Source organism: Haliotis cracherodii, unplaced genomic scaffold, assembly GCF_022045235.1.
Source record: "Haliotis cracherodii isolate W230 unplaced genomic scaffold, xgHalCrac1.p SCAF_22, whole genome shotgun sequence".
Lineage (NCBI taxonomy): Eukaryota > Metazoa > Mollusca > Gastropoda > Lepetellida > Haliotidae > Haliotis > Haliotis cracherodii.
The window spans coordinates 13,774,933-13,836,286 of NW_027266278.1; the positions used below are offsets into that span (position 1 = coordinate 13,774,933).

At 40.9% G+C, this 61,354-nt stretch overlaps 2 protein-coding genes across 2 annotated transcripts; one reads left to right on the plus strand and one right to left on the minus strand.

Annotated features, from left to right (window-relative positions):
• Positions 1-944: 944 nt before the first annotated feature.
• LOC139471295 (transmembrane protein 222-like) lies at positions 945-11,204 on the minus strand. The gene is made up of 6 exons (XM_071253596.1): positions 10,998-11,204; positions 9,856-9,940; positions 5,788-5,819; positions 4,072-4,165; positions 3,069-3,199; positions 945-1,646 (listed from the first exon to the last, which is right to left on the minus strand). Exons 1-6 carry the CDS (start codon positions 11,162-11,164, stop codon positions 1,547-1,549), a joined length of 609 nt encoding a protein of 202 aa, XP_071109697.1. The 5' UTR covers positions 11,165-11,204; the 3' UTR covers positions 945-1,546.
• A 268-nt stretch (positions 11,205-11,472) lies between these two features.
• LOC139471219 (uncharacterized) lies at positions 11,473-37,985 on the plus strand. The gene is made up of 8 exons (XM_071253510.1): positions 11,473-11,625; positions 22,913-23,099; positions 23,616-23,732; positions 27,588-28,594; positions 29,151-29,200; positions 35,197-35,259; positions 36,318-36,460; positions 37,243-37,985. The coding sequence occupies exons 1-8, from the start codon at positions 11,543-11,545 to the stop codon at positions 37,345-37,347; spliced, it is 1,755 nt and encodes a 584-aa protein (XP_071109611.1). The 5' UTR covers positions 11,473-11,542; the 3' UTR covers positions 37,348-37,985.
• The last annotated feature ends 23,369 nt before the right edge of the window (positions 37,986-61,354 follow it).

A 61,354-nucleotide genomic window follows, 5' to 3' on the forward strand; every position in this document is an offset into this window, starting at 1 on the left:
TATAGTCTGCTTGGACAAACAAATTCTGGAGTCACATGAAATTGTACAATGGTGTGATTGAACGATATACAACGATATACAACAATATACAACAACAAACCAGTCTTCAGACTTAACAAGCATGAAGTCATATCCGCATGTTGATTTGCAGGAGACACAGTAACAAATCGGAAATGGACCAATATCTATTAAGAGACCGACCATTTAATATGATGGAGTGTGCATGCGCTTGTGTCTGTGAGTGTGTGCCTGTGCGTGTGTGCGTGCATGCGCTCTATCTTTGACTGTGTCTGTGCGTGTGTGTGTGTGCATGCGCTCGTGTCTTTGACTGTGCATATGTGTGTGTGCATGTGCATGTGCTTGTGTCTGTGTGTGTGTGCATGTGCTCGTGTCTGTGTGTCTGTGTGTGTGTCCATGGGGTCGTGTCTGTGTGTGCATGTCCCAAGCAGATGGCCACATGGACATCAGACATTCAGGGCATGTCCCAAGCAGACGGCCACATGGACATCAGACATTCAGGGCATGTCCCAAGCAGACGGCCACATGGACATCAGACATTCAGGGCATGTCCCAAGCAGACGGCCACATGGACATAAGACATTCAGGGCATGTCCCAAGCAGACGGCCACATGGACATCAGACATTCAGGGCATGTCCCAAGCAGACGGCCACATGGACATAAGACATTCAGGGCATGTCCCAAGCAGACGGCCACATGGACATCAGACATTCAGGGCATGTCCCAAGCAGACGGCCACATGGACATCAGACATTCAGGGCATGTCCCAAGCAGACGGCCACATGGACATAAGACATTCAGGGCATGTCCCAAGCAGACGGCCACATGGACATCAGACATTCAGGGCATGTCCCAAGCAGACGGCCACATGGACATAAGACATTCAGGGCATGTCCCAAGCAGACGGCCACATGGACATCAGACATTCAGGGCATGTCCCAAGCAGACGGCCACATGGACATCAGACATTCAGGGCATGTCCCAAGCAGACGGCCACATGGACATAAGACATTCAGGGCATGTCTCCAGCAGACGGCCACATGACAGTGAACCAGATTCTGGCTTGAATGCGCCACAATGAAACAAGGCTCTTGTTGGTCACCAACCGAGCACAAAGAGCTTCTTTGCATAGTACTTAATTAACTTGTCCACGATACATGACTGTTCATTGATACAAAGCTCCTGATTTCTGGAGGCCCAGACACCTCATAAAATTGTAAATTTTGTAGGTGAGTGAGCGAGATGGTTCAGTATTTCAAGTGTCATAAGTGAGACTACTATTCTAAACCAAGTTCCAAATCACTTGGTGACATATTTTCCACAGAATTACACAATTAATTAACATCAATACCAAATCACAAACTGCTTGCGTTCCTTTCTAAAATAGCTGTATTTGTGCTTGAGACGCAAAGAGATGATTGTGCCCCTGCATACAATGTCCAGGCATCACCTGTGCATTCTCCATGTCGTTCTGGGTCTGATGATCACGTTAGATTTGGGGATTTCAGAGTTGCGGGGGGGGGGGGATCACATTTCAGAGTTGGGGATCTGTGTGGCCAGCACAGCGATGAGGACGACTGCAGCAATCAACAAGAACGGCAGCCACGTCTTCAGGAAGCCTCCGATACTGAAATCAAAGTCATGTGTCAGTGTAACTTTAAAGATATTTTATTTTGTTGAAAAGTCAGCTGTCTAAATAAACCTAGGGCCGTCGCGAGGGTGTCTGCAGTAAACGACGGCTCCAGCACCATGAGAGCTCCGTGAACAACACTCTCCCTCAGGTTCTGGACATACTCCTAAAATCAGTGAAACCAGGGCTTGATGCGTGTGTTATTTTATGTTATTTTCCAGCTATATCATCTCAGGCTGTAAATAACCAAGTTCGGACCAGACAAACCTGTGGTTGATATTATATGTAATGTACTCCTAAAATTAGCATCAGGTAAAACCATTGTTAGTTATTTTATGCTGCAGTCAGCAATTTTCCAGCTAGATCATCGATGTCTGTAAATAATCAAGTTCGGACCAGACAAACCTGTGGTTGATATTATATGTAATGTACTCCTAAAATTAGCATCAGGTAAAACCATTGTTTGTTATTTTATGCTGTAGTCAGCAATTTTCCAGCTAGATCATCGATGTCTGTAAATAATCAAGTTCGGACCAGACAAACCTGTGGTTGATATTATATGTAATGTACTCCTAAAATTAGCATCAGGTAAAACCATTGTTTGTTATTTTATGCTGTAGTCAGCAATTTTCCAGCTAGATCATCGATGTCTGTAAATAATCAAGTTCGGACCAGACAAACCTGTGGTTGATATTATATGTAATGTACTCCTAAAATTAGCATCAGGTAAAACCATTGTTAGTTATTTTATGCTGCAGTCAGCAATTTTCCAGCTAGATCATCGATGTCTGTAAATAATCAAGTTCGGGCCAGACAAACCTGTGGTTGATATTATATGTAATGTACTCCTAAAATAAGCATCAGATAAAACCATTGTTTGTTATATACTGCAGTCAGCAATTTTCCAGCTAGATCATGGATGTCTGTAAATAATTGAGTTCGGATCAGGGAAATCTGTGGTTGATCTTATAAGTATTATAATGAACTGCTGAAATAAGCATTCATCGGGTGAAATTAGGACGTCTTTGCTTTGTTCTTGTTTGTTGTTTTAAGCCGCAGTCAGCAATCTTCAATAAAAGGATGACTGCCATTTAATAGTCAAGTCTGGACCAGAGAAACCAGTGATCGATATTATGATAAACAACTTAGGGTGCATTGCAAATATAATATGCACATTTTATCATTATTGTTGTTGTGGTTGTTGTTGTGATGATGATGATGATGATTATTATTATTTAGGGAATCCTAGGTTCATTGTGCCTTCCAGAATATCCATGGGTTCATTGTAAGAGGATATATAAAGATAAAGAAATTCATACTTGAGCCAAATTGCTACAAGAGTGTGAATAAAACGACAAATTGTTTAGAGCATCACCTGACATAAACAACATTTAACAACAGTGCTGATGACCGACATACCTGACAAACTTCCCCCGACACAACATGAGGAAACACAGCTTGATCATGTTCCAAGAGTGACTGTTGCCATAATTCATCAGATCTAACGCCATGGCAACATGAGAGTGGCAGTTGTCACAACACAGGTTGTGCTGAAAGTAGAGAGTAATTCACATTAGACTCACGTGTCGTCACATGTAGTACAATGTACCCCCAAAATGTAAGCCTTCAAATTCACTCATTACTGATCCAGGCCATAAGAGAAGTCAGTGGTAACATTTACCCAAGTAAGCTACTCTGCTGACCGAGGCCGTAACAGAAGTCAATCATGACAATCGTTGCCACAAGGCTACTCTACTGGCCGTCATGACAGAAGTCAATCATGACAATCATTGCCACCACAAGGCTGCTCTAGTGGCCTAGGCCATGGCAAAATTCAATCATGACAATCATTGCCACCACAAGGCTGCTCTACTTGCCCCAGGTCATGACAGAAGTCAATCATGACAATCACTGCCACAAGGCTGCTCTAGTGGCCTAGGCCATGACAGAAGTCAATCATGACAATCCTTGCCACCACAAGGGTGCTCCATGACAGAAGTCAATCATGACAACCGTTGCCACCATAAAGCTACTCTATTGACCCAGGCCATGACAGAAGTCAATCATGACAACCGTTGCCATGGCAAGGCTACTCTACTGACCCAGGTCGTGACAGAAGTCAATCATGAAGATCGTTGCCACAAGGCTACTCTACTGGCCATCATGACAGAAGTCGATCATGACAACTGTTGCCAACATAAGGCTACTCTACTGACCCAGGCCATGACAGAAGTCAATCATGACAATTGTTGCCACCACAAGGCTGCTCTACTGGCCGTCATGACAGAAGTCAATCATGACAATTGTTGCCACCACAAGGCTACTCTACTGGCCTAGGCCATGACAGAAGTCAATGATGACAATCATTGCCACCACAAGGCTGCTCAATGGTAAAGGCAGGCAACATGAGACCTCATCTCACCATTCTGTGTTTATACTCTTCAGATGCGTCAGCAACAGCCTTATCCCAGGACTCCTTGCCGCCTCGAACCTTTTCCAGATCCAGCTGCCAGAACCTGTAATGAATGATGACTTCATCTTAATTCTACTCTTAAACCTAATATAGAGTTCAAGGTCATTGTGGTAAACCAAAACATTGATAGACAACAGAACTCACTACTTCAATTTGATGATGTTATTCGTGAGCTTCCGTTACCGTAACTGACACATCATTCTAATCACTTTAACACATAATAATACTGTATGTACAGCTATACGTACTACTGACAACAACATCGATCTGATTCACGTGTCAGGGTTAGAACTAAACTGAAAAGCTTTACTAGCCTGAGTAAAGATACAATGCCCTGGTAATGTTCCAACAATGGGGAAATTTGGGAACTTGTTATAGCCCACAGGAATTTGTAATAGCCACGGGATAGCAGGCTAGTGTTAATTTCTAACTCTGCGTGTAAACATATACCGGTAATCACTTTCAGGAATGAGAGTTATCTCCCTTAAATCACACATAAGCCACTGGATTGTCTGGCTTGATAATTTACAGGCGTGTGTCACAGCAATCTGCTTAAATTCAGTTCTCGCTACCGGTAAACAAAGATCTGAGGACATCCCATCAGGGGTCACGTCAGAACGACCTTTCATCCGACCAATCAGAGCATCGCTTACCAAATTATGAAAGTGATAGTCGGAATGTGATTTCTAATCATGCAGCCTTGAAAACTTAAACTCCGAACGATAGTTACGGGTTTAACGACTGAATACATACAATCTAGACCATCTATTAGCCATTCAAGAATGTTCTTTTGTTCAGGTTTCAAATTTCTTATCAAGAATTTGTCAAAATATGTTTCGAAGTGTAGTCGCCAATTTGAAATTAGTGCCGTAAAGCACGAGAAAGCTGCCTTCTGATTGGTCATTCCATTGGTCGGTCAAAGTTCGCGCAAGGTCAGTCTGACGTGACCCTGAAGGGAATGTCCTCAAATCTTTGTTTAGCGGTAGCGAGAATTAAGATCTGATTTTAATGAGATTGCTGTCACAAAGCCATCCTCCAAAGGCAAGGGAGTTAACTGACAATAGAAGTTCAGTTTGCACCTTTGCCAAACTAGGTTGGAATTTTGGAGTTATATGTTGGCTGCATAGTCCAATCAAAATCGCACAACGAAATCAACATCTGGTTCCTAAACTGGCTTGCAGACTTTGGTTGATTGCAGGATTTGCAAAGCATGTGTAGCACTAACTTAGCATCCACAGATATTTTCCAAATCTTGTCACGCTTATAATCAAGGTGCTTAAATGATTTGATGCACTTCGCAAAGTAAGACCAGTTTTTAAACAATATTGATCTTGATTTTCAATCAGATTGTCTTCACTGGGCACTGCCATTTTGTTTGAATCAAATGCAATCTCATTGGTCGATAGGAGGGACAAAGAAGGGACAAAACTCCTAAAAGCCACTGGTGGCGCTACGATAGTGCACAAAAATTCCTGCCTAGTTCGGCAAGGGTGGAAACTGAACTTTTACAGTCAGTTAGCTCCCTTTGTCTCGGGAGGATGTCACATAGCTGGAAGATTGCTGAGTGCAGTGCACAAGAAACCAACACAGTTGACCCTGTGCTGATTGTTTAGACTGTGCAAAACAGCTTAACCCGGTATATTTAAAGTTGGTGTGTCTCCATACCTTGTTGGGTTACCAAACGCCATCTCATCTTCCTGCAAAAACAAATTCTGGTTGAATTGTCACATATTTTAACAATACTGTTTTCTTCAAACATTCCCAGAAATTAAATGACTAAAGAGTGAGTGAGTGAGTGAGTGAGTGAGTGAGTGAGTGAGTGAGTGAGTGAGTATGGTTTTACGCCGCTTTTAGCAGTATTCCAGTAATATCACAGCTTGGGACATCAGAAATGGGCTTCACACATTGAAATGACTAAAGATCTCCAGTTTGATATTATGACAAATATGACAAAGCTTCAATCAAAATTAGCAGCAGTGTTAAGAAAAACTTGCATGAGACACTTTCTGAGAGAGACAAATCTCCAGGGTTATACCATCACGATGAAGTCCTACCTCTCTTGCTGTTGATTCGAGCCAGGAAGTAAAACGGACGCAACTAAAGGTCACTATGATTTGTTTGTTTGTTTGTTTGTTCTTTACAACAGTGCTCAGCAATATTCCAGCTACATGACGTCGGTGTGTAAATAATTGAGTCTGGACCAGACAATCCAGTGAATGACATCATGAGCATCGATCCACACCATTGGGATACAGTGACATGCATCAACCAGTGAGCCTGACCACCCGATCCTGTTAGTCGCCTCTTACGACAGGCATAGGCGCCTTTTACAGCAAGCATGGCTTGTGAAGACCTATTCTAACCCGGATCTTCACGGATGATGCACATTGAAAAGTATTCCAGTTATATCACTGCCCGTCAGCTTGATGTTGGAGAGAGCCAGGGATTTCTTAAACTGTCACCACCTTGGTGAAACCCACGAGCACGGGTATGGTGCTGACAAACCTAGAAAAATAATCAGTGTGAATCTGGGATTTGATCCCACAATCATAGGTTCTTGGCATGCCTAAGGGACAGAACTGTGCATAGTGAATTGCGGCACCTTAGATGACTGGGCCACTAATGCCCCCAACTTTTGGTTAGGGGTGTCACGATTAATCGAAATATCGATATATTGCTATTGGTAAGCACTTAAAGTCAATAAATCGACTGTTAAATCAGTTTCCGATCAATAGTATCGATTTCAGTTTGGAATATCGATAGTTTCGATTGTAGTTGCCATATCAATAAAATACATGCAATGCTGTTCAAATTTGTTTTTCTTTTGATCATGAGTGGTAGTAATTTACACATGGTAATGTGGAAGTTTCTTTTTCTTAAATTATTAAGGTAAAGAAAAAACAAATCAGTCACATCTCAAACTTTACTTTTTATTTGTTGTTATGGTTATCACATTCAAAGGAAACTTCAGTTCCAAGGTTTAATTCAACTCTAAAATCCATCAAAAATGATACACTGAAAACTATCGACATTATTTTATTTTTTTTCGTTATTTCGCCATATTGAAGAGACGAAACGCGGTTTTGAACACAAACTTAGGATACTGGCAATAGCGATCAGCTGTTTCGCTTAGGGTTATAATTATTTTAAATATATTTAGTAAAAGCTTAAAATAAAATAACAAGATATTGGAATATATCACCCCTGATAAAAAAATAAATAGTTTCAAATAAAATTTTTGCCGATCCTTACATCATGTGTGCATTAAAATCCTGCAAAGTTATATCATTGGGTGTATCTTGACGGAATCACCAGTAAATTCCAAGAAAACGTGTGTACAGCTGATTGCTGTTTCTGACTTAGTTTACAAGAAAAGAAAATACAATTTAAACGGTAAATCAACATGTCTGGTGATTTTTTATCTCTAATTTCAAATTTGTACTGACCAAGTTTCTCATCACCGGTTCGTTTACTGGAATTCGCTGAAGGGGTACGGTGTCATTTTTTTAGCACATAATATTCGAATTTGTTTTTACAAAAAATATACTGAATCCGCTAGAGGGGGGTGAGCATTATACTCGGGTGCGCACTATACTCAAGAAAATACGGTAAGTTATTGTTTGAAAAAAACAATTTTAGGTTAGATAAACAATGATAGATGTGAATTTGGAGTACATTTTGAGAGAAATTATTATGTAATGGGTAACATTAGTGTGATATGGTCAGTCTTAGTTCATTTATTTGTTAAATAAATTGACTTTGTCAATTTCATTCTTCACATGTGTCGCTTGTAGTCCATGTCATAATGCTGGATGCTTTTGGACAAGACAAGTGAGTGAGTGAGTGAGTGAGTATGGTTTTACGCTGCTTTTAGCAATATCCCAGCAATATCACGGCGGGGGACACCAGAAATGGGCTTCACACATTGTACCCATGTCGGGAATTGAACCCGGGTCTTCGGCGTGACGAGCGAACGCTTTAACCACTAGGCTACCCAACCGCCCGACAGGACGAGTGAAGTCATTGTAGTAGGTTCAGGGCCAGCCACCAATACATGTGTCCCTCTACACATACAACTGTTTATACCGCAGTGTTAACTGAAACAACCATTACTAGACAATACAATTAACACATAACATTCATTTATATAGAAACTAAATATAGCTTAAGCTCTATGCTAAGTGTTTGGCATGAAGACAATTAACACAATAACGACAATGGACAATGATTTGACATTGGTAAGTGTTGATATACCCCTGGCACATTTTACACAAGAATAACTGTCTTACAAATGTTTTTATTGATAAACATTCATTGTATTTAGAAATGTAGATAGCGTTTAACACCAGACTGTGTTCCTAGCCTTTCCTTCCTCACATTAGACTGATCGTTCTCACTGCGTACATCTTCCTTGGCGCTGTCAAGACTATTTTGACTAACCACGAGCTCATTTTTCTTTGAGATACTTGTTTTAAAATGCATATAAATTATTTAATCTCATACTTATAGTTTACTGTACATCTCCTTTAAATCTCCATTCCATTATGATAATCCATGACCCCTTTGAAACCATACTTTGTATTTGAGTCTGCTTCAAAAGACACGAAGGGGCACGGGTGGCCCAGTCATCTAAAGCGCTGCGATTCGCTGCGCAGAGTTGTGTCCCTTGGGCAGCCAGAAACCTAAGAGTGTGGGTTCGAATCCCAGTTCTCCCGATTATGTTTCGAGGTTTGTCAGCACCATACCCGTGCTCGTGAGTTTCACCGAAGTGGTAAATGTCTGACCTGCATCACTTTGGGCTTTCCTCCCACATTAGGCAGACACACGGTGATATAACTGTTATACTGTTAAAAACGGCGTTAAACCAACTCACTCACTCGAATGACACGATGCTAATTATTGACATCCAATGTTACAGTTACAGTTTTTTCCTCATTGTAACAAGCACCGACCAGTACACAACTTGACTTTACCATGCCTTCTCAAATACCACAGGACTTCCCAGCCTCTGTCTTACTTCTCAGGGTGCTGTGGTACAAAACAACCTTAGCCCTACGACTGTCGTAAGTCTATGTTAATGTATGGGAGTTACGATCACCTTAGCGCTAAGATCACTTTGTACAACAACACACTGGGTACCGTTGTATAAAACAACCTTAGCCCTACGACTGTCGTAAGTCTATGTTAATGTATGGGAGTTATGATCACCTTAGTGCTAAGATCACTTTGTAAGACAACACCCTGGGTACCGTTGTACAAAACAACCTTAGCCCTACGACTGTCGTAAGTCTATGTTAATGTATGGGAGTTATGATCACCTTAGCGCTAAGATCACTTTGTAAGACAACACCCTGGGTACCGTTGTACAAAACAACCTTAGCGCTACGACTGTCGTAAGTCTATGTTAATGTATGGAAGTTACAATCACCTTAGCGCTAAGATCACTTTGTACAACAGCACCATGGGTACTGTTGTACAAAATACCTTAGCTATACAACGGTCATAAGTTTATGTTAAGGTTACAATCACCTTAGTATTAAGAACGCTTTAGGAAAACAACTAGGGGACACACCAATCTGCACATCGATTTGCAGCACTTAGACGACTGGGGCCATTATTGTTTTAGGGGAGTGCACTGGCTAGATTAAGCTTTGGATCTATCATCCTTGTCAACAAGAATATTGCATTTTGTATCTTCACATATATCAAAATTGAGTGTTTCCAATTACATACTGAAACAAAATATGGTCCTGCAAAGTCTCGAATGACACCGGAGGTCGTTGCAATTCCCATGTGTCCGATGAACGGGAAAAGCCACCTGAAAAAGAAAGAAACAAACTTATCACTTGTACACACTTGCTTATAGTACAGTACTCTGGTCCAATTCCCTACTGCGTAGGGGCCTCGCACATACTTTGAAAACAAATGTGGGAAGGGTTCCTTTTAAGATAACCCATAGACCATGTCATTAGTTTCACATCTAGTTTTCATTATTTTATTATTATCATGTTTATAAGGCAAAAAAGCTCAACCTTCTCAAACAAAGTTGAATATATGTCAATCTTTATGCCTATCATTGGAAACACTTTGTGCGCCACTGGTACACTACTGGTTCTAATGTTTGGAATATACTTTAGCGAAAAGCATTGAATGAAATAAGGAAATGACAGAATTGTACAAACTAGGATAACCATTTTTACCATTCACAAAATGTTTCATCCTTTTCAAATATACATTAAGAATGAAAACACAATGCCTTTTTTATAAAGTGGTCAAATGTAACAAATGTTATATTTTGGATAACACTTTCTTTGGAAAGTTTTTGTTTGTTTGTTGTTTAACGCCGCACTCAGCAATATTCCAGCTATATGACGGCGGTCTGTAAATAATCGAGTCTGGACCAGACAGTCCAGTGATTGATATCACGAGCATCGATCCACTCTTTGCTGAGTCACATCAGGGTTTCAAACCAACGCTCTACCACTAGACAACTGTCAGATTGAGAATGGACACAAATAATCTATACCCACAAATCCTTTGGGACAAATTAGAAAGCATGCATGTTTAAATCAGTAAATTTATCAAGATGGTTCATGCATGTTGCATATACTGACAATTCTGATATTGTCCACTAATCCTTATGATGATAACACATTTTCTTCTATATGAATATATTATTACGCTAGACACGCTATCATCGAGTTCCTATGTTCGGCAAAGACTATATAGAACGATTGCAATGTTTTGGTACTTTGTAAAAACAATATAAAAATGATAAGAATCCGGGTAGTCATTGTTGATTGTTATGCTATATTTAGTTGGTAAGATGTCTAAATATGACGATCTTTGAGTTTGTTATTGTTTACTCCACTTACGTTATACAAGGTATCGGTGTCCACACAATGCAGTGGGGGTACCGACATTTGTTGTGATCTATTCTGTTGTTTCCGTTATACATTGGAAGTTGACCTGGCATATTAATCGTGGAACGTTCGCTATTGATACTGTCAAATGACATCTGTGATTCTGTTTTGGTCGCCATTCATTTCCTTAACGTAAAGTGAGTGTTCAGTAAATACTATTTTTCATTATCCGCATCTGACATTGTATCTGCATTAATGTCATTTTATAACAAGATACATAAAGACTAAATCATATTTTATACAATTATACTGTTCCGTATTACATGAAATATACAGTTTTGATGAAACATTTGCCTCAACATCGATAATTCAATAACCGCTCCCTATACGTTCGTAAATGTTCGTCATTGTCCGGTGTTTTCCGTGAACCCGTACAAGGACGGCAAAAAACGAGCTGTCAAAAGCGTCACATTTGTTCGGAATTTCGTGGCCGCCATTTTCGCGGCAATTTCAAAGTCCTCCGGTCATGGTCAATATTTCGGCCACAGACCCCCCAAATGGACCCGAAGGAAGGTGAAACTTGGCAAATACGCAGGGTAGGCCCTGCTGCTACATGTCGGAATGTACTGAACATCATGAAGTAAGTATCTCAGACACGATAAGACGTTACATTATTTGCTTCCGTGTGACTAAATATCCTCCAGCCCCGCATTGTGTACATTGTTTTGCATAGGGTAGCTACACGTGTCGACAACATGTTATTTGATTACAATAGATTCTTTGTAGATAATTCAATGTCTTTGAAGCTAAGCACGATGCCTGCTACTTCATTTATGTGAGACATTGTTTTAAACATGGCAGATACTTAGATACACGTGTCGCTCTGCTGTCAGTTTGATTGTTTTCCTTCACACGTGATTAACAATTCATGTGATAGGCCTAATGCCATCCATTGCATGTTTTGTATGATGTCAAGGACGATGTTGTCAACAAGTGGCCTACACACACATATATAGACTTCCTTATCAGAAATAACGAAGCTGACATTCATTGCACATGTTATGTAAAGTGAATGTTTTTCCGTATTTGTCAACAAGGAAAATTTGGATCATTCCATGAGTTTTGACAGTTACATGTAAATCTACAGTGTTGGCATATCTGCAGCATACATACACATTTTGCAAGGCCTATGAGAAGTGCAGAGGTAAGAAAGAGAAGCAAAACTGCTCCAGAGAAAAGCAGTGGCTCCTGTTTTTTTTTTATTTTCACCAAAGTGGTAAACATCTATGACCTGCTTCCCTGCAGGCTCCCCCCCCCCCCCCCCCCCACACACACACACATCAAGCTGACATGCCGTGATATACCGGTAACTGGAATACTGTTAAAAGCGGCATTAAACCCAACTTGCTCTCTCTCTAGTTTCTGCAAATAATGTTGTAGCATTTTAACCTAGGCTTGTGGACCCAGAGATTAATTTCAGATAATTATCATGTTGATATTATTAATTCATTTCCTTGTTCTTTGTACTTTCAATTTATAAATGCAATGTTAATTGATAAGCAATGATTAACATGATAAAGAGGGCAATCTGTAGAAATAAACTATTGAAATATGAGATCAGTGTACCTATCATGCCTATTAGTGTTTTCAACATGTTTAAGGGTATCTTCAGTCTACTTAACCAGTCCCTGTACCAGTGCTTCCTAAAACATAAGACCTGTGAAGATCCGGGGTAGAATAGGTCTTCGGCAACCAATGCTTGTCGTAAAAGGCGACTAACGAGATCGGGAGGTTAGGCTCGCTGACTTGGTTGATGCATGTCATCGATCCCAATTGTGTGGATCAATGTTCATGATGTAAATCACTGGATTGTCTGGTCCAGACTCGATTATTTACAGACCGCCGTCATATAGCTGGAATATTGCTGAGTGCGGCGTAAAACAACAAACCAAATCCTAAAACATAATGAAAACATGTTGATACATTGGTGGGGCAGTATGGCCCATTGTAAGGTGCCACAATGTGGCGTGCAGAGTTGCACATCTTAGGCTGGAGAGAAACCTGCAGGCTCAATTCAAGGAACACCTGGGCCCACTTGCACAAAGCAATCTTAGCGCTAAGATGATCGTAACTCCCATACTTTAACCAAGGCTTACAATAGTCTTAGCGCTAAGATCGCTTTGTGCAAGTGGGCCCAGGTGCATGTTGACATGGAAAGCAGGTTACACCCTGGTCCCATAGATTTAACACAGATGTATAAACACTGAAAATAAGTAGAATTTAAGATCTCCAAAGACTGTGTCATGAATTACACATAACACAGAGCCAGATATAGTATGGTAAATAAAGCTTAGAGATTTTGAGTGTGTTCTGAGACTAGGTAGTCACACACAAATTTGAATGGTTTGAACTTGCACTTGGTGCATAAATAATAGTTTGCATTTTTCAATTATAGTTTGCAATTGTACATGTTTTATACAGCTAAATCTATCCCTGACAAGTGATCCCTAACGCTGAACCCCAGATTTTCCCCGATAGTGTTTCTTTCTTTGTCTGTACCTACCTCTGCTCATGGGTTTCACAAAAGTGGTAAAAGTTTAAGACAAGCATTGCTTTTGGCTTTAGTCCCACGTTTAGCTGACATCAGTCAGTGCCAGAAACTGCTCTTTGTGCTTGCCCGAACATGTCACTTAACGGACAGTTGGGTAGCCCAATGGTTAAAGTGTTTGCTTGTCACGCTGAAGACCTGGGTCAATTCCCTAAATGGGTACAATGTGTGAAACCCATTTCTGGTGTTCCCCCGTCTATGATATTGCTGGAATATAGCTAAAAGTGGCGTATATCTACACTTACACGCTCACTGTCACTTGACATCATTTTCAGTATATATCAGTGTTAATGTAGGGACTTTTATAAGCATACTTCTTCATGCATGTCGTAAAAGGCGACCATGCTTGTCGTAAGAGGCGGCTAATGGGATCGGTTGGTCAGGCTTGCTGACTTGGTTGATGCATGTCATCGTATCCCAATTGAATGGATTGATGTTCATGATGTCAATCATTGGATTGTCTGCTCCAGGCTCCATTATGTACAGACTGCCCCCGGAATATTGCTGAGTGCATCTTAAACAACAAACAAACAAACAGATATTAGCATTCTTACTTGCCCGAAAGAACTGGTAGAAGACTCAGGACACAGACCAGTGCCTGATGTCACGTACTATGAAATACATTGTTATGAATGAAATAGTGTTAATATCCATGTGAAAAACCACTCAGTCACGGCAGTCATGCTAAGTGCGGGCATTGAGGGGGAATGACAGTTGTTAAACACTGACCTGAGAATGTTAAGTCAAGATCATGCGAACAACTAGGGTGAATTGAAGTAAAAATCAATGGGCCAGATAACAGTGAAAACTGCAGCATCCCCAAATAATTCAAAGGCCAAGGAATATATTCTGTATTCTGAACAAACTAGGCCTTTCCCCACGCTGGGGACCGCCTCCGTGGTCTAGTGGTCGGTCGTCTGCCCGGAGAGCAGAAGGTCCGGGGTTCGATCCCCGGCCGCGTCATACCTAAAGACGTTAAAAGATGGTACTTGTTGTTACCCTGTCTGGCGCTCGGCATTTAGGGGCTGAAACAAGGACTGGTAGGCTCGGAGTCAGTATACTGTGTCTGAGTGGGGTATTCATGTTAAACTGCGGCATGGTATCTCAGTGAGCTAGCACTATCAATCGGCATCAGTCTGAACTAGTACAAGGAGCCACACAAACAAACACATGTACATGCACGTCGCTATATAAGTGCAATAATCTTGGACGCGATGTTAAACCCAATTTCACCTCACCTCACCCTATGCTGGGTTTGTTTATCTGTAGTGCAAAGTGTGTTTCCTGTGTCGAAACACCCTGACCTGGAGACACCGGCCGAAGCATCTTTTCTTGAGTTGCATCATAGCTTTTATCAGCATCCTGGTAGTTTTATGTGAATGGAGTACACATGGCTTTATCTAAACATACTCAGAAGCCTAAAATAGGTCTTGTTCAGTTGTTTCTGCTGCAAATGTGAGGAAACATTCCCAAATTGGCATTAAACATGTTAAACTCAATTCATGTTGTAGTCAAATTCATGTGATGGCTCTGTGGAGGTGACAAGTATGGTATTGATAGCACCACCAATAGTCATTCATGACCAACTCGTGTTATTCCGGGACAAGCTGAATAGCGACTCATGCCTCTCTCATGGGCATTTTTGCAACCTGGTTCCGTCCTAGGGCAAATGGGCATACCTGAAACAATTGTCAACTCATTGCGTAATGGTTCACATGTATTTCCGAATATATTATATATATTTCAGATGCAATTTAAATCATATCGGGAGATGCGGAATTATACAGTATGATTGGACACATTTAACTGTGTCTTGGGTATATTTTTAGATGCAAGATTTATGTAAAATCTAAGATTATTTCTGAGGGATTCTTTGACGAAGAACTTGAAATCATACGCGCATTCTGATTGTTTTTTTCGTATTTTCGCACATAACATTCATCGATGGGGGACGAGTGTTCTTGCAGGATACCGAAAGGGGCGAGTGGTGACGAATGCACCTATAGTGAGAAAGACCTGTAGAACAAGTATTAACAAAATAATGACTTTTTCACAATATGCATGCCAACGGCACTTGATTTGGAATCCTAGGTAAATTCCTGGTACGTGCGCAACGCTGTAGTTGCTACCTTTCAGACTCGGGTTTCAGACTAGTGGCTAAGTCACAGATTGAAAGACTATAGTCCTCACTTCTTGAAATATCATGAAATGTCTGGGTGATTAATTAACGAAGATAGATGCACAGCGATAGAAACAGTTTTAGTCCATTAGTCCTTGTGATGATAAGAAATTGCAAAACCTTTAAAAAGTGCAAATTTCTACCAGTCCTTATGATACCTTAACCATTGGACAGTTTGGCAAGGACTATGGGACTAGTGCCAATTTCTAACGCTGGATGCATGTGTGCTAATACGTATAAAGTGAAAAAACAAGCCATTCTACCGATAAGGAATATGCACTAATCACGCTAATGACACCAATTGCAAAGTGTGGTTGTTCACGGAATGTCAGATTTACTAGTGATAAACATCATCATTGAGCTTAGACCACCGTCATCTAGCTGGAATATTGCTGAGTGCAGCGTTAAACAACAAACAAACAGAGTATATAGATAAAAAGTTCCTACAAAGACTAAATATGAAAATGGCTGGTCCATCAAATGTCTGAACTTGAATTGTCAACCATGTCAACATTACATTCAAGATTATTGCACTAATACAGCGTAGTGTTTGAAGTAAAAGATATTTCCAGCCTGCCGTCAGTACCTGCAGACCCTGGCTAATCTCTTCAGGCCCACATTTAAAAAACCTGCAGCTTATCATGCTTATTGTGACAAATAAATCGATACATAAATTTACTGCAGGCGATAAGGATCCATACAAATTTGAAACTACGTGCCGACACAAGGTCTACCTGCGACAGTCGACATGCAGGTCCTTACTTTGAGGGGGGCACAGGTGGCCCAGTTTCTAAGGCACTGCGATTCGCTGTGCAGAGTTGCGTCCCTTCGGCATGCAAGAAACCTATGATTGTGGGTTCGAATCCCGGTTCTCCTCGATTATGTTTCTAGGTTTGTCAGCACCATACCCGTGCTCGTGGGTTTCAATGAAGTGGTAAACGTCTGAGACCTGCATCACATCGGGCTTTCCCCCCAACATTAAGCTGACACGCCGTGATATAACTGGAATACTGTTAAAAGCGGCGTTAAACCCAACTCATTCACTCACTCCTTACTTTAAACACTGGCCACATATCTGCATAACATACCATATTTCTTCGATTATATGCCGGCTAGTTTTTATTCACAGAATTTTTCCCATTATTATTTTTGCAATTTAACACCGGGGTAAAGAGTGTTTAAATGTTATATATGCCTGTGTGTTTAATCGCAGAAATACGGTACACAATATATTACCATTATTACCCAATATGTTTGTGTTGTAAAACCGTGACCGATACTCATATTTTCACTGAACAAACGAGCATGCAATTGATGCACACTGACTGCTTGTCAGGTTAATCTTTGCTGCTCACGTCACTCATCACTCGCAGCAAGCATGTGCCATGTGCACAGTTACAAATGAATCATTGAATTGGTTACATTATTAATGTGTGTTGTGTTCAGTGGGGCTTGTTGTTTAATATACATGCTTTGACATGTCTGTGTATATGGAGTTTACTATGGATTACATTTGAATGGGGCTTTGTGATGAGTGAATTTAAATATAAGGTGTCTTTTATCGCACACAATACACTCTGTGGGAGTATTAAGACAGGCCGTCTGTTAGTGCTAGATGTCATTTCTGGAACAGATCTTGAACACCGTACTGCTCTTCACCAAAACTTGGCACGTAGATAAGTCTGGTGGTGAACTGGTGTCTTTTGATGGTTTGGGATTTTTATACAAATATTTTTTCAGGTTTCCAGGGTAACATATATGTATTCACGACAATTATTTACTATTAAATGGGATATCAATGATTTACTGATCCCCCGATTGTAAAAATCTTTTAAGTAGAGAAGAAAAATTAAAGTGAGCTTTTTTTTTATTATAGGTGAGTCTGAAAGCCTCATGAAATAAAATGGGTCATAACTTGTTTTGGACACAAACTTCAAGTTTGACAACCAGTCCACATCGGACATGTCAAAGAGCAAAATAAATATGTTTCAAACAAATCTATACAAACTCTACAAAGTAATATATAAAATCAACAAAAATACATCTAAAATTTACATCTAAGGTATTATTTTCATCTTTTCATGCGATCATGTGTAATGTAAGTCAAATGATATCTCGACTTTCGTTGCCTCGAAGTCTCGGCACAGACACAAGGTTTTATGCCAAAATATATGCATGAAATATCTTTGCCACAGCTCGTAACCTAGCACGATACATCCATGAAGATATAGATTGCCATTTTCAGCTTAAAACATTCAGAATAACTTGATTTAACAAAACCTTTTTGCTAAATCTGAAATTCATCATACACAAGGACAGAACCATTGCTGTAATTTGATTGGCTGCCTTAGGTCACATGCAGAGAGCAGCTCTAATTTGACCCATCACGAACCTTGTACTAGTTGTAGCAGATTTCGGAAAGAAAGCGTCATTTGAAACTAATTTTTATCCAATAAAATACTCGGGTGAGGTTACTGTCATGTAGATGATTTGTTTGGTTGGTTTGTTGTTTAACGCCGCACTCAGCAATATTCCAGCTATATGACCGCGGTCTGTAAATAATCGAGTCTGGACCAGACATTCAAGTGATTAATATCATGAGCATTTGACCACCCGATCCCATTAGTTGCCTTTTACAACAAGCATAGTCACCTTTTTATGGCAAGTATGGGTTGCTGAAGACCTATTCTACCCCGGAATCTTCACGGGTCGCAAACATTAGTAGTAAAACCATGGAATTCTGGATAACTTTTGTCATTAAACAAAATATCCACGGGTCTGGGTAGTCCTGTGGGTACCCGGTCCTAGCCCTACCCATCCCAGCCCTAGTTTAACCCGACACACCCATTTACTGATGGTAAGATGGATGAAGACTGTGATCAGTAAAAACTTACTAATCTTGTTCACACAGGTTACAAGGAGACAAGATAGACACCATTTTTATGGATGACAACTTCTTTGATACTGTAAAAAGCGCATTTTTATGGATAACAACTTCTTTAATACTGTAAAAAGCGACGTTTCCGTATAGATCCTTATACCATTGTCAAGCAAGACTGACTGACAAGTCTTGCTTGAAAACGGTATAAGGATCTATACCGAAACGTCGCTTTTTACAGTATTAAAGAAGTTGTTATGTCAGTCTTGCTTGACAACGGTATAAGGATCTATACCGAAACGTCGCTTTTTACAGTATTAAAGAAGTTGTTATCCATAAAAATTGTGTCTATCTTGTCATCCGCCAACTTCTAAGTAATGCCTATCAAACAGGTTACAAGGAGGCTGAGCAAAGAACATTAATTAGCTTGAGGTCCATTTATGCCTCAATAATTGTGGTACCCAGGTGAAAAGCAGTCATCTCGACACAATGATAGAACACCTGTGCTCTTGATGCAAGGTAGTTTAGTTGGCATCAGGTATTAACTATGACACGATTACATCTGGTTATTGATTTTGGATCATTAGAACCACAACGCTGCTTGGCTCATGTGGGTAACTCGTCAGTAATGTTTACACTGATTACAGCCTCGTTAATCAGGGTTACTGAAGAAAAAATATGAATGTGTGTTCAAAAACATTGAAATGTTTATGCTATTTCTCTATCTTGCATGCTTAGATATCAACATGATCAAGTAGCAGTGTGTGTGTCAACAAATGTCAATGTATTCAGAAAACCAAGAGTAAGCACCAGCAGGACTGCATTTCACTATTTTCTGAATACAATGTTGACTTTTGCGTCGCTTACTAATACTGTAATAACTAACACACATATGCAAACTATTTTGGAGTTATAACTACAGTTTTGAGCCAGAAATGAAGCTATTATATTTGTCCCAAATTACAAAGTCTTTCGTTGTTTTCATAAATTATTTAGATGCATAAAACAGTCTGTCGCCCAATTTTAAGGCTACTACACCGGAATTGGCTCCGAACATAATTTTAAGTTGATTTAAGTGATAAACTGTGAGTAGTTCAAAGTTAGATTTTTTAATGTTCTTGTTTTGAAATTCTGAGGAAGTGGCAATTTGTATTTCAAATTGGGAATGTTTAATATCATTTGCTGCCGATTTGGGGCCAAACATCGGTCTTTGAGCATGTCTTGATAAATCTCTGTTGATAGAACAGAATATTAAAACTTGCGCTTTGGACAACTGGCTTAAGTCACAATATGACGGAGATCAAATTGTTAATGCACTGGTGACATGAAGCATTCTACACTGAGATGATGACTTGACTAGTGATAGCTATAAGACCTTATGACTTATCAGTCATCTTGAACTAGCGGCCATGTTGGACCCAGTAGCCTTGAAACATATTCCTGAACTTGTAATACAAGAAAAACCTGATATAAATCCATTACACATTCAGTAGGACCTATGTTCAGTGTCAAATATTCATGACAAGTAGGATAGCATCGCTAAATCTATCATTAATGTGACAGTGAGGATATCTAAGATTGTAGATAACCTTATCCAGGGGATCATCAACCAGACGCGTATGATTCTATGAATCTGACATTTCCCCCCCACCCACACCCCCGTCAGATTCGTTTTTCAGTCTCTCGGCCAATGAACTACTACTCTGCCTTTTTGTGCATGATGTCGTGGTATTGTGTTGGAGATTTTAACCACAATTGATGAAAAATGATCTGTAATTTGACCCATTGAGACGTGGACAGAATTTTTCGTCAGAAAGCCCACCCACGCTGATTTAGTTGATGCATGTCATTGGATCCCAATCATTCACTTGATTGTTTGGTCCAGACTGCCGTCCTATAGCAGGAATATTACTGAGTGTCTCGTTAAACTACCTTTAAAAAGATGTGTAGTTTGATCTTGACATGCTTATCTTCAACTTACCTTTTCATGTGATGAGTAAAACCTTGACATTTTGAAAGACATCATGCACCAATGTAGACATGTTATTAATCTATCTGTGCCAAATACTTTTAAGTCTGGCCCATGAAGATCTGGGGTAGAATAGGTCTTCAGCAACCCATGCTTGCCGTAAAAGGCGACTATGCTTGTCGTAAAAGGCGACTAACGGGATCGGGTGGTCAGGCTCGCTGACTTGGTTGATGCATGTCATCGATCCCAATTGCGTGGATCGATGCTCATCATATCAAGCACTGGATTGTCGATTATTTACAGACCGCCGTCATATAGCTGGAATATTGCTGAGTGCGGCCTTGAATAACAAACCAACCATCCAACCAACTTTTAAGTCTACTTGCCTGAACTTGGATTCTGGCATTATTTTGAGTAGATTTTACTCCTTGTATATGGAGTAGTATAAGTTGAGACAAGAAGAAATTTGACTTGACTTGGGCTTCACACTAGTGGAGTACATTACTTGTAGGAGTTCATTATGCCTGACGGTGCATTATGCATCCACTGATGTATCGATTAATGTGTTATTTCTGTATTGATTTTGAAAAGATAATAATGGACATGACTACTAGGTTTAGCGTTACCATGGTTACCTTGAACCTTTCTTGGAAGATAATGCTAAATCGGATTGCATGATAGCATTAAGTGTGTCAAACAAGGATCTGAGGACATCCCATTATTGGTCATATCAGAACGACCTTTCATTCAACCAATCAGAGCATTGCTTACCACATCAGGAAAGTGATTGGTGGAATGTTTTTTCCCAGGCTGCCATCATGACCCACCGACTTTAGAAGCTGCAGTCCCTGACTAAACGCTTAGGCCCCGACTAAACACTTAGGCCCCGACTAAACACTTAGGCCCTGACTAAACGCTTAGGCCTTCATTTACCAAAAAGACCGCCTCCATGGTCTAGTGGTAGAGTGTCTGCCCGGAGAGCGGAAGGTCCAGGGTTCGATTCCCGGACGCATCATACCAAAAGTCGTTAAAAGATGGTATTTGTTGTTACCCTGTCTGGCGCTCGGCATTTAGGGGTTAAAGCAAGGACTGGTCGGCTCGCAGTCAGTATACTGTGTCTGAGTGGGGTATTCATGTTAAACTGCGGTATGGTATCTCAGTGGGCTAGCACTATAAATCGGCATCAGTCCGGTCTAGTACAAGCAGTCACACACACACACACACACACACACACACACACACACACACACACACACACACACACACACACACACACACACACACACACACACACACACACACACACACACACACACACACACACACGTGCATGCACGTTGCTATATAAGTGCAATAATCTTGGACGCGACGTGAAGACCTCACCACCTCATTTACCAAAAAAACCTGCAGCTTACTGTAAATATATCGACATGTAAATGTCCCGCACTGTAGGCCCCATACAAATTTGAACTACAGTGTGACATGAGGTCTACCTGCCACAGGCCTACAGGCAGGGGCTTATTTCAACACTATTTCCGAATGACAGTTATGGACTGTATGGCTGAATCCGTCAAAATCATCTACATCTCGCTTCGGTGGGACAAACATTTGAACAGAAAGACTTTGCATAATCTCTGAGAAGTACTGCCTTGAAATCTCGGCCATCTATAAGACATTCAAAAATGTTCCTTTGTTCAGTTTCAAACGTTGGATCGAGGACTTGTCTATATATTTTTCAAAGCTTAGTTTGGAATGGAAGTCGTCAGTTTGAAACTAGTGGTGTTTACAGTGTAGCTCGAGAAAAATGCCTTCTGATTGGCTAATGTCATCTTCTTGTTAGTCATTTCATTGGTCGGTCCAAATTTGCTGGGGGCACGGGTGCCCCAGTCGTCTAAGGCACCACGATCCGCTGTGTAGACTTGTGTCCCTTGGGCACGCCAGGAACCTATGATTGTGGGTTTGATTATGTTTCTAGGTTTGTCAGAACCATACCCGTGCTTGTTGGTTTCACCGAAGTGGTAAACGTCTGAGACCTGCATCACTTCGTGCTTTCCTCCCACATTAAGCTGACACGTTGTGATATAACTGGAATACCGTTAAAAGCAGTGTTAAACCCAACTCAGTTTGCGACAAGTTGTTCTGACATGACCTGTAACCATGGTAACAGATCTCATTTCAGAATTCAGAGAAAAATGTAAGTCTGGTGTTCGTGATAAAAAACTATGTTTTATTGCCTTGATTACTGTTTTTTCTTAGGCAAAAGTTATTTTAATGTATTTGTTGTTTTTTCCAGGTTAAAGATCGGCGTCAACAGTTTCGGTAGAAGTCCAAATAATGATTTCTTCTTGGACTCTAAAATACTTAAAAACTTCATCTCCCGCCACCATGCCGTCATCATCGGCGAAACAAGAGATGGCGGAAGTGATGTGTTCTTCCTTCAGGAAAAGGGTCTGAACGGAACCTTCATCAACGATGTCAGGGTGAGTGCTGGCTTTGTCAACAATGACACGGACGGAAATTAGCGCTAGCCCATATGCTATATGTTGTCCGTGTTTGCTTGCTTCTTAGTTGCAGAGCTCCAGATAAGCTTTTGGTGTTGTGGGTATTTTGGGGGTCACGGTGGCCCAGTCGTCTAAGGCGCCGCGATTCGCTGTGCAGAGTTGCGTCCCTTGGGCACGCCAGAAACCTATGATTGTGGGTTCGAATCCCAGTTCGCCCCGATTATATTTCGAGGTTTGTCAGCACCATGCCCGTGCTTGTGGGTTTCACCGAAGTGGTAAACGTCTGAGACCTGCATCACTTTGGGCTTTCCTCCCACATTAAGCTGACACGCCGTGATATAACTGGAATACTGTTAAAAGCGGCGTTAAACCCAACTCACACTCACACAATGATGTCAGGATGTCTGGTATGTCAAACCATTAATGGCAGGACCTGAAACAGATCGTGTACAATCAATCGTAAAACAGTTGGTTTTCCATGTTTCTGTTTCACAGATCAAGGGATCAAGTATTCTTACCGAGGGTGACAAGATCACCTTCGGACACACAAATGGTTACAAGATCGAGCCGGGCCAGTACTCCCGCCAGCTTCACTCCGAGTTCCAGTTTGTGGTGAGTAGAACATTCCAGTGTATCAGAAGATATAAAATAGCTACGCGATAAATCGCAAAGAACAATGAAGAAGGAGGCTTGGTGTGTTTCACGATAATAACATTGTTCTTTTATTACGTCATGTCTGGAGATTCGAACACACACCCGCGACTTGACGACGTCATAAATTGGATGACGTTATATTTTAGTAATTGGTCCCTTATCGGTAGCTGGGCTGTGCAAAGCAGAAAAACGCAATGGCCGAACGATCGCATCTAAAAGTGGGTGAGATACAGCTATCTGTAATAGGAGAAAAATTGATGTGTGATTTGTTAGAATGTTTAGGAAATGACACTACCCCCCATTTCAAAAAATGGACTTGTCCAACAATTCCGATTTTGGATTGTATTCAGGGAGTCATCATTATATCAATAGGAGTTGATATTTTTAAAGCCTGTCCATTTTATTACTATCCTTAGGGATGTTGTAAATAACGTTGATATGTTATATACGATACAAAACCAACTCGAGGTCATTGTTTATTGTACAGCAATACCTTGAGGGGTGCATAAAGTTTAGTTGGTTGGTTGTTAAACGCCGCATTCAGCAATATTCCAGCTATATGACGGCGTTCTGTATATTATCGAGTCTGGACCAGACAATCCAGTGATTAATGTCATGAGCATCGATCCACGCAATTGGGATCGATGACATGCATCAACCAAGTCAGCAAGCCTGACCACCCGATCCCATAAGTCGCCACTTACGACAAGCATAGTCACCTTTTACGGCAAGCATGGGTTGCTGAAGACTTATTCTACCCAGGAATCTTCACGGGTCATATATAAAGTTTAGTTACAGCAATGGTGATGGTACCTGAGAACATTAAACTTTATAAATTTTAAAAGGACATGCTAAAATATTGCCTGGTTTAGGGTATGCTTGTCCTGTCTGGAGGTCAATAGGGTAGCCTAGTGGTTAAAGCGTTCACTCGTCATGCCAGAGACCTGGGTTCAGTTCCCCACATGGGTACAATGTGTAAAGCCCATTTCTGGTGTTCCTTGCTGTGATATGGCTGGAATATTGCTGAAAGTGGCGTTAAACCATACTCACACTCTCTGTTCAAAAACATGAAACTAAATGTGTCTGTGCTGAGTGCATATCTTGAACATGACGTTAAACCCCCTTTCACCTCACCTCACCTCACCTTGGCTCACCTCACCTTACCTCCCCTAGGGTCACCTCACCTCACTTTTTCTCACCTCACCTTGGCTCACCTCACCTCATTTTTGCGGACAACAGCAACATATACCATATTTTCTTGAGTATAGTGCACACTTTTTTCCCCAGGGCGGTCGGGTAGCCTAGTGGTTAAAGCGTTCGCTCGTCACGCCGAAGACCCGGGTTCGATTCCCGACATGGGTACAATGTGTGAAGCCCATTTCTGGTGTTCACCGCCGTGACATTGCTGGAATATTGCTAAAAGCGGCGTAAAATCATACTTACTCACTCACTCACTTTTTCCCCCAAAAAACCCACAGCTGTGTAGAAGGGGGTGCGCATTATACACGCAATGTGATGTTTTTTCCCCCCCAACGGAAAGACATTACCGTGAGCACGTAACACCGGAAATACCATGTCAACAAATCCATACTGAAGTACGCAAATTAATCATGTAATCACATAGTCTGGCTATAAAAAGTGTTCTTTGTATATCTGGTCTTATGTTTGTAACTTATTTCAATAATTTTATTCAAAATACCGTTTAATATTGTTTTAATTAGGAAGATCGCACTGCTCACCGTTATTAACAGCAACCACGATCAGATTACCACTATTGACTCCTTGAAATGAACTTAGTTGACAGAGAATGGATACATATATCATAAATGCCATACTTTGACTCGTTAAAATTCATATTTGTTATAGTTTGACGATTCTATGTCAACACGTAGTTCTCGCGATCATGCGCGCGGGAGCATCGATGGTTACTTGTCAAACTGGTTCCATGTGAAAAATAATAACTGGCAATAGCAATCAGCTGCTTCGCTTAGGGTTATGATTATATTAAATATATTTAGTAAAAGCTGCAACTAAAATAACAAGATATTGGAATATATTATTCCTGATAAAAAAAGTTTCAGATACAATTTATACCGATCCTTTCCTTAAAATCCTGTAAAGTTATATTATTGGGTGTATCTTGACCAGATCACCAGTAGATTCCAAGAATCTGTGTACAGCTGATTGCTGTTTCTGGCTTAGTTTACGAGAAAATACACAAGGTAATCTTAATCCCTGGATGTAAAACAATGCCTAGCAGAACAAAAAATACAATTTAAACAGTAAATCAACATGTCTGGTGATTTTTTTATCTCTAATTCCAAATTTGTACTTACCAAGTTTCTCATCACCCGTTCGTTTACCGGAATTCGCTGAAGGGGTGCAGTGTAATTTTTTCTGCACATAATATTTAAAAAAAATTTCTCCAAACTACTGAATCCGCTAGATGGGGATGTGCATTATAGTTGGCTGTGCACTATACTCAAGAAAAAACGGTAAACTGAACCATGAGAACAGTGGACGTCTTGCTGTAAAACTGAAATGTTGACCACGACTTATCTTCTGATATAAAGAGGGTGCAGTGGGGTAGCCTGGTGGTTAAAGCGTTCGCTCATCATGCCAAGGCCCTGGGTTCAATTCCCGACATAGGTACAATGTGTGAAGCCCATTTCTGGTGTCTACCGCCGTGATATTGCTGGAATATTGCTAAAAGCGAAGTAAAACCTCACTCACTCACTCTGATATACGGATAGTTAAAACCAGAAGTTTGAAACAGAATAATGCTTATTTTATGTCAGCCGATCAGAGATCTCAGACACCAATATTCAGTTGAAGGTTGACAGCAATTGATTAAGATCTTTAAAATTTCCTGTTTTAGGATGTAATGCTTTATTCATAGCTTTCCAAAGGTTACTTACATTTGTCTGAGAAAGAGACCAGTATTTTATAGGTTTTGACGCTATATCTTGTAATATGTCATCATTGTAGTGTTATAATTAATCCTGAAAGTCATGAGGTCCATGTCATCATTCATTCATCCTTGTCTCTCATCCAACCTTGACCTATTTGTAGATATGTTACATTCATCCATCCTTGTCTCTCGTCCAACCTTGACCTATTTGTAGTTTTGTGTTACATTCATTCATCCTTGTCTCTCGTCCAACCTTGACCTATTTGTAGATATGTTACATTCATCCATCCTTGTCTCTCGTCCAACCTTGACCTATTTGTAGATATGTTACATTCATCCATCCTTGTCTCTCGTCCAACCTTGACCTATTTGTAGATGTTTCATTCATCCATCCTTGTCTCTCATCCAACCTTGACCTATTTGTTGATATGTTACATTCATCCATCCTTGTCTCTCGTCCAACCTTGACCTATTTGTAGATGTTACATTCATCCATCCTTGTCTCTCATCACTGGATTGTCTGGTCCAGATTTGATTATTTACCGACCACCACCATATTAGCTGGAATATTGCTGATCCGTCTGAGTGTGGCGTGAAACAACATTCAAACAATGTCTCTCACCCGATCTGGGGCGGTTGGGTAGCCTAGTGGTTAGCGCGTTTGCTCCTCACACTGAAGACCCGGGATTGAATCCAGACATGGGTACAATGTGTGAAGCCCATTTCTGGTGTCCCCCACCGTGATGTTGCTGGAATATTGCTAAAAGCGGCGTAAAACCATACTCACTCACTCACTCACTCACTCACTCACTCACTCACTCACTCACTCACTCACTCACTCACTCACTCACTCACTCACTCACTCACTCACTCACTCTCACCCGATCTTGACCTGTTTGTAGTTTGAGAAGTTCCAGAAGCGCCATGAGCTCCCCAAGCACCAGGGCCTGGACAGTGTGGAGTACCACCAAACCAGGACGTGTTGTGGCACCCGCAAACTGCCCTCCTCGCCGGAGTACGACCGCAGCGAGTGTTGTGACACGTTGGACAAACAGGGTGCTTTACGAACGTGTAGATCTCCCACCATTCAGGAACACACACTGCCAGCCAGCCCAACCATACCTGTCACAAGAGGGGAAGAAAACGATTTAGAAAGTGGTAGATTGAAAAATGTAAATACTGATTGTCCAACCCCCAAAGTGTGTCATGTGCGGAAAAGTGCGTCAACACCTGAAGTGCCAGATTTCATGGAAGAAGTGGAGATTCTTGGAGCAGCAGATTCAGCCGAAAGTCACACTGAATGTTCTGAGGGTAACTGTGGTAACGTAAGTGAAGTCGACAAATCAAATCAGTGCAAAAGTCCTGTGTTAACCAATGGGAATTCAGGAGAAGCATCTAGTCAAGATGAAGAGGTGGACAGTCCTAAGGCTTTTGTCAAAGACGTTCAAGGGGAACACGAGACATTCCAAACCAAATCAAATTTAAGTGACCACTGTGACTTTAACAAAAGTGAAGATGAAAATGGCTCAGACGTGCCTGTTGCAAGAACTGAGGATGTGTCGCCTTGTAAACAGGGCGATGCAAGTTTGGAAATGAGTGAAATGAAAGGGCCAGCGAATACAAAACGGAAGTGCAATTCCCGACCGAACAGTGCTAAGAGTTCCAGTAGTTACGATGAGTGTGATGGGGATGGCAAGGGGGGTCGGAATATCTGGAGTATTATGTCCGACAGTAACGATGAAGCCATGAAAGATAGCTCCGCACCTAGTCCCCTGGGCGAGTCCTACGACCAATCTCATAATCCAGTCATTCACCAACAAGATGGGTCGTGTGACACCCTCACAAACAATGAGACTCTTGCCTTTGGACAATCATTTTTCACTGATGCTGTACAGAACTCTAACTTCAGGTAAGTAGCTATGACACCCAAGGGATCATCCTCTCTAGTCCAGGGTGTTATGTCACCATTGTGTATTGGCAAAATACTCGTTTTGCAATATATTGTAATACAGGTATCTGTATACAGGTCTTGCCGAAGACCCGAGTTTGATTCCTGATATTGGTAGAAGCCCATTTCTGGTGTCCCCCGCCGTGATATTGCTCGAATATTGCCCAAAACTCGCTTACTCACATTGGGCTTTACTCCCACATCAAGGTGACACATTGTGATATAAGTGAAATATTGTTCCAAGCGACATTAAACCCAACTCGCTCGCTCATGCTTAAATATGAAGATTTAGGGGGTCCCCCGATTCAAATACTATAGGAACATGTCTCATGGAAACGTGGACCCTCTCAATTTCAAACACATATCATGGTCATTTGATGATTAATTGACAAGTTATATCATGTATATGGTACTCAATGGAGCCATATAATCGGTCCCTAGGAATTCAGGGCAAGTGTAAGGGGATATTTTGGATGTCCATAACTAAATTTGACCAGGCACCTCTCTTCCATTGCAGGAAGGACCATGATGGTGAAACCAACTCTATGTTCAGTGAGGACAGTGATAGTAAGTATTACAGGTCCTCAATACATGTGTGCTTCCTATTTCAGCTCATCTAAGTCATGCAGGTACCATATTTGCTGTAATAAACCCCCATGTTCAATGAGGGTTCAATCCCCGGCTGTGTCATACCAAAAGACGTTAAAAGATGGTACCTGTTCGGCATTTAAGGGCCGCTAGGAGTCAGTATGCTGTGTCTGAGTGGGATATTCATGCTAAGGTGTGGCATGGTATCTCAGTGAGATAGCAGTGTTAGAAATAGGCACTAGACAAACTGCCTAATAGTTCAGGTATCATAAGGACTTGTAGAAATATGCCATTTTTAAGGGTTTTCCTCTATATTATCGTTATAAGGACAAGTATACCCAAAATGTTAGTTTCTACCGCTGGATAGCACTATAAATTGGCATCAGTCCAGGGTAGTACAAGCAGACACACGCACGCACATACGTGTGCATGCACGTCGCTATAAAAGTTCAATGATCTTGGAATCGACGTAAAACCCCACCTCACCTCACCTCACCTCACCTCTCTGAGTGAAGGGGGGGCACGGGTGGCCCAGTCGTCTAAGACGCCGCAATTCGCTGTGCAGAGTTGCATCCCTTGGGCACGCCAGAAACCTATGATTGTGGGTTTGAATCCCGGTTCGCCCCGATTATGTTTCTAGGTTTGTCAGCACCATACCCGTGCTCTTGGGTTTCACCGAAGTGGTAAACGTCTGAGACCTGCATCACTTCGGGCTTTCCTCCCACATTAAGCTGACATGTCGTGATATAACTGGAATACTGCTTAAAGCGGCGTAAAAGCCAACTCACTCACTCACTCAGTCTCTGAGTGAAGTACGACATATGTACACCAGGATATGGGGTGATGGGGGTGGGGAGGGAGGAGAGAGAGAGGAGGAGAGGAACATTTATTTCTTTTGGCCTAGGAACCCACCCACATACTTATTACAGGGAAACCTTGTTATCCTGAAATCTTCAAGACCCCTGAAGATACGTATTTGACGTAATCAGCGCCCCGTTCAAATAAGCGCCCACTGCGATATTTGCTAATATATTGGCCAGTGAACAATCCTATAATTAGCACCCCTTCCGATTGATCAATGTACACAAGATTTATTTATTCGTGTAAAATAATACGCACTTCTTTGTTATTAATCTAATTATGGGCAATTAAATTCTGGAAAAATATATCTGTCGTATATAAATATTTCAGGTTGTCAGCATAAACAACGAAATTTACGATCTTTCAACTGGTTTTTTTTTTCACTAGAATAATATTCCAATAAGAGTCCGCTATTTCTAATTTTGAGAGCACCCTGGGTGCTTATTACGTTGAATATGGTATGTAGGACATTTGTCTTTCTCGTCAAAGATCTCATCTTTGGATCTGACGAAGTGTATAGTCAAGTAGCGAGATTAGATTTTGCCAGGTGCAGAACTCCACATTAGCATGATAACCTGCATATCTGTGTACATGTCCGCATGAAAACACCATCACATGTTTATTTTGATTTAAAAATGTCTTCTCCCTGCTTCATGTTTGCTTGACATGTAAGCGTAGCAACTTAATCGATTAATTAAAACAGGACTAATTATGGTGAGGTGTTTGCTTGACATCATGGAAGATCAGGGTTTGATTCCCACATAGTTATAAGGAAATAATTCCCTGTCATGGTGTTGCTGAAAGCATTCCATAATTTTCTACCTTGCTGGTTGTCATCACATTTCTGTTCCTTGAAGGAGAGCGATGTCTCCAGTTTCTCCGTGTGCAAGTGTCCAGTTTGTTGGGGTCACTCAGTGCAGACGATGATAAGACCGGTACTTGACCTTGATAACTTTGTTGACTTTGACCCTGTTAACTTTGTTGACTTTGACCCTGTTAACTTTGTTGACCTTGACCCTGTTAACTCTGTTGACCTTGACCCTGGTAATTTTGTGGACCTTATCATGTTAACTTTGTTGACCTTGACCGTGCTGTCTTTGTTGACCTTGACCCTGGTAACTTCGTTGACCTTGACCATGTTGTCTTTGTTGACCTTGACCATGTTGTCTTTGTTGACCTTGACCCTGGTAACTTTGTTGACCTTACCCTTGTTAACTGTACTCACCTTACCCTTGTTAACTGTTTTGCATGCAATGTTTCATTTAACACACAGAATAATTTTATTAAAGAGTTCAGATTTGCTTAATTACTGTCAGAGGTATTTTAGGATCACACTCAATGCAATAAAAAAAACTGAAGAAGAAATCCTCTTCCTTAATATTGGCCATGTCATATAGGCTTGAACAGGTCCCCAGCAACCTATGCTGATTGTAAGACCAAATTGATTGACTCATGGCATGGCTTGTTGGTCACAATATCACAATCACAGGATTGTCTGGTCCAGACTCTATTATTTACAGGCCACTGTCATATACCGGGTAGCTGGAATAATGGAATATGCTGGCTGCAAGAGGCAGTGATCGGGCTCAGTGACTTGGTTGATGCATGTCATCGTATCCCAATTGCGTGGATCGATGCTTATGATATTACTTACTGGATTGTCTGGTCCATACTTGATTATTTACAGACTGCCATCATATAGCTGGAATATTGCTGAGTACCTCGTTAAACAACAAACAAACAAACAGTAAAAACATGTCATCATCCACCGGCATTGTGGATCATAGCTAATATCAATCATTGATTGCCTGGTCCCGAGTCGATTATTTAGACCCATGGAGATCCGGGGTAGAATAGGTCTTCAGCAACCCATGCTTGCCGTAAAAGGCGACTATTCTTGTCATAAGAGGCGACTTATGTGATTGGATGGATGAGGCATGTTATCGTATCCCAATTGTGTAGATCGATGCTCATGATGTCAATCACTGGATTGTCTGTTCCAGACTTGACTATTTGCAGACTGCCGTCACATAGCTGGAATATTGCTGACTCCACCTGAACACCTGCTGAATGTGGCGTTAAACAAAAAACAAACAATGATTCTCACCCGATCTGTTTTATTGCCATGATTGCAGAGTGCTGTGTTAATCCACATAGTACGCACAGATTTAGGGCTGAATATAGGTTTATGAGGTCTGTCGTGAGTATGCCCTTACAAAAGTATGTGTGAGTGGGGGCCAGTCATCTTAGGCCATGTCCCTCAGGCATAATTGGGTCTAATGGTAGAGCATCTGCCCGGAGAGCGGAAGGTCCGGGGTTCAATCCCCAACCGCGTCATACCAAAAGACGTTAAAAGATGGTACTTGTTGTTACCCTGTCTGGCGCTCAGCATTAAGAGGCTAAAACAAGGACTGGTCGGCTCGGAGTCAGTACACTATGTCTGACTGGGGTATTAATGTTAAACTGCGGCATGGTATCTCAGTGAGTTAGCACTATAAATCAGCTTCAGTCCGGGCTAGTACAAGCAGCCACACACACACACACATACGTACATGCACGTCGCTATATAAGTGCAATAATCTTGGACGCGATGTTAAACCCAATTTCACCTCACCTCAGGCTTAATTGTGTGTTCAAATCCAGGTTTTGCACTGATTATTTCTTTAGGTTTGTCAGCACCATACCGGTGCTTGTGGGTTACATCATATTAGGAAACATATAAGCCCTGCATCACTTTGAAACTCACATGCCGTGATAGATCGGAAAAACTGTTCCAAGCAGCGTTCAACCCCAGCCTTCTAGTTTTATTTCAGTTTGTTCAAATTACTTGGAATTTGGTCTTTTATTTCAAAAAGTAAAACAAAGATCAAAGTTGAATGCGAGGATTTATATCATCATGTGTTTAACAATGTGAGGTTATTGTATTTAACACAGTTATTTGAGATTATTGAAGTGAGCGAAAATATGCATTTGTGAAGCTTTCTGTTCAGTCCTGTCTCTGTTGTAAAATGTCAAAGGATTTCATGTCCTCATTTCCATTATTGATTATTCTGATATGTTTCTGTTGTCTGTTTTATGCATGCAAAAAATATTTTAGTGTTTTTTGGAATTCAGAGACTTTGCAATGCAATGTCGTTACCATTTATTATTTACACTCCAGAAAGAGAATGAAAATTGCTGGGAACTTGACAGGAGTAGGGTTAGTGATATATACATGATATATACATGATATTTACATGATATATGTGTATTATATCCCTTATATGTAATATGGGGGGGGATATAGTAAGCAGCTTGTCTGTCTGTCCATCCATCTGTTTCTTTCATGAAACTTTGTACGCACAAAGACCAGGTTGTCAACTCGTGTCTTTTGCTATTTAAGCCACACGGAAGACATTTTGTGGTTCTGATAATAGCAGTTTTAAAATTAGGGTATATAGGTACGATAGATAGGGATTTTTTTGTGTGTTTTTGTATTTATTTATTATTTGTTTTACATTTTCGATTTATAGTTCCAATAACACATCAAATATTGTAAAACCAAATACTATCATTTTATGACATATTGTATAGAAATTAAGATGTTTTTACAAAACAAAAATTCATATATTAAGAGAGACTGGTAAATGTGTTTGTGACCGTCTCCTTGGTCCAGTGGATAGAGAGTCTACCATGACTTTTAACAATATGTTGTGCAATTGGCTAGTTGATACTCTGAACAACCAATCAGAGAGCTTGCCCTAAAGCATGTTCTTAATCGGAACAAAATACTGCCGTCATTTGGATTGGTCATACTAGCAAGGCTACACTTTCCAAGGCTATATTCATGATATTTAGTACCTGTTATGAATATTTTATGTTTAGAATTGGCGAAAGGTTTGCTTAGTTTAAAAGTTATCTCTTTTACAGGTGACGTTGACAGTGTACTTTATTATATTGACAATGTACTTTATTAAATTATAGAATTGAGTAAACTCCTTTATAAGCGACAGGAGCGGTCGGGTAGCCTAGTGGTTAAAGCGTTCGCTCGTCACACCGAAGACCCGGGTTCGATTCCCGACATGGGTACAATGTGTGAAGCCCATTTCTGGTGTCTCCCGTCGTGATATTGCTGGAATATTGCTAAAAGCGGCATAAAACCATACTCACTCACTATAAACTGGACTGATGTTTGTAAACTTTAAAGTTGAAGATAATTTATTTTGTTACAATACTAGTAATGTTGAAAGGATCATTATGTTTTGATAAAAAGAATAGAAGAACATTTATATTTTCATGTTTCTTGACTATTTATCCAGATTTCCATGTCTGGCCTGATACAGCTCACGTTGCCATATTCACAAAATATATGTAGAACATTGATAACAGTCTGTGCACTCCGGCGCCGTGATGATCATGATGATGTAGCATCACACCACTGCAACAGGCTAATTTGCATATCATGTGACAAGACATCTCTTGATTTGTAAACACACAAACTTATCCTGAAATAAAATAGATGGGCCTAATGCAAGCATTTTGGTGTGCTTTACATGTTGTTTCGCACAATTTTAAAGATATGCTACTGCAACTGCAACACCGAGATGCATAACAAGTTATCTTTAATCATCAAATTGGCCGTATCGCTAGCTCTCTGTGGGGCTTCGATACCAGCGCATGGAGCCATACATCCAATTGAAAGAAAGGATAATTACGGAAATGGAAATTGTTTTTCACGCTTTGGGATATTGTCTCAATGAAAGTTGAGTATTCTATAACATCTTTATCTATATGTGTAAACAGAAAACATATGCAATATTTTGAATGGAGTGTGTAAGATGTGACAAATTGTCTCGTGTCGCTGGCCGCATGGAACTCTTGTAGAAGAGTCAACAGTTTGATCAGTGACATGACTGCTTCACTGACTGATGTTCCTGTGATGTTCCTGTGGTGTAATGTGTTCTCCTGTTCCACTGACTCTGGTAGGAGAGTGACATGACATGATATTCCTGTGATGTTCCTGTGATGTTCCTGTGGTGTAATGTGTTCTCCTGGTCCACTGACTCTGGTAGGAGAGTGACATGACATGATATTCCTGTGATGTTCCTGTGGTGTAATGTGTTCTCCTGTTCCAGGCAAATCGTCAGACACCAGGACCAACGGTCAGCCAGGCTCCAACCCCAACAAGAGGAGGAAAGGTATGGATGCATCGGGCACAAACTTGATCATTGTCAATACTTCACTCGTTTGTGTACGCTGTATGTTCCTTCATACACCGGGGGCTCTCGGGTAGCCTAGTGGTTAAAGCGTTCACTCATCACGCCGAAGACCCAGGTCCGATTCCCGACATGGGTACAATGTGTGAAGCCCATTTCTGGTGTCCCCCGTTGTGATATTGCTGGAATATTGCTAAAAGCGGCGCAAAAACCAAACTCACTCACTCACTTCATACACCGTGAATACATATGGCAGCTTTGCTGTGTGGTAACTAGTGCAAGCCGATTGTGCTCAATGAATGTGTATGACGTTTGTGCGAACCCAACCATTGCTTGAAGCAACATGGGGAGTAGATGGCCGCCACATTGTATCACATGTTGCATTAGAAATATTGCCGTTTGTGCGATGTAATATGAGTGCCGATTGGCCTGACAGGTTTCCCTCGAGGTGGAACCAGGCCATGGCTTGGTTTGTTGGTCGAGACCAGCGGCTACTTTCTGTATGTGTTCTCTGGAGATGGATGACCTGTGAACCATGGTGGAAGTGTCGATGAATGATTATCACTAAAAGATTATAAACCAGACAAGTTTATTTTCTTGTTTTACTGATTTTGGCAAGTTCCCTAAACCCGGGTAGATTCGGGGTAGAATAGGTCATCAGCAATCAATGCTTGTCTTAAAAGGCGACTATGCTTGTCGTAAGAGGCGGCTAACGGGATCGGGTGGTCAGGCTCACTGTCTTGGTTGATGCATGTCATCGTATCCCAATCGTGTGGATCAATGCTCATGATGTCAATCACTGGATTGTCTGATTCAATGTAGATATCGCTTGATCTCACCCAAGCGATATCTCCTTTGGGAGCCAGTTTTTGATGATAAAGTGCTTTATTCCCCACTTACCTGTACATCATAGTAAAAATCCCCGTCACCATCTTTATGTGTGATGGGTTTAATACTGTTATTCCTATCTCTATTCTCACAGCATTCAGTTTGATGTAGATCTGACAGTGCTTACAGATTTATCGTCCTTGTCTTTCCAGCAAGGCGTTTCGCGCCGCGCACCAAGAGGACGCGGGTGAGACTGACAGATGATGAGAAACTGGAGGATGGCGTGGAGTGGTATGAGGAAGAGACCTGTGCAGCCCCGGACTGCAGCAAGCCCAGAGACCGCAGGGTGCAATGGGTAGGTGGTCCGTCACTCCTTGGCATCTCAGGACCAGTACAGGGTTATACTTTCACTTACAAAAGGGTGGGGGGTCCCTTGGGTACAATGTGTGAAGCCCATTTCTGATGTCCCCAGCCGTGATATTGCTGAATTATTGCTAAAAGCGGCGTAAAACCATATTCACTCACTCACTCACTCACTCACTCACTCACTCACTCGGGGCGGTCGGGTAGCCTAGTGGTTAAAGCGTTCACTCGTCAAGCCGAGGACCAGGGTTCGATTCCCGACATGGGTACAATGTGTGAAGCCCATTTCTGGTGTCCCCAGCCGTGATATAGCTGGAATATTGCTAAAATGATGTAAAACCTCACTCACTCACTCACTCACTCACTCACTCACTCACTCAAGCAAACACATATGAGTAGCTACACTTTGCTACCCGCGAAGATCCAGGGTAGAAAAGGTCTTCAGGAACCCATGCTTGCTTCTCGTAAGAGGCGACTAACGGGATCAGGTGATCAGGCATGCTGACTTGGTTGATACATGTCATTGTGTCCCAATTGAGTGGATCATGATGTCAATCACTAGATTGTCTGTTCCTGACTCGATTATTTACGGACTGACGCCATCTAGCTGGAATATTGCTGAATCCAGCGTTAAACAACAAACAAACAACTCTTTGAAGGCTTTCCTCCTGCTTGAAGCTGACTCACTGTGACATAATTTAAATACTGTTTGAAGTAGCATAAAATATCATTATTTCAGCTCACTGTTTTTATTGTTCATGTTTTACTTTTCAGGTCCAGTGTGATGACTGTGACAAATGGTTCCATACTGTGTGTGCTGGTTGTCGCTATGACGACGTCAAAGACTCTACAAAGCAGTTTCACTGTGGTTGTGGTTAGGTCGCAGAGGTCAGAAGACCAAAGGTCACAGGGGTCAGAGAGCAAAAGGTCACAGATACAAAAATACATCACAGATAATCTTCAATCAAAGCCCAGTCAGTGATGCTTCTTGCTAATGCACAAAGCAGGCTCGATAAATACTCATCGATTATTGAAATTGTTTTGCTGCTTTTTACCATGGTTACTGTCACAATAGGCTAATTATGAATGTTGCTGAATTTGTATTTTCACTGTAGATACGAATTATGGTGTGGCTTTTTTTTTTTCAATATCTGATTTTAATATTGCAAGGGCAGGGATGATTCTAGATCTGGCCTTTGATAGGTTAGATGGGTGGGCCACTGTCAATATAACACATCAGCAACCATTTGAAAACAGAAATTGACTGGACTCTAAGTTTCTTATGATTGCGCTTCGAAGAAGAGGAATACCCTCTTTTCCCTTTACCGTTCTGCATTGAAAGCACTGCCTTATAATGTCATTGGATAGTAAGGGTCGAAATCTTTAACAGAGATTTGTGTTGTAATTTATCCAGAGAAAGTGGCAAACGGGATCTAGGGTAACATCCTGATAGCTGGTGCATCAGGAGATCTCAGCGGTTCAGTTTTGAAATATGCTGGAAGATAGGGATGGATAGGGATAGGGATGGTAAGTTTAAAAGTGTATCACAATATTTTCCTATGCACAAGGCCATATTGCGATTCGTTTCACAATATATTGTTTAACTCTAAATTTTGAATTCAGAAGCAATCTGATACATTAAGGTGTGAATTAAAGTTCATAAATGGAACAGGTGCTGGTACAACATGATGTTTACTCAGTCAATAAATACGCAGACATCTTGATGCATGCTGCAGGACGGCGAAGGTATTTTTATACATGACAAACACATGATTATAATCGCTATTAGAAATCACCCTATATATCAAACATAATAAAATGATATTGTGATACGTATCGTGGAAAGAATAAACCTCAATTTACGGATAATACCGCACCCTTGCTAGAAGACAAATATAACTTATTTGGTTTTAAAGATTGCTGTTTTGGCAACTGGGTTCTCAACAAGGAGCTTTAAGACAGACCTAGGTTGTACGTAATAAGCATTCTTCCCTCTCAAGATTGTGTCCATTGGCAATGCCGGCTGGCTGGAAATTTTACTGTTGTGTGAATAGAGCTTATAAGATTGGTTTATTTTACAGAATATTGACTGATTGTCATCCAAAATGTTCTAAAGAACTTTTTTTAAAATTTGATAGTGATACAGAATTGTTCTGTCAAAGGTTGATAAAATCATGAAAGTGTCATGAGTCTTGTAGTTTCGAGCTGAATCACGGGAACATGAAACAAAGTGGCTCCACATGAATTTAAATTTGGCAATATTGATATGTTTTAGTTTTTGATAACTTTGAATTTGAAAAATTAGAAATCTTATAATGAACACTCTTAGTTTAACACCAGTAAAGTTTAAAAAATCTTAGGATGGTTGAGCAATGTGTCAGAAAATCCCTTCTAAAAGAATATATACAATCACTTTACCCCGCTTGTGTGAACATCAGAGAAACAATTGGCAACAACTGTAAGTTTTGACAGATCACTTCTCTCAGGCCTTCATTACAATACGGGGGCACGAGTGGCCCAGTCGTCTAAGGTGCCGCGATTCGCTGTGCAGAGTTGCGTCCCTTGGGCACGCCAGAAACCTATGATTGTGGGTTCGAATCCCGGTTCGCCCCGATTATGTTTTCGGGTTTGTCAGCACCATACCCGTGCTCGTGGGTTTCACCGAACTGGTAAACGTCTGAGACCTGCATCACTTGGGGCCTCCCTCCCACATTAAGCTGACATGTCGTGATATAACTGGAATACTGTTAAAAGCGGCGTTAAACCCAACTCACTCACTCACTCACTCACTCAGAGTCAGCCCACTCACTCACTCACTCACTCACTCACTCACTCACTCACTCACTCACTCACTCACTCACTCACTCACTCACTCACTCACTCGCTCACTCATATTTAGCCACTACCAAACATGGCTGTATACTGGTACTTTCTTTTACCCAGCAGTTTAGACTTACACATGGCCTTTTACGACTTAGTCCAACTTACTGGGTCTGCACAAGATGCTCTTAAAGCATCTGCATCCGTTCTTTAACTGTGATGCCTTAGTTTGGATATGATGACTAGTTCACTACTCTGTAGTCTATTTCTCAGTGGCTGATCACATAATACCAGACATTACAGGAATGTCTCATGACTATTGTCATGTGAGCGTACATTCAGACGAACTGGACCAGTTGATGCTAAATACTCAAATACAGCGTGTTGAAAATCGGTAACTTTTAACGAGATGTAGCCCGAGAAATGGTCAATGGTGCTTGGATAGCCATGAACACTCCTAACTCTTTATTGTCATGTATGAGTCACAATAGAATGTGGTAACCCCTGGTAACAGAAAGTGCTTTATTTGTACTGTTTATACATGTACTTAATCGTGCAATAGACTTTCAAGGTATAGCAATCAATAGTCTTCATGCAGATACAACTCACATCATTATTCAGTGTAGGAAATTAAGGGGACCGGCGGCCCTTGAGTTCTTCTTCCTTGGTACATGTGTCTTGCGGAATGGAAGTTAGCGGTACCCGTGTTGGGGGCATGGTGAATGTTGAAGCCATTATCAGGACTACGAATCCTAAGAATTTCAGACATTTTGGGGGCGATTGCTGAATGTGATCACTTTGGGATAGGAGATGTTCTTTGTTAATTTCCATCCCTGATTTATTTGAATTCAGGACACCCCCAAAATCTTTACGTTTGAATGTTAGTGTTTTGTATGACAAGGCTCCCTGGACTTGATTTCGAACACTGTAATCACGTTGATATTGAGTATCCAAAGTTCGATGACCCACTTACTGCAGGGTCATCTAAGGTGCACATGATGTACTCAAGTGCATTGTTTGTTATATATCATTAAAATTCATTGTGCTTAGATTGTGATAATTTGATTCAGGTGAAGTGTTCCCAACGATTTGATTTGGTATGCTGTTGTATTTCTTGAATGCCTCCCCTTTCGAACTTTGGGCAGAATGCCTGAGTTATGATAACAGTACTCTATTGGCCAGTGAGAAGAGGAGACTGGAGTTATCTTCTCTTAGATACCTGCTACTGAGACTGTTTTCTGCACAACCAGTCAAATATGCTTAGAGTAGAACCTCCAGAGCTGAAGGGGAGGTAACTGAGAGATATTTTTTGTGGAGGTCTATTGTTGAATGTGATGGTGTGAATTTTCCAACTTTTTTTTATTATTTAGATGTGTGTATATTTTTCCATGCGTTACGATGGTTACAGGAAAGCTGTCATGAGAGGATACATTTCCAAACCAGTTCTGTGGAAGATACTACTGAATAGGGCTGGGACGAATCCAAATTTACTACCCGGGTATCCATCACCCTATTACCCGACCCTACCCGGGTACCTGCTGTTGATATTTAGAGATAGGTACAAACCATCCGATTTGGAAAAGTTTGACCTTAGCCCTGGCAAAATGTATTTAGATACACGTGTAAAACGATCCGGTCATGCATACACTGAAGTTTACTGCATGAAGTTTTATCTTTATTCAAACATATAAAAGTCAGAAGGAATGGGTGCATTGTCAGAAAGAAATGGGAACATTAGTGACTTATAGTGTAACCATAGATATTTAGATCATTTTTGTCATTAAACAATATATCACGTGACTAACCACGGGTCCGGGTAGTCCTGTGGGTACCCGGGTCCTACTCAGGACCCACCCGACCCGAGTACCCAAATTACCCGTCCCAGCCTTACTACTGAATGTTATTGAAACTAAGGAATAGAGGAATAACAGCATTAATTAGATTGAAAGTCTTTTTTATTGTCACTTATTTGGTAAATATTTTAGTAGATGTCTTGTTTTATGAAATCCAAATATTTTGTTAACCTACTTGAAAAATGTTGGTTCGAAGTTTCACTGTCAAGAAATGATTAATGTGTGTGTAAAGGTGCTTATTTGTCGCATAATACTGCTACATCATCCGGACTGAATACCATTGTGTCTTAGATGGATATCGTTGTGTCTTAGATCAATTTCATTGTGTCTTAGATCAACTTCATTGTGTCTTAGAAGGATATCATTGTGTCTTAGATCGATTTCATTGTGTCTTAGATCGATTTCATTGTGTCTTAATTTGATATCATTGTGTCTTTGATCGATATCATTGTCTTAGATCGATTTCATTGTGTCTTAGATCGATTTCATTGTGTCTTAATTTGATATCATTGTCTTTGATATCATTTTGTCTGAGATTGATATTGTGTCTGGAATTGATATCATTGTGTCTTTGATTGATATCATTGTGTCTTTGATTGATATCATTGTGTCTGAGATTGATATCATTGTGTTTTTGATTGATATCATTGTGTCTGAGATTGATGCCATCGTGTCTTAGCTTGACATCGGCAAGTCTCAGATTGACGTGTCATTGATTTATTGTTATCATAGTTGAAGCATGTTGTTTTCATATTTTGTCATAATTTCATTGTCGTTTATGTGGTTTATACTGACTGCCTTGATATGTTTGTGTTGGTCAGTCAATAGTTGCAGTGTCAGTGTTGTACCGGAAAGATCCAGTTACATGAAGTAATTGTGCTGTGACGGGTAGCTGCATCTCAAAACTCAACCCTGACTGGAGTTCCCCATTTCAAAAGAATAACGCACACAGTCAACATTTTTCTTTTCCATGACTGCACATGATGTGGAGAAGTGAAGATGTGAGTTATCTCCCCTGTGCAGTCCATGATGTAGGACTTGAGTCCATTCACACCTGCCCCATGGTCGAGATCCCGTGTACCGGTCAGAGCCCTCAAAGTACAGAGGTTATTTTGATCTGTAAGGCTAAAAAAAAAAAAAAGGGTCTTGGTTCTTAAGCACAGCCCGCATCATCATAATTGAAAGAAGAGTCAAGTAACTGACTGAAGGTGATGGAAGTTGTATCTTTCTTCAAACATGTGCAAGGAATATGTGCATAGCCAGAAAGAAACGCGAATATAAGTGATTTGTTGTGTAACGCTGGAGTAAGGGAATTTTTGTCATTAAATAATATATCACGTGACTAACCATGGTTTCTGGGTCCTTCTCCGTACCCACCCTACCCGAGTATCTGAGTTACCTGTCCCAGCCCAAATATAATACCCTGGATAACTGCAATGGTAAGGCATTCTAATTTCAATAAATAAAGGAAAACCAAAACATTTTTTTTCTAAAAAGTACCCAAACCTTTAATGTCAAATATTTTATTTTATTTTAGAACACCAGGATAGGTGATTGTTTTTAAAAAAAGACTTCCCTTGATACAGTGTTTTAAGTGAAGAATTTGTAAACCTACTGTAGATACGGATGCTTTCACGATGCAGTGATACTTTGTGAAATTAAGCGCACCTGGTAGTCAGGTGTATATGATACTGACATTTCCATCATCGTCAAGAAGTCACATGTACACTTTGTTCCTCCATCACCTGTGAATACATATGAGACCCGTGAAGATCCCGGGTAGAATAGGTCTTCAGCAACCCATGCTTGCCGTAAAAGGCGACTAACAGGATCGACCTTTACAGTCAGCTAACTATTTTTATTCAAAGAGTCACCCAGAATGTCATTTGCATCTGAAAGTGGACTACCTTATTCGACGTAATAAGCGCCCAGGGCGCTCTCAAAATTAGAAATAGGGGGCTCTTATTAGAATATTATTTTCGTGGAAAAAAACAGAGTTGAAAGATAAATTTCGTGGTTTATGCTGACAGTCTGAAGTATTTATGTACGACAGATATATTTTTCCAGAATTTAATTGCCCATAATTAAGGGTGCATATAATCACACGAGTGCGTATTATATGTGAATAAATAAGTCTTGTGTACATTGATCAATCGGAAGGGGTGCTAATTGGGATTGTTCACCAGCCAATATATTAGCTAATGTCGACGTGGGCTCTTATTGCGTCGAATATTGTAAGTGTATTGTTGAAGAGTCGCCTGCTCATGCAGAGTGTTTCTAGCTTCATTCTGAACATTTATTTGTGGATATATTTCTGTTTTGTTTTTTTCACACATCTCAACTATAACCCAGAATTTCATCATTTGCAATATTTGAATATTTCATTCAAAAATTCATTTTCATTTCAAAGGTCAACATTTTCCATGACAAATCATTGCACGTGTGTATCGAAGTATTCTTATCTTGAATGGATTCTGAACAATGGTTATTAATGGTTAAGTGACATATTTAATGTATTGTATGGTAATAAGCCCTCTGTTCCAGCAGGGGTGTTCGGGTAGCCTAGTGGTTAAAGCGTTCGCTCGTCACGCCGAAGACCCGGGTTCGATTCCCGACATGGGTACAATGTGTGAAGCCCATTTCTGGTGTCCCCTGCCGTGATTTTGCTAGAATATTGCTAAAAGTTGCGTTAAACTATACTCACTCACTCACTCTGCTCCAGCAAGTGCCCCCTACTCCCCATGGCTCTCTGTTTGGATTGTAAAGGGAAAGTTTATCTGTCTTGAAAAAAACCCGGGTGTTCTTTAACTTCTTTTGAGTAGTACAGTAAACTATGGTTATAACAAACTCAAATGGACCATTAATTTTAGTTCATGATAGCGTTATGAGCATATAGACAGCATATGTACAACAAATGGCGGGGACTAAAGAATAAGTTTGTTATAAGCGTGTTCGTTATGAACGTAGTTTACTGTATATTAATCACATTCAGATAATGATGTTTCGCCTTTCACGGTCTTATCACCCTTCCATAATACGAGGCCTTACTTTTTGAAGTGTTTATCATGGGGTCATGCTGCTGCTCACCAAAGATGTGCCCCGATTTTGATGTTTTTTTCAATAGATTTTATTTTGGTATTTTACTTTACCTCCACTTCAGTATTGACTTGTATTGCTTCATATATTTGACTTTGAACTGCTGATGGTGCGAAATAGGCAGGTTTGTAAAGATTTGACCATTTGTTGGACACACCGACCTCGGTAACCCCCGGGACATAATATGTAGAACCGAGACAGTATGGTATCAGATTGAACCCACCAGTGTATGTACCTCACACACCCACTGGGTACTGAGGTGGGCGTGTCCAGTACATACACGCCCACCTCGGTACCCCAGGGACCCATGTATGTACCCGACACTCCCACCTCGGTACCCCAGGGATACAGTGTATGTACCCAACACTCCCACCTCGGTACCCCAGGGACCCATGTATGTACCCGACACTCCCACCTCGGTACCCCAGGGACCCATGTATGTACCCGACACTCCCACCTAGGTACCCCAGGGACCAGTGTATGTACTGGACACGCCCACCTTGGTACCCCAGGGACCAGTGTATGTACCCGAACACTCCCACTCGGTACCCTAGGGATACAGTGTATGTACCCAACGCTCCCACCTCGGTACCCCAGGGACCCATGTATGTACCCGACACTCCCACCTCGGTACCCCAGGGACCAGTGTATGTACTGGACACGCCCACCTTGGTACCCCAGGGACCAGTGTATGTACCCGAACACTCCCACTCGGTACCCTAGGGATACAGTGTATGTACCCAACGCTCCCACCTCGGTACCCCAGGGACCCATGTATGTACCCGACACTCCCACCTCGGTACCCCAGGGACCAGTGTATGTACTGGACACGCCCACCTCGGTACCCCAGGGACCAGTGTATGTACTGGACACGCCCACCTCGGTACCCCAGGGACCAGTGTATGTACTGGACACGCCCACCTCTGTACCCCACGGACTAGTGTATGTACTGGATACGCCCACCTCAGTACCCCAGGGACCAGTGTATGTACTGGACACGCCCACCTCTACCCCAGGGACCTGTGTATGTACAGGACACGCCCACCTCAGTACCCCAGGGACCAGTGTATGTACAGGACACGCCCACCTCGGTACCCCAGGGACCAGTGTATGTACTGGACACGCCCACCTCGGTACCCCAGGGACCTGTGTATGTACAGGACACGCCCACCTCGGTACCCCAGGGACCATTGTATGTACTGGATACGCCCACCTAGGTACCCCAGGGACCTGTGTATGTACTGGACATGCCCACCTCGATTCATTGTAAACTGTTTGTGTGTCAGTTTTTTCCCAAATACACAGTATTCACTGCCGATTAACTACCAATGTCTCGATGTGTGAAGCCTGTTTTCTTATTTTACTGCTAAAGGTCACAACACTGTAGCTATCCTACGAGTAACACTGGACCATGTCAAAACTTCATTTTAACAAATTCCTCCTGTGTTTAATAAGCAAAGTCTTGTAGCCATTTTATCTGTCTTTTTTTTTTCTTCAGGTACAAAATATTCTGAACAAAAAAGTTAAGAATCCTGAAATATTTCTATATGCCATACACATTTTGAGAAACTCAGTCTTCACTACAAAAAATATCCCAAAATATTCATGATGCGTAACTTATTTTTAGTTCAGCATGTAATACTATTGTACTCTGGTATATTTTCTGAAATTATCTTTTGACATGGCTCCTTTGATAGTCAGAAATCTATTTTTATACCATTTTATAAATTTTGTTTGCCTTGGAGACCTGTACTTACGTGTTAAGTTGCACCATTTATATTTACTGGTACCGTATTCGACGTAATGAGCGCCCAGGGCACTCTCAAAAGTAGAAATAGGGGGCTCTTATTAGAATATTATTTTGGTGAGAAAAAAAAGAGTTAAAAGATAAATTTCGTGGTTTATGCTGACAGCCTGAAATGTTTATATATGACAGATATATTTTTCCAGAATTTAATTGTCCATTATTAAGGGTACATATAACACACGAGTGCGTATTATACGCGAATAAATAAGTCTTGCGTACATTGATCAATTGGAAGGGGTGCTAATTGGGATTGTTCACTAGCCGATATATTAGCAAATGTTGCCGTGAGCGCTTATTAGAGCGGGGCACTTATTACGTCGAATACGGTATGTATTAAACTTTACTGTTATGTTTTGGGTGTACATGGTGGAATAAGCTTGTGTCAGAATGCCATGGCACCTGGCAAACTACAGCTCCATATATTTGTTTGGTTCATCCATCTGAGTGTCATTTCCAGTGAATTCCATTTTCTCTTTAAATATTTATGTTGCTTTAAGTATTGGCTTTACCCAATATTCACTGATCTTGTATTTCTATCAGTATTTGTGAGTTATTGAAATAACTGACATCTTCTTGAAAAAAGGGCTGCAGCAATCCACAGGAATATTGTTTGTTTGTTTGTTTATTTGTTGTTTAACACCGCACTCAGCAATATTCCAGCTATATGATGGCGGGCTGTAAATAATCGAGTCTCGATCAGACAATCCAGTGATTGACATCATGAGCATCAATCCATGCAATTGGGATCAACTAAGTCAGCCTGACCACCTGATCCTGTTAGTCGCGTCTTACGAGAAACATAGTTGCCTTGATGTACAGTATTAATGTTTTTAGAGATCTTGTTCACTTTTCAATGTGTATACGTGTCTAGTTGAATTATGTCATGATTGTTGATTCCAATGTTGGTGGCCTAGTGGTTAATGCATTAGCCTATCATGACCGGGGTTTGATTCCCAAATGGTAACAGTGTGTAAAGTCTATTGTTGGTCTCACCATGCCGAGATGTTCTAAAATTTCAAGACAGAGCAAAACCAAGCTCCCTTCTGTGAAGTTGACAGATGGGGCCACTCTCACTCCTAACTACGTTTGTGTACGGAAGCAATGGTTGGTTGTATTTTGTTGGTACATTGCCAGTAGACCACCAGCCTGGCTTATTTTGTGCCTTAATTCTGTACTTGGTATTGAGATTTGTGAAGAATGTTTTCCATTTTCATGCTTTCTTCTGGGGGCAGGTCAGATCCTGTAGTGCCAACATTTTAGGTATTTTAGAATACCTGTTCAGGGACACTATGCTGGCTGTAGTTGCCCTCATCATGGATATTTTTAGAATATTGTAATTGAATCCATGCCTTAATTTCTTCAGTACTTATGACTCTGGACTTCTTACTCAATGTACTGTACTATGTGGTTGCCTCATTTTGAATAATGCTTAAGAATACCTATTCAGGGACACTATGCTGGCTGTAGTTACCTCCGCATGGATATTCAGAATGTTAGTAGTGAACCCATGCTTTACTTTCTTCAATATTTATATCTATGGACTTGACACTTCATGTATTGTAGTTGCCTCATTTTATATAATGATTTAAGAATACCTATTCGGGGACACTATGCTGGCTATAGCTGCCCTTATCATGAATACTGTTTCAATCCTTAGGTTCCTTTATACATTTTTCATTTAGGATGGTAATTCCTGCACAGAATACAATATGATACCAACGTGACCTTTCGTGTAATACTCACTCTGGACAAATTTCAATGAACACTTCGAGAGTTTTGTCTACAACCTCAGAAAAGGGCAAAGAGATTGATTGCCATGCATTTAGTCCCTTTTAAGAGAACAAGGTGTGAAGATCATTCTTCGTAGCATCCACCCTCCCTCCCTCTTTCTCTCACCCTCCCTCCCTCTCTCACCCTCCCTCCCACTATCTCTTGACCCTCTCTCTCCCTCTCCCTGCTCTCTCTCTCTCCCTCTCTCATGTGATTTATCAATTGCATCACTTCTAGCCCCTCTTTTTGAGCATACAAAACCAATGTCATTTCCCAAATAGCTCGGAGTGATCAATAAATATTTTTGTTGCTTAATTTGTTTACCCAACCTGTATCCAATCCAGAAACCGTAAAAGATTACAACATAACTTGGAAATACAGGTGACACTTAGTCCCCAGCAACCTATACTTACCCCACAAGGACACATGATTGGGGCGGTCAGGCTCGGTTGATTGTATGTCAGCATACCCTGACAACATAGTGTTGTTCATGCTATCGATCACTGGTTTGTCTGGTCCAATTTCATTATCTATACTCAAAGGCTAAAGTTATTGTGACGTGGATTTTTATATGAACTAGCCTCTGAACCCTCCGACATGACTTATTCGCTTTCTGGTACAAGCGCTCCGTATATGGACTGTTGTTCGTTACCATCGCCTCAGACATTGAACTGTCTGTTGTATAGTTCCCTACACAGCAGTACATTTGTTTGACGATCCTCTTTGTGTACTGCATGTCACAAGAACTTTTGTCTTTGAGTATACATGCTGCTGTGGTGGAATATTACAGTGTGCAGCCTCAAACAACAAAGATGGGTGGCCCAGTGGTTAAAGCCTTTACTTGTCACGCCAAAGACCTGGGTACAATGTTTGAAACCCATTTCTGATGTCCCCTGCCATAATATTGCTTGAATATTGCTAAAAGCGGCGTAAAACCATACTCACTCACTCAAACAACAAGGGGGCACAGGTGGCCCAGTGGTCTAAGGTGCTGCAATTTGCTGTACAGTGTTGCATCCCTTTGGCACGCCAGAAACCTATGATTGTGGGTTCGAATCCCGGTTCGCCACGATTATGTTTCTAGGTTTGTCAGCACCATACCCATGGGTTTCACCGAAGTGGTAAACGTGGAGACCTGCATCACTTCAGGCTTTCCTCCCACATTAAGCTGACACGCCGTGATATAACTGGAATACTGTTAAAAGCGGCGTTAAACCCAACCCAACTCACTCACTCACTCACTCAAACAACAGCGTCGCAACATAGCGGTGTACAGGAGACGCAGTAGGTTGCCTTACCTATGAACAACGAGACATCTAGAGCTTTATCCTTGTGTAGTGATGTGTTCATGGTATTAGCAACTCCTGGGTTTCAGGAGTATTGTTTAGTTTACAGTATTATGTGTCCATCTTAGTTGAGCATTGTTTTTTAAAGATGCAAGTGTAATCCAGTGCTAGCTAACATGATCATTGACTATTTCATGAAAATCCATTTGACCTCTTCATGACATGATCTACTTAATTGTTTTCAAGCAGGAGAATTATTGAATCTGTTGTTGTGCTTACATTTCATACTGATATTTTGATGTTAAATATGCTTGTATTTTGTCAGTGTTATTAATAAATATGTTGAGTAATTCTGTGTTTGTTTCTTTTATTGAAAACCGCCTCCGTGGTCTAGTGGTAGAGCGTCTGCCCGGAGAGCGGAAGGTCCGGGGTTCGATCCCCAGCCACGTCATATCAAAAGACGTTTAAAGATGGTACTTGTTGTTACCCTGTCTGGCGCTCGGCATGAAGGGGCTAAAACAAGGACAGGTCGGCTCGGAGTCAGTATACTGGGTCTGAGTGGGGTATTAATGTTTAAACTGCGGCATGGTATCTCAGTGGGCTAGCACTATAAATCGGCATCAGTCCGGACTAGTACAAGCAGACACACACACACACACACACACACACACACACACACACACACACACACGTGCATGCACATCGCTATATAAGTGCAATAATCTTGGACGCGACGTTAAACCCAATTTCACCTCGGCTCTTTTATTGAAATTATTTATGCATAATAATAAAGGGATTTATTGGGATTTGTATTGGGCATAGTCCGTTAAGACATGCTCATTACACCCCTCAATTGATATGTGTGCACTCATATGTTCTTTCTCAGCTCCCTGGGGAGTATACTACCCAAGCTGCCTGTGTGGCGCCAGACGGTTAATGTCTTTGCTTGATAACGGTGTTAGAACCTTCACCGAAGTGTGGCTCCTAATTGTAATAAATAAGTTGTTCATGCATATGCCGAAATGTCACATTACCATCTCATACTACCTGATAATGAATTAGGGCTAGAGTTCGAGTCATGGAACCTTGAACATAAGCAACCAAGGATAATCAGCTGAGATACCTGGCAACTCTAGGGACAATGGTAATTGTTTCCAACATTCATCAATTCCGGCTTCCGAGGCAAGAGAGTTAACTGACAGGAAACTGGACTTTTACAGTCAGTTAACTCACTTGCATCGGGAAGATAATACTTTATCGACACAGTTGATATAACTGAGGGGACACAGGTGGCCCAGTCTAAGGCGCTGCAACAACTGGGTTATTCCAGGACAAGCCGAATAGCAACTCGTGCCCCTCTTGTGGCTATTTTACAACTGGTTTTCATCTAAGTTTGTTTGTTATTTAACGCCGCAACTCTGGACCAGACAATCCAGTGATTGATATGATGAGCTTCGACCCATGCATTTGGGACACGATGACATGCATCAACGGAGTCAGCGAGCCTGTCCACCTGATCCCGTTAGTCACCTCTTACGACAAGCACAGTCATCTTTTATGGCAAGCATGGGTTGCTGAAAACCTATTCAACCATAGATCTTCACAGGTATCTCAGTGAGTGAGTATGGTTTTAAGTTGCTCTCATCCAACTTTCATCAAACGGACACAGTTAAAAGAATTGTCAACTCATTGGGTATTGCTTCACTTATATTTCCCCCCATATATATTAGGGGCATGGGTGGCCCAGTGGGCTAAGGCGCTGCAATTAGCTGTGCACAGTTGCGTCCCTAGGCCATGCCAGAAACCTATGATTGTGGGTTCGAATCCCGGTTCGCCCCGATTATGTTTCTAGGTTTGTCAGCACCATACCCATGCTCGTGTGTTTCACCGAAGTGGTAAACGTCTGAGACCTGCGTCACTTCGGGCTTTCCTCCCACATTAAGCTGACACGCCGTGATATAACTGGAATACTGTTAAAAGCGTCGTTAAACCCAACTCACTCACTCACTATCACATTTACTTGTAGATGACACAACATGCATTGTTATTGCTGGCATGGATCTACACGCTATAGGTAAACCAAGCAAAGCTCGGACCTTTGGAGATTTGGCTGATGTTTTCAACTGGAATTTGCTGAAGAACTTCAGTGAAACTTGTGATGATGTCTTTGACCAAAATGTTGCAAAGTCAGTAAAATCTGCAACTCGGACAAAAAGGGGTGATCAATCAAAGAAAATTCGAAGAATAATAGATAAATGAGACATCCTTCTGCTGGCTTTATTGTCCAGTTTTATTGGAATGAACGAGAACAAGCAAAATTTGATACAATTCTTGACCACAGAATTTCACCCACAGGCTCAGCATCTCCATCATAATCATCAAATCATCATCCTTGCGAGTGGATTAAGCAGCCCACATACAGCTGTAACTTCCATAGGTCAATGTGAAGCAATGCCAAATCTAATGTCAACACATAAAAGAGGCAGATACACGAATGATGATCAATGTCATGGATGCCTGCTGCAATGGATACGATCACAATGTCATTCACAGCTGAGACACTGATGTGTTAGTACAGTTGAAACATCATAAACATCGGTTTTCTGCTCAGATATGGATGGGTGCATATCAGTTGATGATGTACACCAATCTCTCATTCTCTCGGATGTTGTAGCAGCTCTACCATCATTCCATGCAGTCACAGGTTGTGGACCTGGAACATATTTATCACACAACCATATTTGTTGCAACCAACAGAAGAAACTGATGCCTTCGACTTGAAAGAGACAGACTCATTCATCAAAGTGTACAATCCAGCATCGACTGCAACTAGCATTAATACACTTACAGCTGACATGTTCCACAGAGTTGGAGACCTAGAGGAACTCCCACCACACAACCTCTACTCAGATGTCAGCACCAGTGCATCACGTGGTGTTCAGCACACAAAGGAAAGGCTGACATTCCACCACCAGAAGAGTATAGGTGGACGTCTACAGACGATGTCATAGAACCCATCCCAGTGACCCAGGAACGAATGCCAGCACTGTGTCTAGAATTGCTCACCCGTAAATGCACAACAGGCAGATGCTCCTCATCCAGGTGTAGCTGCGCCAAAAACAACATGGGATGTTCCCTTGGATGCAGTTGTGCTATGTCATGCCTAAACAGAAACAACTTACCTCCCTCTCCAGATGAGACGGACTCTGACTGTGACTAGAGGTGACATTATTTCACATTTTATTTTTAATACTTCATAATACTACAAGTATTCTCATGTTTGTTTCTTCACTCAAATGATAAACTAGTGAAATGCTCAGACAAAGGTGCAGTATACCTACAATTTTGAGTGAAACGATGTCCATTTTATCAAAATCCAACTTTGAAGGTTGGTTGGTGTCACTCGAGAAATTAGCTTTCGATATATCATTTGTTCTATTGTTGGGGATAAGATTACCACAGAAGTAAGTGCTTAAGGTACATCATAGAAAAGACAATGTAAAAAACTTTCATATGATATATTACATGACCATGTTGAAGACCTATATTAGATCTTGATTTTGAAAACAGGTAAAAATGGTGGCCATCTTGAATTTCAAGATGACCACCATAAATGCTCACAGAAAAACTTGAAACATCATTTTTCTTTATGAGTTTATTATTTTGGTGTTTTTAAGCATTGTTTCAATTATTCCACTCATCCACTACATCAACATAATCTACCACCATATCTCAATAAGCAATTTTCGTCAAAATTGTTTTTTTGGGGGGATGGCGTAACTTTGTATACAATATCTCAGCCCCTATGTCATATATTTTCATTTTGTTTTCTGTATAGGATAGTACAATGGTTCAGGCAGATTTTAATACCCAGTTATACTGGTTTTATTGTCACAATTTAATGTAATTAGTGTTTTACCTACTCACAGGATTTGAAAAAGAAGTAAAAAACATTATTTTTATCAGTATTTCCACTGAGAATTAGAATAAGAGTTAAATGAAACAAAATGTTTGCCAAATGCAGATAACCGAACACATTATATGTAATCAAAGACATAATTTGGATAGTTTTATGACTTAGTAAAAATGTTACAGCCAATTTTGTCAAATTGTGCATTTTTACTTCCATTTATGCAATTTTGATCCGCTGAAAATTCACGCATACTTTTGCAAGCTTACTACTCAATGAAAATTGTGTACAGAAAAATGCGGCAACGAAAATCTTGTTTTTCACCCCTGGCAAACTGACTAGAAGGTAACCTTAGTGCTAAGGTCGTTTTGTACACCGATATCCGACTTCTATATATTGTACAATATATGTTTTGGGAGAAAAGAATATATAAGCAAATATGGACAACAATATTGTCTGTGGTGTGGTAAATTCTTCTTATTCTTTCTGTACATCATGATAAATAAACATGTTGACGAAATCTGATGCTGCCGGAGTAGCTGCCAAGTTGGTGTGGTTCACACTAGACTAATGCGTTACTGTTGAATGCAGTGCCGTAGTTAGCCAGATCCAGATCTCTGGCCATTGCAAACACTATATTTTTGACACGAATGGCCCTGTCGCTCAAGGCGCCGCAATTCACAATACAGAGTTGCGTCCCCTGGGCACGCCAGAAATATATGAATGTGGGTTCGAATCCCTTTAACCCTACTCACTCAATCAATCAAGAATACATGCTGATACATGTACAGTTTGCATGCAATTTCTTATCTTTGTCTCGAAATATTCTTTGAGGAGCTGTGAAGTGTTTCGGAAGCCAGAATCACGATATAGTGGGTTCGAATCCCATATTCGCCTCGTGTATATATTTCTAGATTTTGTCAACACTATTCCATCTTCCCGGGGCAAGAGAGTTAACTGACTTTAAAAGTCCAGTTTCCACCCTTGCCGAACAAGACTGGATTTCCTGGGCTCTTCCTGAGCACGTAAAATCCCCAACCTCAGTCAGTCAGACTGCCAGGCGTGTATATTTCACGCGTACCTTAAAGGGGCACTGATCTAACGGACTGGTTGTTGCCTTTGTTATTGTTTTTCCCCCGTGAGTACCCGGATGATACGCAACGCAACTGAGCGTGACCAGAGACTGGGGTACCGTCTGCAAGGACAGCTAAATAAACTTGGAGGCTGGAGGCAATATTTGTTTTACGCATTTTTGAACACTGATTGGTTAACTGTGATCTATAAAGATTTCGACAAAGGGAGCATGTTAATTAATTTCTTCAGCCTAAATAAACAGACAATAAGAACTAGGGAGCTCATCGGATGTCGTCATTTGGAAATAGCCAAGATGGTTATTGTTTAATACTAAAAAAAGTATCTATGCAGTGAAAGCAATTTCGGCTTGCGTCGATAATACGATTACTACTCCCTTGTTGTCATCCACGTTTTCTCGTATAATAACCATACACTTGTGTATTTGTCGTCATTCACTTGATGCTCAGTTAATGAATTTATTACAGGTACAATTAGTGGTAGCACCACTTAGATTACCTGACAAAGGTTCCCATTTGGCATTTATTGTGTCTGGGGTAATTATTCAATCTAAATCCAGGTTTGAAGTGAGGAGAAATGTGTGTTATGTAATATGCACGTGGCAGCCCAGCAAGAGGTGAATGATCAGTTGATTTACTTATTTTTGTAAATCAACGGATCGTTCCTAGTCACCAAAGGATTAACAGAAAATACGTTGATTGATTAATCACTGTTATCTTGCGCAGTGGATATGTCAAGAGTGAGTGTTTACATGTCTAGGTTTACTAAAACAAAGGGAATACACTCATATCATGGCGCGAAGTGCCGATGTATAAACAACATACTTTGTTCAAAGGGTTAACTCATAATACGTTGATTGATTGATCATTGTTATCTATCACTCAATGGATTTTTTAGGAACCGTGGACGTTATGAAAATATTTGTCACGTGGGCTTTCTCAGCCGACCATTGAGACTTGACACCTATGTAAAACACCTGAAACAATCCAAGCGATCAGTTGAGAAACGAACACGGGTTATAATATCCCGAAACGATATATATCTTTTAAAATATTTGATTGTTACTGAGACATGTGACATCGAATAAGTTTCTTTGTACAGCTGCAGACGAGTGGGATATTGTTCCTTTGTGTGGATATTCACGGATACATTCCTCGAACAAGGAAGCTGCCTAAAACTTATACGCATAAATTTGGTAGGTTGTAATTATGATATCTGCATTTTTTTCCTTCATTTGAACCGATTCGTTCTTTTTTCTCTACGTCTTGGTTGGGAAATTCTTTAATGCGCGATAGACGTTGTTGTCACAGGTCTTTTCCTTTGTAAGCGTGCATATATTACCGTCAATTTGTAAAATGTGATTCTCAGGCAATTTATAAAATGTGTAAATATTTCAGTCATTTTGGCTAAAAAATCTGTCCAGATTGATCAAGACGATCAAAAGGGCCTACAAACATCACAACAGATTATTATGTAGGATTAAAAGCCAAACAACTTAGAAATGTACTTTTCAACGTAACATTTTCAGTCTCTTGGTGATGACATTAAACATCAAAATGTTTGGAATTCGTTGTCATAATAATACAGATGGAAATGTTTTTCAGTCACTTTGTAAAATAACTGAATATTTAGACGTTTAATATATTTGTTACACATTTGACAGTAAAAAAATATACACACTATAAAAAAGCATATGCTCAGGTGAAATATATACTTTGTGTTGCAAGTCAAAATAGTGTAAACGAAAATCGCAAAATTACGAAGCAAGTGACTTATCAAAACTTCGTCACCATTACCGATGCTACCCACAAAGATACCTACATTTCCTTATTATCTCGAAAACTGTATTTCATTTTGTTGATCAATGTGACCATACGCCCTTATTACTACCCATAAAAGTGACTAATGCGCTTACGAATGGCGCAGCAGAGGTCGCGAACTAGTCTAGATTTCTGCTATACATCCGTGTACTCACTGGGAAAAAACAATAACAAAGGCAAGAACCAGTCCCGGGGAATTGCGTTAGATCAGTGCCCCTTTAATTGCAAATTACCTGTCGAATATATTGTACTATATACCCACTTTTAACAAATGCATCATTGCATATAATTCATCTAAAATACCAGTAACGATTATTTTGACATAATTGACCTCAGAAACCTCAGACTTGTATCTCGGAGCGCAGATCGACAAGTACGTGTGTACTCTTGCAAAATGGGAATCAACATATAATTGGCGCATGCGCAGTGTATGTACACATGTTCAGGCTGGGAGTGACAACGTTGTAAAAATGTCGACATCAATGGCAATTACTACGTTAAGGACAAACATATGACAGGTGCGTAGATTGATAGAAAACTCATTTCTGAGTTGATAGGTATCGAAATTTCAATTAAGATGTATATTTTGGCGCTGTTAAACTATCAAAGGTAAATAGCAACCTAAATTCCCCACAGAAATCCCCATACATTTCAGAAGCTCTTAAATTGTTCTCGGTTGACGCCGGTTCACGATTTTCAGCTCAACTCATTGCTTTCGCAATGTATTAAGCCCATTCAGAGACCGACCCTTACTTAGATCGCGTATGTGATATCATTAAGCTAAAATATCGTGTAACATTGTTTTGCAGTAGATTATGTATTTGCACTCTACCAGTGCTGTGAAACTGCAAATATATCATCAGGATCATATGGCTTTGTTTCATGTTGAAATCTGTGGTTGCTATTTAGAAAACCTTGCTTCAACTTTGGTCTTTCTGTATTTGAAAATATGTTAAAATCTGACACCGGACTCCCTTCAATACAACATTTCACCCTGATTAAGACACTGCTTATTACTATCTACAAACTGAAAAAAGTTGGAAGCATTAAGGTACTCTATAAGTACTCACCCAGTACTTAATCGACTTATGAATTCATTTTCACTGGAAGATACCAAAATACATCGCACCATTAGTAATAATGAAAAACAATTTGATAACAAGGCTGACCCAATTTATAGATAACAACTTCTTTATTGTACTGCATTGGTGATATCGGTACAGAGCCTTATACCGTTGTCAAGCAAGGCTGAATAATGAGTGAGTGAGTGAGTGAGTGAGTATGGTTTTACGCCGCTTTTAGCAATATTCCAGGAATATCACGGCGGGGGACACCAGAAATGGGGCTGAATAATGAACATGGTACAGAATATATATGGCACTGCATTGGGTAAGCGTTATTTACGGTTAAACAAAAGTGTTTTATGAGCAACTGACATCTACAGAATACATATTGGCTGTTAACATTGAAAAAAAGTGTCCGAGTACAATGGTCCCACCAAACACGCAAACATCCAAATTGTACTTCATGAATAGGTATCTAAAGATGCGTTATTTAATTTCAGAAATTGTTTTTAATTAAACTTTATATGAAGCACAGTTACTTTTCCCCGTTAGTATACATTGGTACACATGTATAAACAAGTTCCTATGAAGAAGTTCAAAGACTTAGACGCTGTAGGGAGGCAGATGATGAATATTGGCATGTAGATTGACTAGTTCAGTGCGAGAATCTGACATGTGTTACCGGAAGGATAAATCATTAATCTACCTTTCCACAAACGCCGTTGAGGACGAGCAAATCCGCCTCGGCAGAGGTCTACGCCGTACCTGATGTCGTTTCATGCACTACGCCGAAGTTACTTGCCCTTGCATGTGTTTGTGACGGGTGGGGCAGGAAACGCCTGTGTCATCATGGTTTGATAGTGATTCATAAATATCAATTGAAAATGCCAGAGAATAACCATCCCAGATTTTCTACCGAAACAGATTCCACTTGGCGTAAAAGCTAACAGTATTTATTGCCTGACGGAGCTTAGCAGTACACCTGCCATACATCACCCTGGTAACAAACCAGACAATCAAGTGATCCATAAACCAGAAAATCCAGTGACACATGCTTATCAAAAAGTCGGAATCGTACAATCGACTCTGCTTTTGGCAGAGGTTTCTTATGAATAGGGAAATGGTTTTGTCGCTTTTATTTAATAAATATATACTTGTCATACTTGATAGGCACCATATCAGCCAGATACTGAACTGCTACTGGCTTCGAGACAAGCAGCTTTCCGGTCAGCTATGGCCACAGCGACCAGGCTGTCAGATTTGGTTTGGTTTGTTGTTTTACGCCGCACTCAGCAATATTCAAGCTATATGACGGTGGTCTGTAAATAATCTAGTCTGGACCAGACAATCCAGTGATTTACATCATGAACATCGACCCACGCTATTGGGATCGATGACATGCATCAACCAAGTCAGCGACCCTGACCACCCGATCCCGTTAGTCGCCTTTTACGACAAGCATCGTCGCCTTTTACGGCAAGCATGGGTTGCTGAAGATTTATTCTACAATTGACATTTCCTCACACAATCACACACAAGTCTGGAGCACAATAACTTCATGCGAGTGTACAATATTGTACAGGCTGTACTTTATTATCTACATCTGTATGATATATATACCACTCTAAACAAGTTAAAGAACCCCCGATTCTTTGATATTTGATATACTATCGTTAATCTGTTGATCGCATGTTCCTTAACTTCTTTTGAGAACTACATATTTGCCTTCATTATGCTTCTAGATTTTGTCAGCATTATTCGGTTGTTCGTGGGTTTCATCAAGTTGTAAAGTTGCCCAAGACTCGCATCACTTACCGCTTTCCTCCCACAGCAACCCTATACAATCATAAAGAGTGAGTGAGTGAGTGAGTGAGTGAGTGAGTGAGTTGAGTTTAACGCCACTTTTGACAGTATTCCAGTTACATCACGGCGTGTCAGCTTAATGTGGGAGGAAAGCCCGAAGTAATGCAGGTCTCAGACGTTTACCACTTCAGTGAAACCCACGAGCACGAGTATGGTGCTGACAAACCAAGAAACAATCGGGGCGAACCGGGATTCGAACCCACAATCATAGGTTTCTGGCGTGCCCAAGGGACACAACTCTGCACAGCGAATCGCTTCGCCTTAGACCACTGGGCCCCCGTACCCGCCGACAGGGTTAGAAATAACCGAGTTCGTTAAATCGTATAAATACTCGTGCAAATATCACTTCATGCGCACCAGTGTATTGTTTACGTGATCCGGCGGCATTGTTGGCGTCATTCGAATCTTATTGTGACGTAAGGTGGGGATGACGTCACACTAGAAACGACGTCATTGCTGAAGAGTGTAAACGTTGTTCCAAATTGTCATGATCAGTGCATTACCCTACAGGGAGCTAAAAAAGATTAAGAAAATCGAAATTCGTGTAAGAATTCATGTATTATACCCTCGCTTTCGCTGAGGAAATGCAAGAATTCTGACACTGTAGATATCGAGGCAATGAAATTGTATCACAATGCTTTGCAGACCATTGTCATTGTTACATGACGCCACAATCAAAAGACATCACTAATGGCTCTATTACTGAAGCTGTTAGCAGTACTTTCTACACTTAAGACACTGCTTATTACTATCTACAAACTAAAAACTAAAAAAGTTGGAAGAATGATGTTAGATTATAAATAAAATCTCACCCTAGATTCTCTATTTTACTGTAAGCCTCAGAGGTTTTTTTCCACTTTTATCAACTCGTGTTGATATATTTAATATCAAAAGACACTCGGTGAGATTCTCTATTTTACGTCAATCATTCTTAGAAGTGTTGATCCAAAAACCTCTCATGTTTTAATAACATCTAATTACATTGATGAGACCTATACCTTCCAAACTATCAACATTTTAATATCAACCCATTAACAGTCACATCCTTTACACAATATACAAAAAAATATTATCTACCACTTCATTTGACATATCTGTTAAACGGCTGTTAATTGCTGTTCGGATCGTTGTCAGCACAGGTATACCAGTTTCCAAATTAAAATATGAGGTTTCTGATCTATAGTTAGACTACCTCTTAAGTTCAAGTCACAAAAGCTTAATAGACCTCCCAACTATCCAATTTCTATCGGTTTCGTTGTCTTCACTACGGGGCCGTTTTAGCCAATGAAGGGTGGGGCTGTTTTAGCCTAGGTATATTAAGGCATGTGTGGTCGTATTCAAACGCGGAAGTGAATTAAGCGTTTTGATTGGTCCACGTGATCATATTGGCAGACGAACGAATGACTGGATCTGTGATTAGTTTGATTACCTGCCTGAGGCGATTCACCAAGGCTATATTCTCGACGATACATACACGAGAAGGAAGGTGTTATCTGCAGTGTGACGCACTGACAGTCCTCGCGTGATTGAGTCTGTCCCCTGTTGCGGTATCTCGTGCACTGTCAGGTATGTTATGTCAAATTACCTGTGATCTACCTGTGAAACATACGGATTGTCTATAGCATCCACTTATAACAAATGCATCACTGCGTATTATTTCTCCGAATTTGTACGCTACGAGTAAGGATATCGACAAGTAAATGATCTCAGAAACCTGAGACTTGCACCTCGGAGCACAGACATGTACGTATACCGCTTTCTATCTGAATGTAAACATATAATTGGCGCATGCGCAGCTTTTGTATACAAACTCAAGCTCTGGGTGACTCGCTGTAAAGGTGTTCAAGGGGATTTACTGCATTAAGTACGCAGAATAAGCATGTGACAGGTGGGTTGATGGATAGGTAAATCATTTCTGGTTTGATAGGTATCGAAATTTTAGACAAGATGTGTATTTTGGTGCTGTGAAACTATCCGCGCAACTCGTTCCCCACACAGACCTCGTTCCTCAGGGCCATGGTGGCCCAGTCGTCTCAGGCAGTTCAGAGTTGCGTCCCTTGGGCACGCCAGAAACCTATAACTGTGGGTTCGAATCCTGCTTCACCTCGATTATGTTTCTAGGTTTGTCAGCATCATACCCATGCTCCTGGGTTTCACCAAAGTGGTAAAGACCTGCATCACTTCGGGCTTTCCTCCCATATGATATGCTGTGTTGGGGAGTCTTCACGTTCTCTGAAAAGTTCTGGGTGGGTTTGACTAGGCAGCGCTTCCTGTGAGAAGTCCCATTCGCTGTCTGGGCTGCGTGTAGAGGGGGCAAGGGCCCTGAGCCTAACCAGCCTGACTGACAGGATCACCCAAACCCAAACCCTCTTTGCTGCATTTTTTATTTTAATCTGTAAATAATAATAATAATATGTGTACCAAAGCATACTCAAAGCTCTGCAATATTACCCGAGTTAATGGATCAGGGTACACTCAATTTTCATTCTCAACTCCCTAGGGAGT

Excerpts from the sequence above, each read along its gene's own strand:
- LOC139471295 (XM_071253596.1), bottom strand. The coding sequence starts at position 11,164 with ATGGCGACCAAAACAGAATCACAGATGTCATTTGACAGTATCAATAGC. Across the intron at positions 9,941-10,997 it reads ACACCGATACCTTGTATAAC|GTGGCTTTTCCCGTTCATCG; the intron begins GTAAGTGGAGTA and ends TTTCTTTTTCAG. Across the intron at positions 4,166-5,787 it reads GCGTTTGGTAACCCAACAAG|GTTCTGGCAGCTGGATCTGG; the intron begins GTATGGAGACAC and ends CATTCATTACAG.
- LOC139471219 (XM_071253510.1), top strand. The coding sequence starts at position 11,543 with ATGGACCCGAAGGAAGGTGAAACTTGGCAAATACGCAGGGTAGGCCCT. Across the intron at positions 28,595-29,150 it reads GTACAGAACTCTAACTTCAG|GAAGGACCATGATGGTGAAA; the intron begins GTAAGTAGCTAT and ends CTTCCATTGCAG. Across the intron at positions 36,461-37,242 it reads GAGACCGCAGGGTGCAATGG|GTCCAGTGTGATGACTGTGA; the intron begins GTAGGTGGTCCG and ends TTTACTTTTCAG.